This window comes from Prenolepis imparis, unplaced genomic scaffold (assembly GCF_030444845.1).
Source record: "Prenolepis imparis isolate NDT839.2.m4 unplaced genomic scaffold, iyPreImpa1.0 SCAF_16, whole genome shotgun sequence".
NCBI classification, from domain to species: domain Eukaryota; kingdom Metazoa; phylum Arthropoda; class Insecta; order Hymenoptera; family Formicidae; genus Prenolepis; species Prenolepis imparis.
Genome location: NW_028141174.1, coordinates 2,071,883 through 2,143,971, shown reverse-complemented (window position 1 = coordinate 2,143,971; position 72,089 = coordinate 2,071,883). Strand labels below are relative to the sequence as shown.

The 72,089-nt window shown below is 38.2% G+C and overlaps 5 protein-coding genes, 1 long non-coding RNA gene and 1 pseudogene across 6 annotated transcripts; 6 read left to right on the top strand and 1 right to left on the bottom strand.

Annotated features, from left to right (window-relative positions):
* Window positions 1–11,608: 11,608 nt before the first annotated feature.
* Window positions 11,609–12,724, top strand: LOC145946418 (uncharacterized). The gene has a single exon (XM_083056039.1). It carries the CDS (start codon window positions 11,609–11,611, stop codon window positions 12,722–12,724), a length of 1,116 nt encoding a protein of 371 aa, XP_082912165.1.
* A 10,035-nt stretch (window positions 12,725–22,759) lies between these two features.
* On the bottom strand, window positions 22,760–27,153 carry LOC145946417 (uncharacterized). Its single transcript, XM_083056038.1, has 4 exons — window positions 27,083–27,153; window positions 25,803–25,937; window positions 25,333–25,728; window positions 22,760–22,763 (listed from the first exon to the last, which is right to left on the bottom strand). Exons 1-4 carry the CDS (start codon window positions 27,151–27,153, stop codon window positions 22,760–22,762), a joined length of 606 nt encoding a protein of 201 aa, XP_082912164.1.
* A 2,895-nt stretch (window positions 27,154–30,048) lies between these two features.
* LOC145946416 (uncharacterized) lies at window positions 30,049–31,839 on the top strand. The gene has a single exon (XM_083056037.1). The coding sequence runs from the start codon at window positions 30,049–30,051 to the stop codon at window positions 31,837–31,839; it is 1,791 nt and encodes a 596-aa protein (XP_082912163.1).
* Window positions 31,840–31,967: 128 nt separating this feature from the next.
* LOC145946414 (uncharacterized) lies at window positions 31,968–35,160 on the top strand. The gene is made up of 2 exons (XM_083056036.1): window positions 31,968–34,308; window positions 34,364–35,160. Exons 1-2 carry the CDS (start codon window positions 31,968–31,970, stop codon window positions 35,158–35,160), a joined length of 3,138 nt encoding a protein of 1,045 aa, XP_082912162.1.
* A 1,581-nt stretch (window positions 35,161–36,741) lies between these two features.
* On the top strand, window positions 36,742–57,363 carry LOC145946413 (uncharacterized; annotated as a pseudogene).
* On the top strand, window positions 45,555–47,124 carry LOC145946428 (uncharacterized). The gene is made up of 5 exons (XM_083056046.1): window positions 45,555–45,599; window positions 45,746–45,944; window positions 46,129–46,317; window positions 46,573–46,702; window positions 46,862–47,124. The coding sequence occupies exons 1-5, from the start codon at window positions 45,580–45,582 to the stop codon at window positions 47,122–47,124; spliced, it is 801 nt and encodes a 266-aa protein (XP_082912172.1). The 5' UTR covers window positions 45,555–45,579.
* Window positions 47,256–47,815, top strand: LOC145946425 (uncharacterized). The gene is made up of 3 exons (XR_014427054.1): window positions 47,256–47,320; window positions 47,421–47,597; window positions 47,672–47,815. It is a non-coding gene; the product is annotated as an uncharacterized LOC145946425 (long non-coding RNA).
* Window positions 57,364–72,089: the final 14,726 nt, after the last annotated feature.

The window sequence follows — 72,089 nt, the reverse complement described above, 5'->3', positions numbered from 1 at the left end:
TTTGTAAATCGGGGACGACTTTATTATCCGACAAATGCAGTTTTTAAAATTGTAGAAGTTGTAGAGAAAACATTTCGAACAGAATTAACTTTACATGGTATACAACAACCAAATTTTAAACGTAATATTGTGATGAGTACTATACAAACGTTATTACCAAACATTAAAAAAATGTTTACACCTGAACATCCTGTAATTGACAATACAGGAGGCGAAGAGCTTCACGAAATTCAAATTATTAAAATAATAGCAATAAAATATATCAAACTTCGGAGCTTGACTTATTGCAAAAAAATGACAGAGCGATACTTAAAGGATCGTGGAACAAGTCGATCAAAGTTACACAAAACAATTTTATTCTACCACGTATAATTATTTTATTTAACATATGTTTCTAAGAATTATTTTTGTTTAATTTCTTCCCAATTTTAAGTTTTGTGTTTATGTTCTTTTATATTTTAGAAGTTTGTTATTTATGTTTAAATTTCTTATAATTTTAAGAATACTTTATTTACACATTTATTTAAAAAATGTACAAATGTATTGTGATATGTAGATTTTATTTTGTGAATGCAGCGTTTAATTTAATGCACGATCAGTTTCTAAGATATTGCAATACTGCTAAACATATTATTATTAACGTCTTGAAAGTCTTAAAAAAAATTGTACTCTATTATAGCAACTGACTGATACAAATTTGTTTATGCAAATAGAGTTATATATAGAAGTTTTATTTACATAGTGTTCTGCAAATTTTTTTTTATATATACTATATAAATGAGGTATTATTTATAATGTATAACTTAAAATGTTTGTCAAAATAAAAATTTGAGTTATTTACTTTTTTAATTATTATTTATTATGCATTCCTATTTTTATACAGTCTGTTTATAATTCTATTTTATATATATTTATTAATAGCATTTTATAAAATTTATTTTAACATAGCATTAAAATAGTCTTAAGTTTTAAATTAAAAATAGGATTATATACATATTGATCAGATTACTTATTTCAGATTTAATCATCTATTTCAAAGAAGGAAATTTAAGGACACAATTTTCAACGTCTTAAACAACTCTACTCTTGCGACATAATATGGTAATAAAGCAAAATAATGTACAAAAATTATGTTTTTAAAGATCATTCTTTATATTCATATTTATTTTAAAAAAATAATAAGGAAAAGGGTATATAACTAATATATTATATAAAAAAATTAATAATGCGTTTTTGCCTTTTTATATCTGTATTTTATTGTTTCTCAATAAATGTATTTCCAAAAAATTATTTATACATTGCTCTCTGTCTCTGTCTCTGTCTCTGACTCTGTCTCTGTCTCTCTGTCTCTGTCTCTGTCTCTCTGTCTCTGTCTCTGTCTCTGTCTCTCTGTCTCTGTCTCTGTCTCTGTCTCTCTGTCTCTGTCTCTGTCTCTGTCTCTGTCTCTGTCTCTGTCTCTGTCTCTGTCTCTGTCTCTGTCTCTGTCTCTCTCTCTGTCTCTGTCTCTGTCTCTGTCTCTGTCTCTGTCTCTGTCTCTGTCTCTGTCTCTGTCTCTGTCTCTGTCTCTGTCTCTGTCTCTGTCTCTGTCTCTGTCTCTGTCTCTGTCTCTGTCTCTGTCTCTGTCTCTGTCTCTGTCTCTGTCTCTGTCTCTGTCTCTGTCTCTGTCTCTGTCTCTGTCTCTGTCTCTGTCTCTGTCTCTGTCTCTGTCTCTGTCTCTGTCTCTGTCTCTGTCTCTGTCTCTGTCTCTGTCTCTGTCTCTGTCTCTGTCTCTGTCTCTGTCTCTGTCTCTGTCTCTGTCTCTGTCTCTGTCTCTGTCTCTGTCTCTGTCTCTGTCTCTGTCTCTGTCTCTGTCTCTGTCTCTGTCTCTGTCTCTGTCTCTGTCTCTGTCTCTGTCTCTGTCTCTGTCTCTGTCTCTGTCTCTGTCTCTGTCTCTGTCTCTGTCTCTGTCTCTGTCTCTGTCTCTGTCTCTGTCTCTGTCTCTGTCTCTGTCTCTGTCTCTGTCTCTGTCTCTGTCTCTGTCTCTGTCTCTGTCTCTGTCTCTGTCTCTGTCTCTGTCTCTGTCTCTGTCTCTGTCTCTGTCTCTGTCTCTGTCTCTGTCTCTGTCTCTGTCTCTGTCTCTGTCTCTGTCTCTGTCTCTGTCTCTGTCTCTGTCTCTGTCTCTGTCTCTGTCTCTGTCTCTGTCTCTGTCTCTGTCTCTGTCTCTGTCTCTGTCTCTGTCTCTGTCTCTGTCTCTGTCTCTGTCTCTGTCTCTGTCTCTGTCTCTGTCTCTGTCTCTGTCTCTGTCTCTGTCTCTGTCTCTGTCTCTGTCTCTGTCTCTGTCTCTGTCTCTGTCTCTGTCTCTGTCTCTGTCTCTGTCTCTCTCTCTCTCTCTCTCTCTCTCTCTCTCTCTCTCTCTCTCTCTCTCTCTCTCTCTGTCTCTGTCTCTGTCTCTGTCTCTGTCTCTGTCTCTCTGTCTCTGTCTCTCTCTCTCTCTCTGTCTCTGTCTCTCTGTCTCTCTCTTTGTCTCTTTCTCTCTGTCTCTCTGTCTCTCTGTCTCTCTGTCTCTCTGTCTCTCTGTCTCTTTGTCTCTCTGTCTCTGTCTCTGTCTCTGTCTCTCTCTCTTGATATATATATGTACATGATTAAAGAAGATTCTTAATAAATGAAAAAAGGATGCGTGTGCGTGTACTTGCACCTTGGTACTTGGTATATAGAAAATGCATAAATGTTTTTAGAGTGGATAGTATAGCGAGTCACGTGATACGTGCAGTTAGTTAGACAAGAATAGACGGTCGCCATTCAAGTTGTGAATGTTTCCAAGAAACAAATCGCAAAATATTAAAATTATGTGATACACGCTGGCTGTCTCATTATTTATGTGTCGAACGACTTCTTGAATCTTGGGATACAATTAAATATTTTCTTACCGAAATGATTGTAAGGGAAAAAAAAATTCTGGAGAATATCTACTGTCTATGATGAACAACGTTAACTAAAAGCTTATTTTCTTTTTTTAAAATATACTTTAAATTTCTTTAATGCATTTAATGCATTTTTTCAAGCATTAGAAATCAGAATTCATTTATTACAACCAAAATCCAAAAAAATTCTTTTCCAAATCTGCAAAAATTTTTTTAAAAGAAGAGCATTTACAATCATTTTCTGAAAATATTGCATTCTCTCTAAAGGAGAACCAAAAAGATCTTAATGAAGTTACTTTGGGTTCAGAATGTGAGGAATATCTTAACGAATTACTACTGGAAGGTCACGTAGACATTGTTAAAATTATTCGAGAAAATTATTTAACATTTTATGTGACTGCTGCAGAAGAAATTCGTAAAAGATTACCAATAAATGACACATTTTTATCACAATTAATAGTTTTTCAACCATTTGTAAGCTTATTTTATAATAGAGAAACATCATTCTATAACGTTTCTTTCGTCATTAAAACTATTAGCGGTTTTGATGAAGATGCTTTAAAAAAAGAATGGATTGCATTAGAATCAGATTTTACAATGGAATAAAAACAAAGCCTCACTAAATTAAATTTTGATAATGCTTGGAAAGAAATTTTACAACGTCGAGACACCAATAATAATGCTAAATATCCTAATTTAAAAAATGTTATAAATACTATTAGATCGCTTCCAAATTCTAATGCCGATCCGGAGAGAATGTTTTCTCTTTTAAATAATGTAAAAACAAAAAAAACGTAATAAATTTTTGTCGGCTTCTGTTAATGCTATTTGTGTATTTAAATCTGCATTAAAGACGAGGGGAGAAACAGCTATAAACATGCAAGTTAATGAAAAACATTTGTTTCTTATGTCGGCGGACAAATTATATGCTACTGCTGTAAAAAAATAAAAATATTTTAAAGCTACATGCTGCAGACGCTGATGTTGCCGACATACCTGGTCCCTCGTCTTATTAATAATACATTTTATTTAAAAGACGTCATGCTTATAAGCATGTAAGAAAATTGTGTATATAAATATATATACACACACACACATACACATAATATATTTATATGTCGAAGTATATTGTGATGCAATTCACTTTTTATTAATTAATTATATATAATTGACTTTTTATTTCTTTTTTATTTATTTTATTAATTTTTTTATTAATTTTTTTTAATTTTAAATACTTATTTATTTATTTTTATTATTTTATAATTTTAATATTTTTTTAATAATGACATTTCCTAATATACATTTTAAATTTTTTGACGGAAGAAACCACCACCTTCTCGCGGTTTCCGTTGAGCAACAATATGTACGTCGTACATTAGTACAAAATAAATAGGGAATAAAAAGAATAAAATCTTAAACAATATTTATAAATTAAAATATTATTTTATTACAATTATTTCTTTAAAGATAAAAAATCTTTTTTAATAGAAAGGCGTATATATTGGCCAAGAGTGGATTTTTATATATAAAATATACTTATAATTATTAATTATAATTATTATTAATTAATAATTATTTTTAATTAAAATTTTAAATATAAGTTACTTAATTTATATTAATTTTATTAATATTATTTTATAATATTAAATATATTTTTTATATTTTATATTTTCTTTTTGCATATTGGGTCGCATCGCCTACTCGCTATCGCCAGTATTCCGGATTCGCTCGAAATTCGTAGCTCTATTCTATCAAAAGAAAATAAAGGACAAAAGATATATACCTGTCCTCTTCTACATATGTTCGAAGGACAAGGGTTCTCATCTTTTCGGTGCGCTCTGCGCTGCCGACCTACCCCCTCCACTGCAAGATGGCTGTCGCGAAGTGGCTGTCGCGCGTGAAATCTTGCATCACTGCATTCAACTATCTCTCTCTGACCGCTCGAGAACAAAGGAGTTGTACTTCCAGTATGGTTATAGTTCACTGGGTGGTCCTTAGCATCGCGTTCCCCTTCCCCATCTTTCGCTCTCTCATAAAACGCCTCGCGCTATCTCTTCTAAGCGCTCTCGCGATCCTTAAAATTTTATATACTCATATATTCTTTATATCTTTATATTCATTTATATTTTTAAAAATTTTATATCCATTTTATATTATAATTTTATATCCATTTTATATTCACATTTATATATTCACATTTATATACATTTACATACATTTATATACATTTATATTCTTTTAAACACACACACAAATGTATAATACACATTTATTCATAATTAAAAAAATAGTTAATATTAAATTAATATATTCATTTAAAAATTCTCTCTTTCTTCTCTCACGCTCTCCTTCGCTTCATCATCTCTCGCAACATCTCTCTCTCATGCATATACGCCTCTCGCTATCTCTGTCTCTCGCGTTCGCCTCTCTCTCTCTTTCTCTCCTAAGCGCTATCTCTCGCGATCCTTAGCCTCGTAGTCCCTAGCCTCGCGATCCCTAGCCTCTCGGTCCCTAGCCTCTCAGTCCCTAGCCTCTCGGTCTCTAGCGTCACGTTCCTCCTTCCCCGCATGACGTCATCCTCCGCAAGGACCAAGCAACTATTGGGAACTATACGTATAAGAGCTAGGGAACTGTTTACGGGTGGGAGAGAGTGTGGATTGGAAATGCGTGCAAAGAAATTACATCATAATTTAAACTTAACTCTTTTATTCTTTTACATATTTTTTTTCTTACATATTTTTTTCTTACATATTATGAACTAAAAACTAAAGCGACCAGCTCACAATCGACGAGCTGATGCTTGTTGAAGGCGTCGCTAGTGTGTATTACATTTAATACTTCTTTATTATCCTTTACAGTGGACGCGATATTTGAAAATTGCGTAAACTTGATATCGACTGTATTGGTAAATTTAACCAATCGGTCAAAAGTTACATCGATGCATGGATCGAGATCGAACATACGGTGTAACGTCGATTTGATCATCATCATGCATACACTTGAAGATTCAAGACTTATTAACTTGGCGTCGTTAATCGTACGAACACACACTGTTAATGGTCCAACGCTTATAAAACTGTAGGCATCTTTAGAGTCGTTCCGAAGCAGATTCTGAATATTGTGACGTTGCTCGTAGAGTCCCTTCCACGCTTCGAGAGATAGTATCAGTTCCTTTCCTCGATGATCTCCTATGGCGATTCCACGTAACTCGGTGGATCCACTTTGATACCAATTTCGAGGAATTTAAATCCCGTAGCTGTCAATGCATATCATTTGCATAGTATACGAACCGCATGAGGCTTTAATGAAAAGCTGTAAAATGAAATTAGTTTAAAAATAAAACAATTTGTAAAAAATATAAAGACATAAAATAGAAAAAGTTAAACTTACTTGTCGCATTTGTTCTCAAACGATGGAGTTTCATCACAATTCGGTATGTAATTATTCACATGTCTGCCGGAGCCGCTGCTTCTTTCGGTGGAGTACATTTTTTTTTTTCTACGTTATTAAAGTGAAACCACCAGTACGAACGGTTAACGCGACACTGATCGTATAAAGAAATTAATCGAGTGTTGTACATGACGCTTATTTTTAAAAGTAGTGGGGTAAATGTGGTGGGAGATTCTAGAATACTATTGGCGCTATGAAATTTAGGAGAAGGGGAAACGGCGCTCGGATAAAAAGAATTCTTAGAAACGATTCGTGAGGAAAGGATTGGGGAAGGGGAATAAGAGATAAAACACATTATGTTTAAATATTTTATTTTTCCAAATCTTGCAATTCTTTCTGGCGTTGCGACCACCAGTTAAATATTTTGAATACATTTTGTAATGCGCAATTCTTAACATGTTTTCCACATCGCATAGTGTTTTTAACATCTAGATTATTTAGAGACTCGATATCGTCGTAATCAGCATCCAAGGTCTCAATAATGAAACCGTTTCCCGCATCATCCAATATATCGGCTAACCATTCTCGCCTTTCAAGTCCTTTTACATATACGAGAATGGATTCTTCTTCTTCTTCATGTGGTCCACCAACGATAGCTGTTGTAATCAAACGCTGAGCCATGCTGTATGGAACGTTTCCATCTACCCATTGCAATCCATGATGATTTCGAGTCAACCATGAGGCTTGGTGTCTCTCCGATTTTATGAGCACACCCCATGGTACAGGACATGCGAAAAAATAATGTGATAAAATAAATCCTCTTCTCAGGATTGCCGCTTCCTTTACAATGAATTGTTTATTGAGGATAAACCCCTGTAGATCCACAAACGTTGGTACGGACATGACGAAATCTCTCTTCGATGTATCAATTAAAAAAGAAGAATGACAACCATCACTTTGATTTATATTCTGCTATGCTTCCCCCTCTCTAAATTGTTGGTGCATTTAGGTGATTTTGCGCACAACGTTGGTCAACGGGTTGTACTGGATCACGCGATCATGTATGATGAGACAGTACGCAGAGGTATTCATCGGCACGTTTTCCTTACACTCAAATTCCAATCTCACATCCACGGTTACGCTATTGATCGATTCGTTTTGTCGAGAACAATCGATGATTACGAATGGGCCGTTACGTAAAAACATTGAGACGGTGAGACTCGGCTCTAGATACTCGTATCCGTAATAGTTTTTGCAGAAACGCGCATACGTGTCGTACAGAATTGACCATCTGTTTTTATCGAAGTCCAGATTCATGTCGCGTACGGATAACATTCCGAGTTCAGATAGAGTTTCACGTTGGTCAATTTACAATCGTCGAATCGACTCATATCCTCAGACATGACATTCTTCCGGCCTGTCTGCAGAGCAAAGATAACGTATCGTGGTTTCTCCAGCTGAGTCGCGGTTTTAATGGCCCACGAATGCTTGGTTGTACGCTGCAATAAACTCATACAGATCCCACGAGCGAAAACCCATGCTGAGGTAGCGTCCGCTTTCCAGAGCGCGCAGCATAGACAGCTTCTTAATCTCGCTCAACAACACATGTGGCATTCGCCATTGTATCTTGAATATGTTGATCACAGGCTCCAGCGTCGAATCTCCAACCAGACAATTGATGTCGTTGCGCGATCATATTAAGATCAACTCGTGACGAGCGTTAATCACCACTCGTCTGTAATCCTCGCAAAATCCCAATAACATGTAGAGCGGCACGCAAAAATTGAAGTTTCCATTCACAGTAGTCGGATCACTCCAGCTGGCGTTTCTCATAATCACGCTTCTATCGGATGATATCGTTACATAGTTTTTGAGCATACTTGTTATTCCCACGTTTCTGTTGCGATCAATCTCCACGCCATCGAGTTCATATCGAATCTCATCAAACATGAATGCGACGCAATTTTTTCCCAGTATCACATCAGATCCTTCGGCTGGTCTATTTATCCTTAATTCTCCTTCGATGTATAGAAAACTGTCAAACGGCAACGTATACAGATCCTGTTGTTGTATGGGTATTCTTATCTCATCACTGTGTCCGAACGTGGTGTTGGCGAACGGGTTGTACGTGTGAGTCTCAATTTTGACGATGCGATCGTCGAAGATTGGCTCTTCCCCGATGTTGAGGATGTCGGTCATTGTTCAGATATTTCGCACCGCGAATCCCAAAGATTGTAAAAACGCAACGTTTGATGCGTTCAGTTTCTTTTTCTTGGCGCAACCGGATGATTGGATATTAGCGAATGTGGACGTTGTTGTTGTCGCTGGCTTCGTAAAGATTGTGTTATCTCTCGTGTCTTTCGATCCGTTCAACACAAGCATCTCATACGCCGCACACGTACGTTATCGCTGTCGTCGTCGTACGTGCAATCTAATGGTGATCTCTTCTCCTCGAAAATCGAGCAATCGTCTGTCCTGGTCGACAACGCGTAACGTTAAATCCGTAATGCTCCGCGCGATGATCGGCAAGTAAAGGATGTGCGCCGGTGTTTCCGATATCTTATATCCTGGTGGTACCCTCGGTGAAAATTCATGTATCGTATGAACGAGTTTGCCGTTGCTGTACGCGCCCGCGGTCACGTTACACTCTACGCGGATAATGTTCACGTTGATAATGTTAATCGGCATGTCCGACTCGTACCATTTTCGCGGCTGCAGTATACGGTTCGAGAATCCCAGCAGCGATCCAATGTTGTTAGGCTTGTTAAAATTCATTCTGTAGGCGCATTTGATCTCACTCCTCATCGTATTGTAATTAGCGCGGAGCACTATCGGGTATTCTTCATCTTCAAAGTCACCATTGTCAATGTGTTTTTTATCGTCATCACGAACAGCGTGTCGCGGACGTTTTCGTGAAATTGCATGTTTCAAAAACTCATGTATCGCTTGCAGCTCGTATGATCCCTCGGGAATCGTAATTTCCGCGTCATCTTTGCCAAAGTAAAATTTATTATTCGAGGAATTCACGTTCGATATCGTGTGATAAGTCTCAAAATCCGCTAGACTGAGTTCGTATTCATCGTCGCTCAAATCTATGGCGGGAAAGTAGTTTGCCGCGAGGACGCTACTCTTTCCAGTCAGCGTGAATGTCATAGACATATCGGCAAAACTGTTTAACGAATACTGAGTTGAATAATGCAATGTCCGTCTTTAAATTCACGTGTATCGACCGTTCGGAGAAACTGCAAACACAATTGTCCACAGATGCTCTGATCATAAGTTTGAACAGGTGTGTGATTGTACTGTATCTTTGTCACATTCCGCCCGAAATATTGCACCAATTCATTCGGTGGTCGAAGATTGCCAAAACTGTCGAAATATATAGCGCGATTCCCCCTCTTTGCGTACGCCACCCAATAAGTACTCGATCCTTTAGCGTTATTCAAATTTATGATGCTGCTCTCGTTTTGATATATACCACCGATCGGTAGCGAATCACGCATGAAAACACCTCTAAAGTATGGAATGCGCATACGTTTTGCCAGTTGTAGCAATTGTATGTTGGTAGTTACGCCCTGTGGCATTTTTAGCGTCTCTTTGACGTTTTTTTTCCCCTTTTTTCTCGTTGAAACTCCTCGTCCGTGTTTGTATGGAGCGAGATACAATCCGTGACCTTCCATGGCGCGATTGTGACGTAGCATCTCTTGCAACTGACGTTGTGCAGCTTTTCCGTCGTTCACCATCTTTGCTACACCAGCCGCTCCACCAATCATGGATCCAAGCGCGCCCAACATTGGTAGAATTGGCAATATGCCACCGCGTTTCGATACCGGAAGTATCCGTTTCTTCGTCGTCTTTTTCTTTGTCTTCGTCTTCGTCGTCGTCTTCAGGCCCATACCGAGCTTCGTCTTGGTTTTCACCGCTGCCCAGACAGCTGTGGCGGCGGCTCTTTCTCCGAGAGTCGAATCTCTCGCAATGATACGAGTTCGCGCTTTGTCGGCGAGTATCTTATCCGCCACGTGTCTCTCGGTGAGATCGTTGCTCCGAGAGTACGCAATATCGTGTTCACGTCACGCCGTGTCCAATGGGTTGATACCTCGATCGCCTCTGGCTAATCGCTTTTGTAGCCGCGTGCCCGGACCACAAAACTGATAGCCGGGGATATGGAATTCGATTGGAAGTGCGTTTATTGCGTGATTTAATAGTCCTCTACCTATTTTTTTCGTTGACATTCGCTGCAATCCTTTATCATCGGCGATGGACCGTCGATGTGCGTTCGCTGCCACGGTCGATTGTAATGTTCGAAACAGCGGCGACAGGCCTGAATCTCTGGATCCGCCTTTATGTGTTCCGGAAGCTTGTCCCACACGTAGTGGATGTGATTTTCACATTGCAGTAAAACTGCTTTTGGCACAAATTGCAGCTGTTCGGCGCTTAAACCGTGAATATCGGAAGCACTTGTTAGCAGAACAAACATTTTTTCGTTACTGAGCGATTCGTGGTTCCGCGCAGCAATAAATAGGCAAGCGTTCGATTCAATCGGGGAATGGGAAAATGAGATTCGTGCGACAACCTTTGACGATACGCGTGACGAATTGCGACGACAGATTACGCTCGGTGGGGGCCAACGCGGAGATGCGCAGACATGGTACGATGTTGCCGACTACTATACGCGCGATCGTATGCGGCCCCTCGAATTGCGGTAAAACTAACGTCTTGATTAACATTAGTTTGATAGAAAGCCCGCACGGTATTTGCTTCGAAAACGTGTACGTGTACTCAAAGTCACTGCAACAGCCGAAATATCGGTATCTAGAGAATTTGTTGACGTCGATCGAAGAAATCGGCTACTTTACATTCTCCAATAACAGTGACGTCATTCCACCGAGCGAGGCATGTCCAAACTCGATTTTCATCTTTGATGACGTGGCGTGTGACAAGCAAGATACGATAAGAGAGTACTTTTCAATGGGACGCTACTCGAACGTTGATTGCTTCTATCTCTGTCAGACGTACGCGAGAATACCAAAACATCTTATACGCGACAACGCGAACTTACTGATCTTGTTTAAACAGGACGGTACCAACTTGAAACACGTGTACAACGATCATGTGAATACCGACATGTCGTACGAAGATTTCAGTAAATTATGTCGTATTTGTTGGCAACAAAAGTATGGATTCCTAGTGATAGACAAGGACAGCTTGCTTACAAACGGGCGATACAGAAAAGGATTTAACGAGTTTGCGATACCGCAAAACGATTAGTCGCTGCCGATATTCTGTCGAGAAGAGTGAAACGCGAGCACTCTGCAGACATGGCTGATAACCATAACATTCGCGAGCGTGAAAAGATTGCGAAGGAAATTGTGAAAACGAGCGAATCGATCCGTAAGAAACATCGTGCTTTAAAGACTGGTAAGATCGATGACGATATCGCAGTCAAGACTCACTTTAAACCTATTATCGAACCACTACAAAAGATTGTCGACAACGCGAGCTTGATCGCAGTGAAATACGAACCTGAGAGTAAAGCTGACGTGAAAATTAAAACGTTACCCGCTGTTAAGCGGTATGAGGAGGAGGAGGAAGATGTGACACCGAAAAAGAGAAAACGACCAAACACAAATCGCTCATCGACACCACGTACATCGGACGGATTTTTACTGGATGAACCACCGATAAGCTCTACACCGTCCACCTCTACACAGTCCGCGACAACGAGAATCCTACCATTTACAATACCCGAATCACTCGCAAACGAAAATGTTTTCGAAACCACAAGCAATTCACTTGAAACATCCGTTCGAAACACGTTACAAACGTCGGAAGGTCAAGAAATGTTGCGGGAGCACTTCGGACCACTGGGACAAAAATACATGGGCGCTCTCCTCGGTGGCGATAAAAAAAACGAGATCGATCACGTATATGGTGTCTATTTCGAAAAAGATGGAATGTTGCTCGGTAACAAACGATTTGACATGGATAAATATGATTCTATAATTATAGACAAAGTAAAATACATTGGTACACCTGGATTATACGAGCTAGTCTTCAAGAGGATTCCCGATGATGTTATTTACACGGAAGACGATTTGCAAAAATACAAGAGCATATTATTGGCGACGAACGCGCATAAACGCAAATATGAAGCGCAAGGTCAATTACGGAGCAACAGAGGATACAAATACAAACAAATAATCGCACCGTTGATGTCAATTGAAAAGAAAAAATCCGGAAAGGGTGTATTCATGCCTCAAGCGATGACGCTAACCGACAATAAAATCGATTACGTGCACTGGGACGACCCCAACGAGCTAGTGGATCGGGTACGATTGCTCGATGCTTTGCGCCGAGCTGGCCACAACGCTCACGACAACGAGATCCTGTCGATCATCGAAGAACTTCGCGAAGCAGGCATTATTATAAATTAAACGGGGTCTCGGCAAAACTAATCAGTCGATCGGCGTCATTCGCATCGAAAAATGTCTATCAACAAATTTGGATTATTCGAACGGAGAAATGATGCAACTGGCACAAGCGATCATTGGGATAGATTAGTGAGAAGTTACGTGCGCGGAAACGCTCTGTGTCGTGTCGCTATAGACTATGATGCAAGATCGCGCAAGATTCGTCGTGTAGCGCAACCTGAAGCTGACACTGATGCTGTCAACAAACTTTATGTGGAATCCTGCGTTAAAAGATTGATGAATCAACAGAAAGAATCAGATGAGAAGCTGACTTCGTTCGAGAAGGACGTGCGAGCAGTACAGACTGCGATAAACGAACTTCAACGTACAGCTAATGCTAACTCAAAAACGACTATCAACCTGAATGAACAGCAGTGAACGGGTTAGGAGCGGCTATCGAACGGTTATCGAACGGCTACGAACAATTATCGAACGGCTACGAACAATTATCGAACGGCTACGAAGGATTATCGAACTGCTATCTAACTACAATGAGTGGTAGTGGTAGTGAACGGCCTAGCAACAGCTGCGAACGAGGGTACGAACAACTCAAGCAGGGTTGCGAACGAGGCTACGAACAAGTCATTAAAGGCTACATACAAGGCTACTATCAACTCAGGAACGGCTGCGAACGGGTTAGGAACGGTTGCGAACGGGTCAGGAACGGCTACGAACGGGTTAGAAACGACTGTGAATAAGGCTGCGAACGAATCAAGAACGATTTTCGAATGGGTCAAGAACGGAAGTAAACAACGCATGAACGGTTATGAACGGCTCAAGAACGGGTCAAGAACGGCTACGAACGGCTCAAGAACGGGTCAAGAACGGCTACGAACGGCTCAAGAACGGGTCAAGAACGGGTCAAGAACGGCTACGAACGGCTCAAGAACGGGTCAAGAACGACTATTAACGGCTCAAGAACGGCTACGAACGGCTCAGTAACGGAAATGAGCGATAAAACAAGCAGCAGTAAACGAAGATCGGGAAAAAAAACCGACGAAGCGATGAAACAACATAGTTTGGAGAGACGGCAGTTGGTGAAAGAACTGCACACGCCGGCGAGAAAAAATTTTTCCCGAAGACATGTCATAGTGCGAGGATACGATGATCTGTGGCAAGCCGACATCGTCGAGATGCGTCCGTATTCTCGTTTCAACAAAGGTTATCACTACATACTCACCATCATCGATGTGTTGAGCAAGTACGCGTGGGCCGTACCACTCAAGAGTAAAGGTGGAAGCGAGACGGCTGACGCTATCGCCGAAATAATTCGAGATAGCAAGAGATGCCCAAAAAACATGCAAACTGATATGGGGAAGGAATTTTACAACGCTGACGTGCAACGGCTTATACGGAAACATAACATCAATCATTATTCTACATATTCGGTAATGAAGGCATCGGTCGTCGAGCGATTCAATCGTACGCTGAAGAACGACATGTGGAAGATGTTTACGCTGAATAGAACTTACAAGTGGATCGACGCCTTGCCGTGACTCGTATCGGATTATAACGCGCGCAAGCACCGAACAATCGCATGCGACCCGTCGACATCACCCCCGCGATCGCTGATAAACTTTTAAAAACGGTATATAGTAACATAAAGATTGCCGCTCCGGCGAAATTTAAAGTAGGTGACTCGGTACGCGTTAGCAAGTACAAGAAACTTTTCGAGAAGGGTTACACGCCAAATTGGACGACGGAGGTTTTTAAGATTGTTAAAGTGCAGCGTACTAATCCCGTAAGCTATCTACTCGAGGACTATCGCAAAACATCTGTCGCTGGAGCGTTTTACGAGTATGAGTTGCATCGCGCGAATTATCCGGACGTGTATCTTGTGGAGAAAGTACTGCGCAGGAGGGGTGACGAGGTTTACGTGAAATGACTGGGATTTGACAATTCACACAATTCTTGGATACATAAGGACAATGTGATTTAATTCATATAGACTATTTATTTTAAGAAAAATATAATGTGTACAACGTATAAAATATATAAAAATATACATGAAATATATGAAATACAAAATCTTTATTAATACATCCTTTCCTTTAATCGTTACAATATATTACACATATGTTACATAACAATATCTCATACACACATACACACACACATTATACTACATTATATTTTATAAGGGTATCTGGTAATGTCCCCATGGTAATGTGTCGGTCGAATCAGATATAATATACCGCTTATCGTCGTACGAACTTAGAGCAATTTTTGTCTCGCGGATGGTATACACTTCGTGCAATTTCGATCTAATACATGACTGCTGACGTGTCATTTCAATCTCGTCATTCAGGCACCGCGTATAATCGTCGTTATACTACGCGCTACGACATTACTTTTGACACCTTTTGTTTTTTTAGTGTCTTTTTTGCCGTCCACCCTCACCGTGTACATTTTTGCTCTAAGCCCGACGAATTCGGTCATTATCGCGCCATTATTCTCGTCTTTCATCAAGCCTGGCACCTTTTTGTTTGCATGCGCTATACCGTACGCGTTGTCAATTGGATAATCGCTCGTATCGAATCTAGCGATATCGCGTTTCATATTCTCGTACACATCGTCGCACTCGATGTGATATATTAAACTGTCGGTGTCGGTGTACATTATCCGACATCTTTCACGATAGAGCGGTGACATTTACTCATAGTGAAATTCGTATAGACACACTTTCGATATATCGAGGATACACATACCAACATAGATTGGTTTGTTAAATTTTACTTCTAGTTTACGTAATTCAACGGCGATTAAATTTTCCGAAAAGACGCTCCTGCTATGGAAATTTGGTTTCGCGATCATCGCTTCCGCACCGTATCGTCCGTCCCACTTTGTCAATAATTTTACATCTACATGATTTCGAACGTTTTCCATAGTTTTGCCGAATACCGCGTTGTTCATCAATTTGTACAAATTTTTGTCAAAATCATTTTTCGCTTGTGTTCTAAATTTCGTATTGAGTTCGATGTAATCGCGGAGCCATGCAGATTGAGTAAATTGTAATACGCGATGTATCTTTACGATACGAAGACCGTGACGTGTACACTGCTGCAGGTTGCGATAATGTATGACGTAACGCTTCTTGTCATATAGCGTCGCGAGGAGCTTATCTTCCCGCTTGCCGGGCGGCTTGTCGCGCGTCGGACAGAACGGTAGGTCAATGTGTGTGTTGTGTTTATTTTGTGGGTACTCTAGATCAACCTCGAGAATATAACCTGTGAGCGAATCCGGAGCGATCGCGTTAACGTCAAAGTTTGAAATGTCTTCGACCCATCGAAAATCGGCATAAGGCAATGGTTGACACATTGCCCATCCATACAAATTATTTACATCGAAGTACATAAGGTACGACGATGGTTTCGATGAATCATATGACTGCATGTACTTGTTATTAGCATGCGCGTATCTGTTGGAGCATTGTGTTATAGCCCTAAAAGCTATAACTATAATTATTAAAATCACTTAATATAATTATTATTATTTTGTATATATTACACAAAAATAAGTAAGACGCATGCTTGCAAAAGCGCTGAGGCAATAAGAATTTCGACAAGCATACGAAATCCGAAAAACGAGACTAACGCTGAGTAAGCACTGCGCTAATTAAGAAATTACCAAAATCGCAAGCAAAGCGTTCCATTAACCTCCTTCGCTTGCGACTAGTAACCCAATTATTAGATATAAAAAGGACCCTAAGACAACTCTCGAGGTCCCAGTCAAGCTGCAGTAAAGCGCAAGTACGTTAATAACAAACCACGACACGATTGTGAACAAGTGATCTACGCAACAACTGTGTAAGCATACTTTAATTTGCGTCATCCCAAGACGCTCATATACTTTGTACAACTGACTATTTATTTTAAATATATTGTGAAACCACAAACGGAAGTGAAATTCCCCCTGACGTTCCCGAGCTTCCTAGTTCTAATTCGGTAACGATCCCTTAACTATCCTGTGCCTCACAAGGGCATAACATAATTTGGTGGCAGCGGTGGGATCTACCGAAGGATCGTCTTGTGACAAGGAGTGACAAATACTTCCGAAAATCAGTTGACAAAATCAATCACGAGAACTGACACCGTTAGTGATAAAACAGTGAACGTACGAAACGCCGAGAGCCATCGCCGTAAAAACGACGACCAACACCGTGGGACCACCATTGACGAGACAGCACCGCCAAGCTGCAGACCGCCACAGCATCCACGGAACCTGGGACCACCACACTAGCCGCTGATACGAAATACATCGAAAATGCGAACTGTACTACTGCTGTAAGTGCGAAACTAACTATTATAAAAATACTCTTGTAAGGGAGAAACCCCTCTAGCGTCGAGAAATAAGCCCGAAGTTACTCAATGTCGGAACGACCCAAAAAACGCGTCTCATTTAAGCCACGATTCTGGAGCGGACCAGCTCAACTTAATCGTAGATTCGGTTCCGTAACACCCGTACAAGTAGCCGAGGAAGCGGTACGCGACATTCGCGATAACGTACGCACAAATTTAGATAGACGTTACTCGGACGCTAGCTCACCAGAACCAGGTGCCGAACCTATCGAGGAAAACGTACGTCCTTCTAATTTAGACGAAAGAAGACGTCCCTCGGATCGCGCGTCTTCCGAGCGAATTTCGGTTAGGAGAAACTATTCCCCCGTATCAGTCGACGATAGCGTTTTAGGCACGCAAAGCGAGGACGACATGAGACGAAACCCTCCGACGCGGAATGCCGCCCCTGAAGATGTCGACAGGGAAATCGAACGCTTACGATCAATAATCGACGGTAATGCCGCCGCGTGTTATGCAGACGCCGGACGTCCAGTTTTCAGTCCAAAAAACGACCTACTTGTTGAACTCATACAAGGGCAACGCGAAATGCGGAACGAAATAGACCGATTACGCACCCAGATACGGGACCAGCCCACGAATAACCGAGAGACACAACAAACGTCGAACCGACACCAATTAGAAAATGCGCGAAATACAGACCGTGACCTCGACACGACCTATACGTACGGAAGATCAGGAAACGACGTGAGGAACCGACGAAGTCTCCCTTCAAGGTATCTGGCCCTAAAGGAAGCACGCGCCATGATCCCCGAATTCAATGGGACGCCTCATAAACTCAAAAAATTTTTAAATGCATGTACTTACGCCATGAAAAAAATTCACCCCGAGGACGAAGAATCCTTAATTCAAGAGGTCTTATTCACAAAACTAGACGGAAAAGCCATACAAGACTTTGAAACGCACGATATTCAAACATTCGAAGAATTAAAGGAACAATTAGAGTCATGCTATAAATCCAAACGCAGCACGACGAGCCTACAATTAGAGTTCAATTCACTAAAACAACAACCGAACGAAAGCACACAAGAATTCGGTCAACGCGTCGACCTATTAGCAATGAAACTATACTACTCAATAACTGAGGGAAAGGACTACACCCCGGAAAATAAATGTGGAATACAGCAAACCATAAAGGAACAAGCACTAATAAATTTCCAAATAGGGTTACGCCATGACCTTAAAATCCTCGCACGGGCGCAACGCTTTAAAACTCTACAAGAGGCAATAACCGGCGCCGGCGAAGACGAAAAACTCCTCGAGACCCCTAGGGCCGCGGATAAGCAAACACACGAATCAAAGTATTCGCAGCATCCGCATGCAACGCGGATTCAATGTCACAAATGCGGAAAAAACGGACACTACGGACGCGACTGCCGCAGTAGCTTCAAGTTCGCGCTCCCAAAACCGGAGAAACGATCGCAAGTAAACGCGATCATTAAGTACTGTAATTATTGCAAGAAATCCGGGCACAACCGCAACGAATGTTGGAAATTAAACGAACGACCAAAAAATAGCGGATATAAAAAACAAGACGAAGACCTAAAATCACACTCCAAATATACACGCGAGCAGCGCGAATCGCATCGTCAACGAAAACAGAGCACCGACTCTAATAGCGGCAGCGAAGACGAAAGCAAAGACAAGAAAAACCCGCCAAAAAGGGCGCTAGAATACCGCGTCGCACACATAAAAGGCGAACCAGGATTACCTACAGTAACACTACCCATACGCGAAGCAAAACAAGGGAGGGTAAAAATGATGTGCGACTCAGGAGCAACCACGTCATTAATAAAATTAAAGGAATTAAAAGATGATACTTTAATCCATGAAGACGATATTTCACTCACCGGAATAACGGGACACAAGGTACACACCATAGGAAAGATAAACGCTACAATCAAGATAGGTGACCATAAAATAAAACACGCGTTCTACGTGGTAAAAGACGATATGCCCATCGAAAACGACGGAATCTTAGGATTCGACTTCCTACAAAAACATTCCACCGTCTGCGATTTCGAGAAAGCACAGTTAAGGCTAGAGAAAGGTATCTTAAACCTACACTCCACTAGCAAGATTACTTTAAAACCTCGCTGCGAAACCATAATTAGAGCCGCGACAAATATAAATAAAATAGGCATAGTTCAAGCAGCAGAAACCGCCCCCGGTATATACATCGGAAATGCGCTAGTAGAACCGATCGACTTCACTTGCCCGATCAGTATGATAAACACGACAGACGAGGAGGTCGAAATAGAAACACCAACAGTGACCATCGAAGAAATCGAACGAGACACTACAACCGGGATAAACGCAATAATTAGCGACAAATTAACCAAGCTAGAAGAACCACGGAAGAACCGCGTTTGCAAATTATTACGAACCGACCATCTAAACAATGAAGAACACAGGGCACTTTTAAATATCTGTGAAGAATACCAAGACATATTTCATGTAGAAGGGGAACCCTTAACGTGCACCACCACAATAGAGCACGAAATAAATACGCGTTGTAATACTTCACCCGTAAATATAAGACCATATCGCTTACCCGAAAAACATAAAACCGAAGTAAGCCAACAAATAACCGAGATGCTAAAAGCAAAAATAATAAGGCCGAGTATGAGTCAATGGAATGCACCCTTACTAGTTGTGCCTAAGAAGATGGACGCATCCGGACAACCTAAACTTCGAGTAGTAATAGACTTCCGAAGACTGAACGATCTAACCATAGGCGATTCATATCCTCTTCCGAATATTACTGACATATTAGATCAGTTAGGCAACGCCAAATATTTTACCACGCTGGATTTGGCCTCAGGATATCACCAAATTCCAATGGCCGAAAAAGACAAAAATAAAACCGCATTTTCAACACCCCACGGACACTACGAATTTAATCGAATGCCGTTCGGACTAAGAAATGCGCCAGCAACTTTCCAGCGGTTGATGAACTCCATACTCAGCGGAATGCAAGGGCTCAAATGCTTAGTTTATTTAGATGACATCGTCATATACGGAGCCAGCCTAGAAGAACATAATAAACGACTCAAGGAAGTACTGCAACGACTCCGAAAGAATAACTTAAAACTCCAACCCAATAAATGTGAGTTCCTACGAAAGGAAGTTATATATCTAGGCCACATAATAACAGAAAATGGAATATCGCCAGATCCCTCGAAATTAACGGCAATAAAAGAATTCCCAAGGCCCGAAAAAGTAAAGGACATACAATCATTCATAGGCCTTGCCGGATATTACCGAAAATTTATAGAGGACTTCTCAAAAATCGCCAAGCCATTAACAAAGCTGACAAGAAAGTCAGAAAAATTCGAGTGGACCACAGACCAACAAAACGCCTTTGAAACATTAAAAGAAAAACTGATGACTGCGCCAGTGTTGCAATATCCCGACTTCGCACAAGAATTTATAGTGACTACCGATGCTTCCAATTACGCTATCGGAGCAGTGCTATCGCAAGGTAAAATAGGTAATGATCGCCCCATTGCTTACGCAAGCAGAATTTTGTCACGAGCAGAAAAAAATTATAACACAACTGAAAAAGAGCTACTCGCAATAATATGGGCCGCCAAACATTTTAGACCATACATATACGGCACGAAATTTAAAATCGTGACCGATCATAAACCATTAATATGGCTATTCAATGTCAACGACCCCGGATCGAGACTGATTCGATGGAGGCTCAAGTTAGAAGAATACGATTACGAAATAATACACAAGGCGGGTCGAGCGAACGCAAACGCTGACGCATTAAGCCGTAATGTAATCCGAGATACAAGCGAATCGGAAAAGGAGCAAAAAATACATGCAATAGAAGTAAACAACACAAGCACTGAAAATACTGAAAATTATACGGAAGAAGAAAGGAAACAAATATTACATGAATATCACGACGCCCCCATAGGAGGACATCAAGGTGTCGAGCGAACTTTAAAAAGAATTCGCCTAAAACACGATTGGCTCGGAATAACAAAAGACGTCGAGAAATATATAGCTAAATGCGAATCGTGTCAAAAAAACAAATTGTCACGAAAAACTAAAATGCCTTTAATAATAACAGATACACCCACTGCACCATTCGAGAAATGTGCATTAGATATAGTCGGACCACTAACAGTAACCACGAAGGGAAACAAATATTTGCTAACATTCCAAGATAGTTTAACAAAATATAGCGAAGCAGTACCAATCCCAAACCAAGAAGCGAACACGGTCAGCAAGGAATTTATTACAAAAATCGTTCTCAAACACGGGACGCCAGAAAAAATCCTTACGGATCAAGGAACAAATTTCCTCAGTGAAATATTCAAAAATACATGCAAGCTGTTAAAAATAAACAAAATACAGACAACTGCATATCACCCTGAAAGCAACGGCGCACTAGAACGATCACATCGCACGCTGGCAGAATATTTACGACATTACATTAACGAAGACCAAACCGATTGGGATGAATGGATACCGTTCGCAATTTTTTCTTATAACACCACACCACACACAGCAACAGGATACACGCCCTTCGAACTAATATATGGACGACAAGCAGAATTACCGACTGCACTAACGAAACCCCCAAGGCTAACATATAATTACGACGATTACGCACAAGAGATGCGAGAAAGAATACGAGCTACCAATCAACAGGCAAGGGAACATCTAAAGGATAAGAAAATTAAAGCCAAACAACAATACGATAAAGAAACAAAAATAACAAAATTTAGAGTAGGCGACAAGGTACTGGTCTACGACGAGACGTTACGACGAGGACGATCAAAGAAACCCGAATCATTATGGACCGGACCATACGTCATACTCGAAAGGAACTCAGACGTAAATTATACAATAAAAAAAGGAAGAAAGACTATACGTATACACGCAAATAAACTCAAACAATTTATAGAAGCATAAACGAACTGTATTATTACAGGATGCTTACTTGCTGGAACAGCAAGGTACTCGCAAGGCCCCACGACGACAAGGATCGCCCATATAAAATACACGAATTTATTCACAACCCAGGCCTACATTTTGAAAAAATCGGAAAATTACATTATACCGAAGGAACATGGAAACTTGTAATTAAATTAAACTTAGAAGAACTAATGCAAAGGTACGAACAAATAGAAGAATACGTACAACAGCACCAACTGAAATGCGACACACTGAAGTTCCACGTTCAGTATCAAAAGGACGCATGTACTAGCTTCGAGACCATCACAAATAAAGAAGCTAAATATCTGAAGAACCTCATGACACAAATCCAAACGGTTTACAGACCGCCGACTAACAAACGTCGAGGATTAATAAACGGAATAGGAACAATAGCGAAAACATTATTTGGAACGATGGACGCAGAAGATGAGGAACATATCAACCAACAACTCGAGCTACTAAACGACAACCAACAAACGATGCAGCATGCAATAAAAACCCAATTAAAGGTAGTAAACGCAACAATAGCACACATAGAAACGTTAGAAAATATAGTTCAACGAAACGAAAATCTATTACGCAAACAAGTACAGGCATTTTTCGAACGCGAAGACATTTCTGAACATTTTGCGATAACCACTGCGGTCATTACAGAACTAATACGCGACGCAGAAAATGTACTAGATTACCTGACACACATACAAAAAGAAATAATACAACTAAAATTAATGCCGGTAGATATAATAACCGCGCATTTAAAGGAAGCGGTACACCAAATACCGCAAGGTTCATATTTCCCGTTCTCAATACATGCCGAGAATTGGTTACAAATAGAAAAATACATGACAGTAAGCGCATATTGCGATAAAACAAAAATTTTCACCATCCTTCATTTTCCGCTAATAACAAAACCTACGTACGATATCATAAGAGTAGTAGCGCTCCCTATTCCGGACCATAACGCGATAATGTCAAGCACAGAAATAACAAACGAACTACTCGCGTTAAATAAGGAAACGCTAACATACGTACTAATAACAGAAAACGTGTTAGAAAAGTGTAAAAGGAACAACTACGATTATATATGTCTAAAGACACATCCAATATACCGTATAAACGCGAACGCCCCGTGCGAAATACAAATGTACGAACAGCGACAACAGTATCATAATAATTGTAAAATAAAGCGAACTATTGAAAGAAAAGCAGTCTGGATCGCATTACACCAGCCAGGCACTTGGTTATATTCAACCACCACTGACCTGCAAGTAATTATACAATGCAACGGACAACATGAGTACAGAGAAACAATAAGAAATACGGGACAAATAACACTACAAGGAAAATGCAAATTGACAACCACAGAAATGACGATACAAACAAGAAACACAGTTTTCGAAACAGAAACGGAAACGTACCTACCAGAATTAAACATAACACTATTACGCGATCTCAAAACTAACAACAATATAACGTTAACAGACGTCACAGAACACGAAACTGAATTAACAGAATTAAGAGCCAAATTACACACGATAAATAATAACTTGGAAAACAATGAGCAAAGGTTTTTCACCAAAAAATACTTTCTATACCCAATGGCAACCAACGGAATAATCCTTACCGTAGTAATAGCAATAATAATTTATATAACAAAAAAAACCAGGAAAACCGTATACAAACCTACAACAATACCAAGACCAAAACCAATATTAAAACGTAGTCTAAGCACGCGATATTAGAAGTAAGAACAAAAATTGTAAAGCATTGTAAATATCGCTATAGAACTAAGAAAACTACGTGCCTCGTTTTCTTTTCTAACGGGGGAGGGATGTTATAGCCCTAAAAGCTATAACTATAATTATTAAAATCACTTAATATAATTATTATTATTTTGTATATATTACACAAAAATAAGTAAGACGCATGCTTGCAAAAGCGCTGAGGCAATAAGAATTTCGACAAGCATACGAAATCCGAAAAACGAGACTAACGCTGAGTAAGCACTGCGCTAATTAAGAAATTACCAAAATCGCAAGCAAAGCGTTCCATTAACCTCCTTCGCTTGCGACTAGTAACCCAATTATTAGATATAAAAAGGACCCTAAGACAACTCTCGAGGTCCCAGTCAAGCTGCAGTAAAGCGCAAGTACGTTAATAACAAACCACGACACGATTGTGAACAAGTGATCTACGCAACAACTGTGTAAGCATACTTTAATTTGCGTCATCCCAAGACGCTCATATACTTTGTACAACTGACTATTTATTTTAAATATATTGTGAAACCACAAACGGAAGTGAAATTCCCCCTGACGTTCCCGAGCTTCCTAGTTCTAATTCGGTAACGATCCCTTAACTATCCTGTGCTTCACAAGGGCATAACAATTGACTTAGACCACCGCGTATACCCCGTTCAATAAACATAACCATGTCGATATCGGTAAGCAATTCAAACGTAATATTTGTATGTTTTAGCATCGCGTCCCATGTATATACCCGGGAAGAGTATAATAATACGCAGGATCGAGTCCGTAACTCGCGATGCAAGTGTCGCGAAAGTTTTCAAAAATATCTGCTAATAACAAGACATCAGTTTTTAAGTATAAATCGCTATATTCGCCTAGAGTTCGAAGGGAGAATCGATTCCAGACGTTCTCAGCGTGCGCGTAATCGCTCTCGGATACAGTGTCACCGGTCAAAGAACTGTAAAACGATTCGCGCGGCGGTAAACGCGTGTCCTGCAGCTTGTCCACGCAGTCAATTTACTCGTACGGACAGACACCTTTTCGCGTCAATAATTCGAAATTGTGAGCGGATAATGCGGAAAAATTGAAACGTAAAATTTTTAACTTATTCTTATCGAGAAAAGATGCTAATTTGTCAAGACTAGCACTGAGAAATTTGTATGAATCGATGAATCGTAATTTTATGCAAGCTTTCCGATCTTTGTCGTCGTCGTCGGTACTATTGACAGTCTTTGTAAATGAAATGTATTTTTCTTTTGTTATTGGAAGCACATCTACACGTCCTTCGTATGCGGTAGCTATTTCTTTTATGATAAAATGTGCGTCGTAACCGGATAGATTGTGGAAAACTACAGGAATGACATAAGAATCTTTGTAATTTAGATTACAGTTTGAGTTGGGACTCCTGTATCGCCCAGTTAGATGACAATGATCGCGTACTCGATTATCGTCCGGCGCAAACGGTTTTTCACAAATGTGACATTGCGTGGCGCTATGAAATTTTTCCCACTCGTCTGATGTTAAATTTATCATGGGGACATTATCAGACAAAATACCCTTTATGCGATACGCTAATTCCTCGAGTTTGTTGACGAACCACGCGACACAATCGGCACCGCGATAAGATCGGTATGCGGATAATGTTTCATCATACGAGCATTGCACATAGTACCCAACGCTAAATACCTCGTGATGTTGATCGTATGACACGTGTTCCGATGTCTTCCTCAGCACACACTCCAAGTCGGCATACACCATGAATGGAAGCCGCTCTTTTCTGTTGTAGTTGTCGAAGCCGAGCCACTTATCTTTATCGCTTGGTAACCGGATAGCGCAGTCGTTCATTTCTTCACAGTCTACCGTATGTGCCTGCAACTTGTCCTCTGATCCGAAATAATGCAAGCATCTGTGAAAAAAAAATTACAATTTTATTTACAATTTTATTTACAATTATATATAATTTACAATAAATATACGTACCGATCACAGATATATTTTTTACCATTGTGTTTGCTCAGTTGCGAGCTTACGAGGCGAGACAGATTTTTGATATACGCGAAATGTCCAACGTTGTCGTCCTCCTCCTCCACGTACAGCAAATTCACATGTTTTTCTCTTTTCCGATCGGCGAGTCGTATCGAAAGAATTGATAATACCTTCTTCCTCTCGATGCCGTAGACGTTGATTGAGATATCGTTTACATGTTCAAACTTTTTTATTTGATTCAACGTTATCGGAAACTCAATGTTTTGTAAATTTAGACCGTTGTATAGTGCGGATATGAAGATGTTCTCTCAGTATATTTTTCAGCGGGGTACAGAGCGGCCACCACTGATCACGCGAAACACGCATTATCCGTTGATCGCACATTAATTACCGCTCTCTTCGTCATAATTTCTCGCGGTAATTTAATATGACATCCTGCGCGCATAAGATTGCACTTGCTGACGTTGACCGTAAGATCGTGGATTCGTGACAATGCCCATCCGCTATCACGTTCCTGAAACTCTTCGAGAGACGTCAATATGGTTTCGATGACGTGCCGCTCATACCACTCGCGTAAATCGGACGTGCTAAAGAATTCATAATTTCTCGTGTTAATACTTTTGTTGGCCCGCTCATCACCTGTCACAAACTCACCGTTGAACACTATATTTACTTTTACACAGTTGTGTATTTTTATAACGTCTTGCACTTGCTCGAGTACTATAGCATCTTCCAAAAATTGTCGCGGTTCGATATAGTCTGCGTTAATCACCGCACCGGTCAGTATACGATTTTCAAACGCGGTATCGATCTCTCGCCAAACGAGTCTTCCCGCGTTATTGTCGCCACTGTAATTACCACCACTGGATATAAATTGTCTCTGCAATCGAGTTTTTGCACCCTCGAGTCGCGCGATTCTAGCAACCAAAGATTGTCTATATTCAATCGAGAGTCGCGGACGCTTGACACGGCTGTTTTCTTCGAGCAGTTTGATAAATTCCTCGCAGCGCAGCGCCCATTCAAAATACTCGCCCAAGGTGGCGATTTGATGGGACCGCTCCAACAGGTCGCGTTCAGTCTGCTCGATGTTTTCCATTTTTCCACACTTTTTAAAATCACGTTCTCTAGAGCACTTGCACCCGCTATACTTTTTTTTTCGATCGACGTATCTGTGCGCTTGCAAATTACGTACTATGGTTTGAAGTGGCAGCAGTCCTTATTATATTTCTTCTAATCATTTCTTCCCCTTCATGATTAACGGATTATTTAATTACATATCAGAAAGGTGATCTCCCTTCATCACGTTGTCGCTTTTGACACAGAGCGGCCGGACATCGGCGCTCATTTTTGTTTATAAAAATTCAAGCGGCCGGACATCGGCGCTCCCTAAACAATGAGAAAGAATTCCACTTAGGGGGAGGGGAAAGGTACCGCAAAGGCTGCCGAATATCGGCGCGTAATGCAACACGGTCTTTTACCGCGAAAAAAACACGTGTCCCGACGTGTTCATTGCGATAAGCGCGACCCCCCAAGATCCCCTCAGATTGAGGAGGGGAGGTACCGCGTGGGTGGCCGAATGTCGGCAAAATTATCGCAAAATAATTCTTCCTAAACAATGAGGAAGAAACGTCACATATGGGAAGGGGAGGGGGAGGGCGAAAGTACCGCCAAAGCGCGTCGCCTTATGGGGGAGGGGAGGGGAAGTACCGCGAGGGCGGCCGAATATCGGCGCTCACTTAGCGGTGTTTTGTTTATAATAAAACATGTTAGATAATTCAAAGTAATACAATACGCTGTTTTGTTTATGAAAAACAATACGCGATAAGCGTCTCCCGCACAGCGATAAGCGCCCCCGCCCCGCGTGACGTCATCCCCCCTCGCCAATAAGATCTCCCCCGCCCCGCGTGACGTCATACCCCTCGCCATGGAGAACCCCCCCGCCCCGCGCCCCCCTCGGAGCCCCGTGGGTTAGAACTCTCCTTGTATTCCTACTTATTTTATTTTATATAAATTATTTAAAAATAACGAGTTGAGACATATTAAAATTTATGTAAGTCGTATGCTAATTAATTACGCTGCATAAATTATAATAATGATATAATCTCTTTCGCTTTTTTCCTTCTCATCCTCTTTCTTAGGTTATGAGCATGCATGCATGCGACGCAAAAATTTACGTAAGTCGTAGATGTAAGTAACGCACAATTTTTGGCGTGTCATAAAAACGTGCTACAATCGTTACTTTCGATTGTAGCACGTTTCTACGACATACGCCAAATCTTGTGCGTTACTTACATCTACGATTTACGTAAATTGTTGCGTCGCATGTGCTCATAACCTAAGAAAGAGAATGTTCTCATACCCTTATTCTGTTAAAAATGTAAGAAAAACATTTTAATTAAGAAGATGCATTTTTGTAGCACGAAGCGAGGGCAGTAAACTGATGGCGACGACGACGACGACGACGACGACGATGCCGACGGCGATGACGACGGCGACTAATTCTAATAAGACGACAACAATTACGACGAGGACGGCAGCGACGACGATGGCGACGTCGCCGTCGGCATGTCGTCATCGTCGTCGTCGCAGCCGTTGGTCCAGGACAACAGGACAAGCACGACAGGAGGACGACAAAATGTAAAAAAAGTAAGTTTTACGTAACTACATTCGCACATATAGACATATACTAACGTCTAGTTTATTATATTATTATTATTTGCAATTCACATATTAATTTAATGTGTGATTTACAAATGATATAATATATTGAACTACGCATCAATTACTACACACATACATACATATATATATATCTACGTTACAAGTGTCTCATGTATGCATATGTATAAAAAGTGCATAAACATATTTAGATACACAGATTTAGATTTTGCAGAGATTTTACGTAACTACATAAACACATATACACATATATTAACGTCTAGTTTATTATATTATTATTATTTGCAATTCACATGTTAATTTAATGTGTGATATGCAAATGATATAATATATTGAACTACGCATCAATTACTACACACATCATACATATATATATCTACATATGTATATGTGTATGTATGTATATGTGTATGTATGTACATGTGTAGTAATTGATGCGTAGTTCAATATATTATATCATTTGCATATCACACATTAAATTAACATGTGAATTGCAAATAATAATAATATAATAAACTAGACGTTAATATATGTGTGTGTTTATGTAGTTACGTAAAATCTCTGCAAAATCTAAATCTGTGTATCTAAATATGTTTATGCACTTTTTATACATATGCAAACATGAGACACTTTTAACGTAGATATATATATGTATGTATGTGTAGTAATTGATGCGTAGTTCAATATATTATATCATTTGCATATCACACATTGTTCAAGATTGCAATAATCTATTCGCTTTAATTTTTCGTTATTATATTTAATTGATTGCAATAATCTATTCGCTTTAATATTTCGTTATTATATTTAATTTTATAGCTGTTATTATTTCGCGGTCAAATAAATAGAAGAAAAAAGTTCACCTAGCTAGGAATACGTAGGTAATAAATTATTGAGGCAATTAAAATGTCAACAACAAATAACAAATACGCAACGGATACCGCACTGAGTCACAACTACCGACGTCGCGAAAGACATGCGCAAACTATTCACGTGACTCCCAAGGGCCAATCGATAGAACAATCGATTGCCTCGCGCATGTCAGGCCCGTGCCTAATCCGCGCGGATCGCGAGGCAGCCAATGGCGCTAGGCGCCCTTGCGTCACCTCAACAACTCAAATTTTGCTGTAAATTAATTGGCGCATGGTGACGTGAAGGGCTCCAGCACCGAGAGGATAAAAGAAGCGCCGACAAAAGTTTTGGCGCCTTATCTCAGTATATCGCAGTCAAACCGCATATCGCATCTCCGCTTATTATTAAAACCGCAAATTCGTTGACGACCGCCGCTTACCATTGTACTTTGATTTTGACCACTCACTCTGAAACTTGATTAATTTTGTGTATTAGTATTGTGCATGTATAATTTTTGTTAACCAGTCAATTTAATTTGATTAAACGTTGATACATAAAAACCTGACTTATTTTCTACGCGAGGCGCGTTCTCGAACATATTTTTGGTCCTTCGAGCCGGATCGCGTCGTCGCGCCGGCACCCGCAAGTTCGTGAGCGTGACTTTTCGAGTGAAGTGAGTGTCCGCCAAAGTCGAGTGCGAGCATCAATGATGGATGTGGCCACGCTGATTGACTCTCAACGCGAGATCCAAGTCCGCATCTCACGCTCGGTGGAGTACCTCAGGAAACTGGGCAACGCCAACATCACCGCCAGTGCCGTCACCACACGCACCAGAATCGTCGATCAGTTGTGGACGAAATTTGAGGCTCAACATGACCTCATTCGCGCGGCCCTGAAAGACAAATTTATTGAAAGCGATTATGTCAAATCAGAGCTGCATGAAGATACAGAGAACCTCTCCGTGGCGCAGCGGAGCCTGCTGGATGGCTACGCCGAACTATTCCGGGAGCCGCTCGTGCGTCCAACTCACGATGTCGCATCGAAGTCCTCGCTGCCGCGCATCAAGGTGCCGCCATTCTCGGGCACCTATGCTGATTGGCCATCCTTCCGAGATCTCTTCCTCTCCGTCGTCGGGGACAATGCGTCGATTTCAAACATCGAGCGTTTTCACCACCTCCGCTCAAGTGTGACAGGGCAGGCTGAAAAATTAATTCGATCATTGCCTGTCACCGGTGATAATTATGATCGTGCTTGGGCAATGCTATGCAAACACTACGACAACAAGAGGGAAATTATCCGTTCCAACTTTGCCACGTTCATGGCCGTGCCAAAGATGAAGGGAGATACCGCCGATGAGCTGAGCCGCATTCACAACGCCGTCACCACCGCCGTCAACGCACAGGAGAGCATCGGTCGTCCAATCAACACTCACGGGATGGACCTCTTTAATCACCTGGTCGCTGAATTATTTGACTCGACCACTCGCCTGGAGTGGGAGTCGTCCACTTCAGGGTCCGCCGAACCGCCACAACACGAGACACTTCTCGACTTCATTAGCCGACGGATTCTGACCCTCAACGCCGCACGACCAAAGGGTGTCCCCAAGAACTCAGGAGACGGTTCGCGGGCCGCCAAATCACACGTCGCGAAGCAAGGATCAACTTCACCACAATGCGCACTGTGCCACGAGAAACACGCACTGATGACGTGCCGCGACTTCAAGGCCAAGACCGCTGTCGAACGGAGAACGTTTGTTGAAACAAACAAACTATGCTTCAATTGCCTGGGAAATCACTTTCTCTCACGATGCCAGTCGAAGAAGAACTGTCTGTCTTGCAACGCACGTCACCACACCATGCTGCACGGCGCACAACCAGCACCTTCACCGGCTGCGGCAACCACATCTGCCAACGCACTAACCACTACACTGGCCACTAGGCATCAGAGTGACGATCGAAAAGCCATCCTCCTGGCAACTGCACGCGTGAATATCGCCGACCGACATGGATCGCCTCACGCCGTGCGAGCACTGATCGACCAAGGCTCCGAATTGTCCATCATATCGGAGACCCTGGCTCAACGACTGCGTCTGCCTCGATCCTATTCGGAGCTGTCTATCTTTGGCATCGGAGGAGCTCGTCCAGGGTCTACTCGCGGCAAGGTCACACTGAACATCAGCTCGAATGTGACCACCGCCGAGTTCTCTGTGGTGGCGTACGTGCTGCCGCGCCTCTCCATCGAACAAGGTCCCGCCTCAAGGGATAGACACTGCTGGCCTCACATTCAAGGTCTCCAGCTGGCTGACCCGCGCTTTCTGGACGACGACCCAGCGGAGCTACTCCTGGGAGCAGAAGTCTGCTCCCTCATCATCGAGGAAGGAGTGCGCAAGGGCGGACCGGAGATGCCAATCGCCCAGCGAACCATCTGTCCGGGGGCTCCAATGCAGCAGCAACCGACGGTCCCCGTCGCACGTTCCAGTGCACCGCCGACCACGACCTAGCCGACCTGGTTCGACGATTCTGGGAGCAGGAGAGAGAGCCGACATCAATCGCCCCGCTTACCCCTGACGAGGACAGGTGCGAGGAGCTCTTCGTGCGTACTTGCAAACGCACGGCCGCAGGAAGATACATGGTAAGACTGCCATTTTCATCACCGCCAACGACGCTCAAGGAAACTCGTCTGCCATCGGAACGCCTCCTGAGAGCAATGGAACGGAAGGGCCGCCAAGATCGTTGCTTTGGTGACCTCTACCGAGGATTCATGCGGGAGTATGAGGATCTGCAACACATGGAGATAGTCAGCACGCCGACAACCACTTCCAGTCTCAAGTGCTACTTACCACACCACGGGGTCCTCAAGGAATCGAGCACCACCACGAAGCTCAGGGTCGTGTTCAACGGGTCTCAACGCACACGGTCCGGCGAATCCCTGAATTCCCATCTTCTCACTGGTGCAAACCTCCTACCAGCACTCGCCGACGTGCTACTTCGATGGCAGTGGCACCGGTACGCCTTCGTCACGGACATCGAGAAAATGTACCGCCAAATTCTTGTTCATCCCGAGGACTGTCGCTTCCAGACTATATTGTGGCGCCACAACGACGCTGACGACATCCACGAATACGAGCTGAAGACGGTGACGTACGGACTGGCGTGTGCACCGTTCCTCGCCATCAGAACGTTGCGACAACTCGCAACAGACGAAGAGGCACGTTTTCCTCACGGTGTGAGAGCACTACGTCGTGATTGTTACGTCGACGACGTGGTCACTGGTGCGGACAACCTAGCGGACGCAGTCAACCTTCAGACGGAGTTGCGCAACCTCTGCATGGCGGGCGGATTTCCGTTGAGAAAGTGGGCCTCGAACAACGAAGAAGTCCTCAAGGGAATCCCGCAAGACCATCGACTCCCACGCTCATCGCATTCATGGGAAGTTGAGGGCCACTCCACTCTGGGTCTTCGGTGGCATCCTCAAGACGACTGGTTCTCAGTCGTTATACATCCGCGCACAATTAGCGACTTCACAAAAAGACGGGTCCTCGCCGAGACTGCACGGCTCTTCGATCCGATGGGCTGGCTCGCGCCTGTCGTGATCCGAGCAAAAATCCTGATCCAGACGACGTGGCTTCAGCAACTGGCTTGGGACACTCCACTACCTGACAAGGATGCGCAACGCTGGCAACAATTATTGAGCCAGCTTCCTCTTCTCGACCACATACGTGTGGCCCGTTGGCTCGGCACTGGAATCGACCGCTCAAATCTGCAGCTTCACGGCTTCGCCGACGCATCAGAGCGAGGATACGCCGCTGTTGTCTACCTCCGCAGCACTGAAAAGAACGAAGCGTCAGTCAAGTTGTTGATGGCGAAGTGCAAGGTCGCACCGGTCAAGCAAGTTTCGTTGCCTCGCCTTGAACTCTGCGCCGCCACTTTACTTACCAGCCTCACACTACATGTTCGCAACACTCTCGATCTTGCAGCTACACCAGTACATCTATGGTCCGATTCGAAGGTCACGCTCCATTGGATCCACGGACACGCCACACGCTGGAAGACCTTCGTCGCCAACAGGGTGGCTCACATCCAGACGCAACTCCCAGACGCTCAGTGGAGACACGTGGCCGGGAAGGACAACCCTGCGGACTGTGCATCACGAGGCATTACTCCTAGCGAACTGCTCAACCACTCGTTGTGGTGGACGGGACCTACCTGGCTAGTCAAGGGAGAGGTTGCTTGGCCCAGCTCAGAAATGGAGGCTCCAGAGGATGATCTTCCTGAACAAAGAGCCACCAGCTTAGCGACCAAGGGACACATCGCCGTCGAACCAGAACTTCTCCTGCGGTTCCCAACGCTGCATCGTCTGCTGCGAGTCACAGCCTGGTGTTGTCGCTGGATCAACATTGTGAAGCATCGTGTCACCCCCGGCCTGCCGCTGCACCCGGACGAGTTGGATGCCGCACTGTTTCGTTGGCTTCGAGTGGTGCAACCTCTTCATTTCCCAGACGAGATAGCTGCTGTCAAGGCTGGACGCACCAGTCCACCACGTAGTTCACTGGCAAGGTTGAGTCCACTCCTTGACGATCAAGGTGTACTGCGGGTAGGAGGACGTCTCAAACACGCACTGCTGCCGCATGATGAGAAGCACCCGATGATAATCCCGCCGACCTCCTGGTTAACTCGACTCTTAATTGAATCCTGCCACCGTCGGACTCTGCACGGAGGTGTACAGCTGACGCTCGGCCTGCTCCGGCTTCGTTTCTGGATGCCACGTGGGAGGACCGTCGTCAAGCAGCAGCTGCACCGCTGTGTGACCTGCTCGATGGAGAGCAACCGCACCACAACCTCCAATGGGCAACCTCCCTCGCGACAGGGTGACACCAACTCGGCCATTCCTCAGCACCGGTCTGGATTACGCGGGCCCGATCCTCATCCGGACCAGCAAGGGCCGTGGACACCGCGCTCACAAGGGATACGTAGCTGTCTTCATCTGTTTTTGGTCGAAGGCCATTCATCTTGAAGTTGTTTCAGATTACTCTTCTGAGGCCTTCATCGCCGCCCTCCGTCGTTTCGTCTCCCGCCGAGGACTGTGCACCGACCTGTATAGTGACTGCGGCACAACGTTCATCGGGGCAGACCGCACGTTGCGCGAGCTCTTCAACGCATCGTCAGCCGAAGGTCGCGGTATCGCCCTCGCTGCCACTGCTCAAGGAATCCGTTGGCATTTCAACCCGCCAGCGGCACCGCACTTCGGTGGTCTGTGGGAGGCCGCCGTGAAGTCGACCAAGTTTCACCTCCGTCGGGTGATCGGGGAGACCACCCTCACATTCGAGGAGTTGAGCACGCTCCTCACCCAAATCGAGGCCTGTCTTAACTCGCGTCCGTTGCAGGCACTCTCAGACGACCCTGACGACGTCTCGGCACTGACACCCGGTCACTTCCTCATCGGGGCGCCACTTCTCGCTGTGCCCGAGCCAGCGATGACCGGTCAACGTGAAAGCACATTATCACGATGGCGTCATTTGCAACTGATGAGAGAACACTTTTGGAATCGATGGTCCAGTGAATACATCCACGGACTAACCACACGACCCAAGTGGCTCAAGGACGAGGTCGCACCCCGTGTCGGCGATCTCTGCATCATACGCTCCGAGCTCACTCCTCCGAGTCGATGGCCTCTTGCCCGAATAACGAAGCTGCATCCCGGAGACGACGGCATTCTGCGCGTGGTCACCGTCCGGACCTCTACCTCCGAGCTCGTGCGCCCACTCATAAAAATCGTGTTGCTTCCCTGCGTTGAAGCAGAAATCGCGACCACCGACACATGACACCGCACATCACACACTCGACACACCTCACTCACTATCTCACTCACACTTTACATCCACATCACTAGAGAACATATCGGAACGCGTTGCATTCGGCACTAATTGTTGTACACGGCCACTGTAACCCGTATTCATTACCGACACGTGGGCTACACACCGCGAATCAGCTGATTCAACGTGATACGCGATCACCACGTGTGTCGTAACACGCAGCCGCGCCGCTATCATCAACGACCAATAAGGTGCGACCCGCGACCGGAAATTAGTAGCGTCTTATTTTGTCACGACGTAACAAGGCGGGCGGGATGTTCAAGATTGCAATAATCTATTCGCTTTAATTTTTCGTTATTATATTTAATTGATTGCAATAATCTATTCGCTTTAATATTTCGTTATTATATTTAATTTTATAGCTGTTATTATTTCGCGGTCAAATAAATAGAAGAAAAAAGTTCACCTAGCTAGGAATACGTAGGTAATAAATTATTGAGGCAATTAAAATGTCAACAACAAATAACAAATACGCAACGGATACCGCACTGAGTCACAACTACCGACGTCGCGAAAGACATGCGCAAACTATTCACGTGACTCCCAAGGGCCAATCGATAGAACAATCGATTGCCTCGCGCATGTCAGGCCCGTGCCTAATCCGCGCGGATCGCGAGGCAGCCAATGGCGCTAGGCGCCCTTGCGTCACCTCAACAACTCAAATTTTGCTGTAAATTAATTGGCGCATGGTAACGTAAAGGGCTCCAGCACCGAGAGGATAAAAGAAGCGCCGACAAAAGTTTTGGCGCCTTATCTCAGTATATCGCAGTCAAACCGCATATCGCATCTCCGCTTATTATTAAAACCGCAAATTCGTTGACGACCGCCGCTTACCATTGTACTTTGATTTTGACCACTCACTCTGAAACTTGATTAATTTTGTGTATTAGTATTGTGCATGTATAATTTTTGTTAACCAGTCAATTTAATTTGATTAAACGTTGATACATAAAAACCTGACTTATTTTCTACGCGAGGCACGTTCTCGAACACACATTAAATTAACATGTGAATTGCAAATAATAATAATATAATAAACTAGACGTTAATATATGTGTATATGTGTTTATGTAGTTACGTAAAATCTCTGCAAAATCTAAATCTGTCTATCTAAATATGTTTATATATACTTTTTATATATATGCATACATGAGACACTTGTAACGTAGATATATATATATATATATGTATGTGTGTGTGTAGTAAATTGATGCGTAGTTCAATATATTATATCATTTGTAAATCACATTAAATTAATATGTGAATTGCAAATAATAATAATAATAATGTAATAAACTAGACGCCAGTATATGTGTAAATGTGTGTGTATGTGTGTGTATGTGTGTGTATGTGTGTGTAGTATGTATGTTTGTATGTGTGCAAAAATACTCATATATTAATATTTATATTTATACTGGTATTTTTACTAATATTTAGTTTCAGCGTATAAATGAAGCAGTTAGGCGGGCGGTAAACAGAGAACGACGCAAAAATAAGAGACATTTTTACGTCCCATTCCCATCTGTCTACATGTCCACACCACCCGCAAGTGGATACGTTCACGCACCGCCCGCAAGTGGATACGTTCACGCACCGCCTGCAAGTGGATTTTTACCACCCGCATCTGGATATGTACCTGCGCCGACAGTACCATCCGGATACGTACCTGCGCCGACGGTACCATCTGGATACGTACCTGCGCCGATGGTACCATCCGGATACATACCTGCGCCGACGGTACCATCCGGATACGTACCTGCGCCGACGGTACCATCCGGATACGTTCCTGCGCCCGGATATATAGCGCCGTCCGCACCCGTGTACATGCCTTACCTTCCTCGCTATTAAAAAAAAAGGTAAAATATATTTTCGAATTTTACTTGTACATGTACATATAAACGCGCGCGCGCACACAAACACACACACAAAAAAGGCATGTAAAGTTGATTGCTCGAATATCTCGAAGTTTATTGTTGTCGCTTTTCCGCGATGCTCATTGACTGCCTCGATTCGCGTTGTGCGTTATATTTGTAGCTTCGAGCTGTCATCGCGAGGGTTAACATTTTGACAGTTGTTTAAAATAAAATTATATAAAATCGTTACATGAAATCGGACAATAGCGCGCGCGCAGCGCGCACTTGTGTTGTCTAGTATGTATAAATATTGTGTGTCTTGTTATTTTTACATGATTCGTAACAAATATTTATTTGCATTTCTATCGAAAATTTCATTAATATATTTTGCTTTGACAAATTTTTATCTAAATATAAAATAGTTAACATACACGAGAAGAGAATCATTATATTAAAAAATCATATTAAAATAATTAATATTATTAAACGTTTAACTATACAATATATAATTTTAAGAAATGATTACAAATACATATGTCTCCGCGCATTTATTACAGTGAAAGTTGATATAATATTTCTTATTTCAGATCCAATTTGCTATCCAGTTTGCTCATGCGTTCCAAATGTTTCTACCATCCTGCGAGCCAACGCGGAAACCATTAGCATACATTTACATGTCTCAAGTTGTTATCATGGCCTATATGTTCTTAGACTTTTATAAGAAGTCGTACTTGAGAAAAAAATGAAAAAATAAAATAAAATAATACTTGGGAAAATTTCAATTTTTGTTACTGTTTTTGAGAACAGTTTTATTTATTCCCACACATGGTTGAGTATATACATATATGTTGTGTTCTATGCAGATACTCGTGTGTCCGGGAAAATTGTATTACTTTACTCGACTGTTTTCCCGGCCGACTGACATTAGCATAGTGGATTAGTGCGTCCATGGCTGTCGACACGCATGGCCTCACGCCGATAAGACTTTATTAACGTCGCCTATATTTATCCCATGCTTCAAGCGGCGACGCCTTTCTGTATAGCACGTCCTTCTCTTTATAGGCTCTTGCCATATACGTGATAGGCTAATCCTTTTCATGTACGTAATAGTTCTATGTATCCTTAATATATATTATGTATATTACCACATATTATTTTGCTCTTTTTATTTCATATAGATAATTGTTTCATATTTGATGCAACGGTTTTATATTTTCTTTTTCTTACGGATAATGTTTTATTCGCTATTATGGCAAATTATAGATTATTATTACATCCGAGCATAGTTATAAGAGTTAATTATCCTTTTCTATTACTTAACGAGCGTTTATAAATTGCTCTTTAACGTAATAATCACTGCTTATCACTTATTTATTTAGCGTGAGTAATCGTTGCTGAACATATTGAAGCGGCACGATGATTTATTTACTTCGGGTAGTCAGGATATAAGGGACCGAGGATCGCGTAAGGATGTACTTTGGTTTGGCATACGAAAGAAAGGGAGAGAAAGTTACAAGAAGGGTGGATTATTGAAGTTAAAATTTCATCACCGTTTTAATGCAATTCTGTTGAACGTTTATTTAGTCGAAAAAGCTTGATCGTTCAATTTTCATTATGATGATATCACCTTATCTATATTATTCTACACGCACATGAAACAGACAAGGATATACTGTTGTATCTGTCCTTGTCAGCTCAACATATTGCAACTCTATCTATCGCAACATCACGCGACTAATCTACTGCTCTGTTTTATTCCTGAACCACGATTTCGCACACACACATATGCGTGAAAACGTAACTGATATATAACTTTTTTATTATACTTGTAATCGCATATTTAATTGTTCACTAATATTCCTTCATGTTATCGCGACTGCGTCAGCTATATCTTATGCACAGACAAACTGTAGAACTTTTTTTATTAAATTGTGTTACGAGCTGACACAAGAAGCCGATAACAAAACTATAATTATTTAATTTTTTTTGTTTTTTGCATGAATTATATATGGAATTATAGCCTGCGCAGTCCGTTCTTATAAGTACTTTAATCGTGGAAAAGGATTTATTGATCTGTATAATCAATAAAAAGATATTGCAATGCAGTTAACATTTGCATTCAGTCGGTATGACAGACCATCTCCGGCATCCCCTTAAGGAGGAAAGGAGTTGGCGCTATATTTTCCTAAAAAGTAATTTTCAAGATCATTTGAAAGTCATTTGTTCTTTTCAATGAAACTACCTTAATTTTTTATATAAATTGATATCTCGCAATATTCACTATAAAAAATAATAAGGATAAGATGGCTAAAAAGTGAATAGTTTAAGAGATATTTTTTGCTTTCGTTTAATATAATTTCACAAGAACTATGAAATATCTTATAAAATATTCATTTTTCGTCAATCTTACCTGAAAACTTTTATGCATAAAGAAGGAGCAAAATTAATTGGTGTGAAGAAAATACATAGTTTGTAAGAAAAGGTATGTAACTGCTATAGTTAGATATTACATACTTTTTTTTACAAAAAATTGTTTTTTTACAGCGATTGATTCCTTTCATTATTTTGTATTATTTATGTAAAATTATGTTAAACTAAAGTATAAAATATCTCGTAAACTATTCACTTTATGGCTATCTTATTCTTATACTTTTTCATAGTGAATATTGCGAGAAAACAATTTATATAAAAAAATTAAGGCAGTTTTATTTAAAAGAACAAATGACTTTCATATGATCTTGAAAATCGCTTTTTAAGAAAAAGTTATCAGTGCTAACTTTTTTTCTCTTCGAAATCCTACAATTTTTATATGGAACATTATTTTGCAAAAGGCTTAAGAAAAAGAGATATTTGAGGTGGATATTAAAATGACCAATTTCGTATTTATAAATAGACGGCGTTCTTGAAGACAATCTTGCAGTCTGGGCTGTAGAGCATAAAATTACATACAGCTTTAAAAGCATTACTATTAACATTGAAAAAACATTCTTGTTTTTCCACACTCTCTGTGGATGCACGAACGATTTTAAAAACACCAAGACAACAAGACATCCGTACAGTTGTACCAGGATCATATTATCATTTTGGTTTAGTGGAATCTATAAGAAAAATATTATCTTCTGTAAAAGAAAATATTGATTGCTTAAAAATAGCTGTAAATGTTGACGGATTGCCATTAACAAAATCATCGCAACAACAGTTTTGGCCTATACTTGGATCAGTTATTCCGTATGGTAACGTTTTTATGATTGGACTTTATCATGGCTATGAAAAACCGAAGGACACTAATGATTTCTTAAAAGATTTTGTCAATGAGGCTACGGAAATATGCGAAAGTGGAATTAACATTAACGGTCGACAGATAGCATGTCGGATTGCAGCTTTCATTTGTGATACACCGGCTAAATCATTCGTTTTATGTGTCAAAGGACATTCTGGGTATTCTAGTTGTACGAAGTGTACTACGGAAGGAGAATATATAAAAAATAGAATATGTTTCCCACAAATTGACGCACCACTTAGTTCGGATGATGATTTTATACAAAAGATAGACGATAATTTTCACAAACCAGATACAACGTGCAGTTTGTTAAATATTCCTTATTTTAAACCTATAACAAATGTTCCGTTGGACTATATGCACTTAATATGTTTGGGAATTATGCGCAAATTATTGAATTTATGGCTTCATGGAGGAGTACAATATCGACTACAATACAGAGCTGTGGATGAAATTTCTACACGTTTAATTAATCATTTAAAGCCATCAATACCAATAGAATTTGCAAGAACACCAAGAAGATTGGATTGTTTAAAATTATGGAAAGCTACAGAATACAGAGTAATATTACTATATACAGGTCCATTGGCATTTAAATCTGTATTAAATAAAAATGTATATATACATTTTATTACAAATTCAGAGGGAGGCTATATGGAGCCACGCGTAGGGTGTAGGTACGCAAATACTAAAAACAAACTTGTTGGAATAACAAATTTATTAAATCTAAACATTTCGGTCCTTTCTTTGGACCTTCTTCAGTAAATTTAATACAATAAATTATAATGGGGATTCTACATACTGACGCACGCAGCGCAAAAGCCGTGAGCCCCCCGATCGATACCCCACTAAATAGACAAAGTGAAATAATATGTCATGAGGTACTCAAAAGTGGACTCTAATGAAGAGTATAGTGAGGAATTTCCGACAGGGGGCTCACTCTTACTCACACACTCATCCATCGCACGTTCACACGACCGTACGCGGACGCGCCCGACGCACGAGTGAAGAAGATATTCGGTTTGATGCTATTTATAAGGCGCCATACAATGGCTCATAGCCTGTTATCGAAGTCAATGTCAAACACAATGTGTGGAATTTATTTCTCTCCCCCTCTCTCTCTCCCTATCCCTATCCCTCTCCCTCTCCACTCTCTCTCTCTCTCTCTCTCTCTCTCCCCCCCCTCTCTCCCTCCCCCCCGTCTCGTTCCCTCTATCCCTGTCCCCCTTTTTTCCTCTCGCTTCCCCCCCCTTCTCTATTTCCCTCTCTCAAACATACAATGTATGGAAATTAATGTTACAAATGATTTATGGCTCTATAAAGGAATTCGATAACAACTAAACGAAGACCGTCTTTCAGGAAATTTGAGGCATATTTGTCACAACAGATATATATGCTTGACTTAGACACTCTGTGTCTTCTTGTCGGTTTAGGCCATTTATCTGGCGCCTGATAAACAGCATCTCTGATACAAGTCTCTTTCTTAGAAACGGTTCCTCATCCAAGATCTCAACGTTATCCCAATCAAATTCGTGGTTATTCAGCCTGTGGTCTGTGATCACGGATTTTTGCGCGGTGTTTCTTTTTATGTGATTTCTGTGCTCCCTAATGCGTGTTCTCAACTGTCTGCTGGTCTGACCGACATAAGAGGCATTACAATTTTGACATGAAATTTTGTATACAACGTTATTATGCCAGTCTTTCTGCAGTGTGTCTTTATGCACGCGGATAAACGAGCGTAACTTATTCAAACCTGTGTAGGACATTTTTACATCTAGATCACGGATCACATGGCTAAACCACTCGGACAATTTGGGTATGTATGGGACATTAAAATATGCAACGCAAGCCGAATTAGTATCGGGTGTTCTGTTAGCGTCACCCGAATTATTATTTTTATTTTTATTTCTCGCAAACAAAGTCCTAAGCCTTTCGTGAAATGTTTCAAAAATCAGTTGCAATGGATACCCATTATCACGTAACACCCCAATGACCAATTCAAGGTTCTTTTGGTGATATCTTGGGTGTGATATCCAGAAAGCCCTATCTATTAGGTCAAATATTGTGCCTCTCTTGTGGCAGAGAGGGTGACAGGAGTAATAATTCAGATATCTTCCCGAAAATGTTGGTTTATGGTACCAGTCGAATTCAACATATCCCCGGTTTAGAATGAATGTAACATCCAAAAAATCAAGTCTATTGCCCCCCCCTTCCAAAGTAAACTGTAATCTATTATGACACGCGTTAAACTGTCTTAGTATCTCCTGGCTCGTCCCGGGAGGGACGGCCAACGCGATATCATCAACATAGCGTACGTAGATCAGGAGTTCAAAAGGAAGGTCTCCTATCACCCTGCTCTCCAAATCGCGCATGGTTAAATCGGCTACTATGGGCGCTCCGAAGGTTTGTTGATAGATCAAAGGTGAAAAATGTTGAGTGAAGAACAAGCCGGATTGCCCCCAAAAATTCCACGCGCGGTATCGTACAGTTATTCTCTATGAAATTCCACCTCGCGGCTATGCCGTCGACTGCCAAATCCAATGGGATGTTTGTGAATAGAGATCACATCCAGTGAAATAAGTTCACAATTGTCACCAATGTAAGTTCCATCGAGTTTGTTGACCAGTCGAAAGCTATTCTCCACATGACTGTCCGCCGCCGGGACCGACTTCTATATGATTTTGTGGAGGAACATCGCAAGACGGTGCAGCGGCGTGTTCAGTGAGGAGACGATGATTCGCAGGGGGCAGCCCGACTTGTGAATCTTAGGGAGCCCATAGGCTCTCAGCAGTACCCCCTCCGAACAATTCAACGACCTGTATGTCGTATCGGATATGTAATCTAAGTTTTTCCACCTTGTAAGCAATTCATGCAAACTGTTGATAATTCTTCTAGTGGGATCCTTCTTTACTCTAATGTAAGTATTTGTATCACCAAGGAGGACCTTCATTTTGTCCAAGTAAGATGTCTTTTCTAAAGCGACCGTTATATTGCCCTTATCGGCTCGCGTAAAAATGATATTAGGATTATCGCGTATAAACGTTCTCGCTGCTAGGGACGCGCCCGAGAGCTCCTTATCAAACAAAGATTCTTCAGGGTTGCAACTGGCCAACTGTTAACAATTGCCGACGACCTCTGGCGAACCAAAGGCCGAACGCCAACTTCCACTCTGTCGATACTATATTCTATACTTTTGATAAATTCCATAAGAACTCGATCTTTATTTTTACTTGGTAAACAAAAATTGTCGCCCAGTTGCAAAATTCCCTGTATTTCTAATGGAATATCTGTTGAGGAGAGGTTTTTAAACCACTTCTCCCTGATGTGCAAAGGGGAGACTGTGTGGTTGTCAAAGGATAAGGGGTTCAAGTTAATAGTAAAGGAGGAGGAAGTAGAAGGAGCATTTAGAGGTGTGAAGGAAAATTCGGAACCCCCGGACGGTCGCGCACGACGCCCGTTAAACGGGATCAATGCCGCGCCAAGATTAACGCCTCCCTGTTGATCACGTGCCACAGAAAAATATTGGGCTGGACGAATATTAGCTCTAATCAATCGTTCTTTTTTGGCAATGAGCCAATTTAATTTCTTATCCAGTCTGCTACTTTCACTCACAAAATGGAAACGAAGAGACCTGTTTTGTCTAGCAAAAAACTCATTGCAGATGGTGATTGGTAGTGCGCGCGCGACGCTACTTGCCAGTCTGCAACCATGCGTACGCATCGCCTGAATACGCCTATGAGCATCACAGATCTCTACGTGTGTCATACTTTTGGTAAACCGATCAATAATCTGATTCAACTTATTTATTGATCTAAAATGGTACAGATTGTTTTTGTAACATGCACCTCGGTCTAAGTGCGGCGGTGTAATGTTGTAGTTGAGGCAACTTTTTAGAAATTTAATCCCCAATCTAAATTTTGAAATAGACTTCTGTAAGACAATCCACTACTTCATATTCTTAACCACGTCGTTACCAAAATTAAATTTAATGAATTGGAAAAATGTTACGGGACGCATAGTTTCAGCCAGCGTATAAATAATAAGTCAAAAATGTTGAATTCGACTGGTACCATAAACCAACATTTTCGGGAAGATATCTGAATTATTACTCCTGTCACCCTCTCTGCCACAAGAGAGGCACAATATTTGGCCTAATAGATAGGGCTTTCTGGATATCACACCCAAGATATCACCAAAAGAACCTCGAATTGGTCATTGGGGTGTTACGTGATAATGGGTATCCATTGCAACTGATTTTTGAAATATTTCACGAAAGGCTTAGGACTTTGTTTGCGAGAAATAAAAATAAAAATAATAATTCGGGTGACACTAACAGAACACCCGATACTAATTCGGCTCGCGTTGCATATTTTAATGTCCCATACATACCCAAATTGTCCGAGCGGTTTAGCCATGTGGTCCGTGATCTAGATGTAAAAATGTCCTACACAGGTTTGAATAAGTTACGCTCGTTTATCCGCGTGCATAAAGACACACTGCAGAAAGACTGGCATAATAACGTTGTATACAAAATTTCATGTCAAAATTGTAATGCCTCTTATGTCGGTCAGACCAGCAGACAGTTGAGAATACGCATTAGGGAGCACAGAAATCACATAAAAAGAAACACCGCGCAAAAATCCGTGATCACGGAGCACAGGCTGAATAACCACGAATTTGATTGGGATAACGTTGAGATCTTGGAACCGTTTCTAAGAAAGAGACTTGTATCAGAGATGCTGTTTATCAGGCACCAGATAAATGGCCTAAACCGACAAGAAGACACAGAGTGTCTAAATCAAGCATATATATCTGTAGCGGGATTCTCTAACGTCTTAACGATGATTGTCGTTATCGTTAATTATCGATTTTTGTCGCTTGCGCGATCGACGATATCGATGTGACGTGATTCAGTAACTAAGCCTTAACGATTTTTATCGATGCAAGATTCGTTATTATTGTATCGACAAAATTCGGTAATGATTCGATAAATTTGACAACGTTGCAGTTTCTCAGCAGTAAAATACTAGTAACTTTTAGTGAAATTTACGAACGCAGACAAAAATAGAGCTGCGATGTCAGAACTATTCAAGTAAAGTTTATGGCTGTAGATAATTCTTGTTATGTCCTGTATTCTTGGTATGTTCTGTAAGATAACCTTACAAAAGAAATAGAGATCAAAGGAGAGAATTGATGTCGCATTGATTGATTTATTTTATTGTTAGAAGAAAGAACATGGCCCAAACTGGAACAATGTAAGTATTTATATTCGAAATATGTTTTAAATGTATTATTTATAAATTTACTACAATTATCAAGCAGAATTCTCGTCTTTACGTTTATATATTAACTCAATATTGCTGTAACTTATTTTAATAACTTAATATTTGTGCTTTTATAGCAAAAAAGCACGAAGTTCCCGGACAACATCTTTGCAATATACAAAGATGTTGGATTTTTTTTACCTGAATAAAGGCCTTGTCGAAGGTAAATTCAATGCCTTACATGGGAAAGAAATGGCGCAAAAAAAATGGATAGAGGTAACTGCAGAATTGAATGACATTGAAGGAGCAACAAAAACTGTTGAGCAGTGGCAAGTGGTACGGTAAATACTTGAATATTATATGTATATATATTATGTAGTATTATATGTGTATACATGTCTCTTGCTTAATTTTTAAGTGATTTAATTTTATGACAATTGAAATTATGCATTTTAATTTGGATTTGGATATATTCTTTTATGAACAGGAATAAAATAAAAATAATTCTATATGTGCTTAGGTATGGAAAGATTTAAAAAGTCGTACCTCTGTGAAGGCACGTGAATTGAGAAAGGCAAAGGCGATGACAGGAAATAAATCAATTAAGGAAACAGAATTATCTGAATTGGAAGTGCGAGTTATTGGGTTAGTAGGTGCAGAATATATTGAAGGGAGCAAGGGTTGTGCAGAAAGCATTCCGGAAGAGGAGGTGTGTGTGTGTGTGTATATTGTGTCTGTATACACATATAAAGGGGAGCTTTCCAGCAAGTGACACAAGTCGACACAAGCATCATTCTGTCTTTGTTGTTCACTAAAGTTAAAAAGACAGAATGATGCTTGTGTCATTTTGTGTCGCTTGCTGGAAAGCTTCCATAGATATTATAATTACTCATTTTATTATACACATAACATTCATATCGAAACAATTAGTCTAATAATATATTTCTTTTTTTCATGTTTATAGTCTTTACAAAATGAATTAATTCGTGGAAACTCATCGGTATTAAAAGATATTCCACAAGTATTAAATGTTTGCGATACTTTTTCGCAAGAAAACTTGCAAGAAGATCCACAAACTTGGAGCAAAGATAGAGGTAAACATTTTTATCAATTATATCCGAGTCAAATAAATTTTTGAACTCATTTACAAGTTAAGTGTTTCAATAAACCATGTATATTTTATTGCAAAAGTAGATTATAATACATAATTATTACATTACTTACATTATTTGTAATATATTCTTTAATTACAGTTGATTTATTAGATACCGACATCGGTATCGATATCACTCCCATCGATCATGTACCTGATGGAAATGAATCTGAAAGTGAGAACATTCCCATACAACAAAATGTGAAAAATGTTAATGAAAGACAGACGAAAAGAAAGACTCCACGTGTACTGTCTGTTTCCAAGCCATTGACTCTACATACTGATCGCAACATCAATTTATCAGTTTCGAAAAGATGTAATAAAGATTTTAATAGTGTTATAGTGTTAAATAATGTTATATAGTATTATATTGTACAAAAATTTAAGATTTTTTTTATTTTTGTATAATAACGTTACAAAATGTTTTTTTAACATTATATAATTTCATTATTAATGTTTATTTTTAATTGCAGCAAATCGTACAAGATCTGTTGACCAACTTCATTCTACAAAGGAGCAGTTTGAAAATATTGCTCAGAAGCAAGCTGATGCTATGATAGTAAGAGAAAAATCTCGAAAACTGGACTGAAATTGGTATTATTTTTCTACAATGTATAATGTATAACATGACTATATTGTAATTTTTCTAAAATATGCAGATACTTGCCGAAGCCTCGAAAACTCATGCAGAAGCCATGACAGAAATGGCCAAAGCTGCTAAAAAATTGTCAAATATTGCAGAAATACAAGCTGCGAACGATGCTGAGAGGATACAAGTGATGGAAAAACTCGTGCAAGTATTGGAAAATATATTGCCAAACTACGTAAGTTAGAAGGTAAGAAATGTCATATTTTGTTCATTATAAATGTGAAAGTAATACAATTATTAATATGTATAACTTAATTTCAGATTGGTTATAGGAAATACAATTACAAAAAAAACACGGACAATGAAACATCGAGTTGACAGCAATTAATTGAAAAAGACTGATTAAAAAGACTGCGCATTTCTGCAGGTTGTGTAAAGTATATGCACCAAAGTTTAAATACGTTTTATTTTATAAAAAAATTATGTTTTTATTTTATTATTAACATTTTAACATACCTATGTTAATTTTATGAAAGAATAATATGTTGCGTTACATAAAATATTTATTTTCGCTTTATTTAATTAATAAATAATATTACTACATTATTAAAAGATATTTTATTATAATTATTTATTTAAAACCATTTATTTTGTTCAAAATACATATTGCAAAAATACATATTCTTACCTAATTATTTACAATAATAAACTATTAACAAAACACAGTGTACAATTATATATGTAAATACATTACTATTTTAATTTATATACATATACTTAATTACAGATTAATTCAAATTAAAGAATTTAGGAAATTAGAAGCAATTTATAGATCTAAATATTATAAATCTATTAATATTAATATTATAACTATATATATCATTTTATAAATGTAAATATTAGAATTAAAATAGAACAATCTGCATAGCAATACAAATTTGTCAAATTTATATTTACCTTGCTATTATGAATTGAACTTAATTTAGTTTTGCTTTATAATTATCTTCCAAATCTTTCCGCAATGAGGCGATCTTGAATTCGACGCGCGAGTGCAAGTGGTCGCAGATTATTATCAATGTCATCATCATCGTCAATGTAAATATTGGGTACATTTACGTTTGCGTTATCTTCTAACGGATCATTTATACCAGCAGCAATTCGCATATTGTGAAGAACCGTACACGCATTTACAACTCTTCCTGCAAAACCAGGTTCATATTGTAAGATCCTGTGCTTAGAAAGACATCGCCACATGCTTTTAAGTACTCCAAATAATCGTTCCACACAATTTCTTGCACTGCATAATGCCTCGTTGTACAAGAATCGTGGTGTTCCAACAGGCTCATTAGGCAAAGGAGTTAGTAACCAGGGCTCTAATGGATATCCTGAGTCACCTAAAAAAACAAATGTTTAAAATTTGTAGCGGAATGACGAAAGCTATGTACATCGCGGTAATATACAAAGGTCTAAGGACGCTGCGAGTTATTTAGGCGACCGCTCAACGCCACGGTCTTCCCTTATGATGCGTAAGCGAAGAAAGCCGTCACTATCGGTTTATCTTTGACGTAGCGCTGTAAACAGGCGGCCGATCCTTATTCGATTTCAAGAGCACTAGCGTTAGACGACGGGTCTTTTGACTTGCGATAAACAACCACCTAGATAGCGAGCCCGAGAACGTCTCGAGCACACTCCTCAGTTAAGATTGGTCGACGACGGATCGGCGCTCTGTGTAACCGAAATATACCTTCCGAATAAATGTGGTTTTGATTAATTTGCTACATTCTGCAATAATTGGACCTTTGCTCACCTTACAAATTTGCAACAAATATCAGACAAAAATATATAATATAAACAAAAACATACCAATGAGATATGTTCTTCTTTCGCCGCGATTATATGCACGCTCCATAACAGCACGCGCAGCAGAAACACTCCAAATATAAGCATCATGCCTGGCTCCAGGAAATCTAGCATTCACGTTCAAGATCTTGAGATTCGGGTCACATATCTAAAAAAAATTAATAAGCATATTATTAATAATTATAACATGATTGATAAATAATTGCGATTTTCAGTACCATTTGCACATTTATTGAATGGTATCCATGATGATTTATATAAGCTTCTTCATGTTCCCTAGGAGCAATAATTGCCACGTGAGTGCAATCTATTGCTCCAATTGCTCCTTCAAATGGTTGAGGAGCATTCCGAAATTGCTCTCTTGCAAGTTGTTTGGCTTCCGGAGTCATAGGAAACTGCACCCATTGGCGAAAAAGATTATCATTTATTGCGTCTATAACTCGATGAACGCATCTGCTAATTGATGGTTGACTCATCGAAATACCCTATTGTTCACCTACTGGGCGTTGATAACATCCAGTCGCAAATAATCTTATTGCACACAGTACCTACATGTGATGCATATATTATTATAAATAAACAATACAACTATAAATATGACTTTTATTAAGTGTTAATATTAAGTGGAAGAATATTACTTGTTTCTCGACAGACAGTCCAGTAATCCTTGTGTGTATCAAATGAGGTGCAAGTTCATCTATGAGATTTGATGTCAATTCCGGAGTCAAACGATATAATTCTTTAAATTCAGCATCAGTCAAATGAAATGGATCTTCTATTTCTCGTAATATATGTCGATCTTCTCTTCGCCTGAGGCGTTCAATGCGATTTTCAAGATCCACTATATGTACGGCAAGATAAGCATCAGCCATTCTACAAATAATTTATTTATTAATGTTACCTGTTATCTCTAACAAGGGGAGGTCGCGGTTGACTCTTCACCGATTTTGATCTCCTTTGGTATGGTGAATCTACATCGAAAAAAAGTTGCTCCGTGTTCGAGCTTTTCGTCCAATGCGCCTTGTAAAAAAAAATTTTTTTTTCCCGAAGTTTAGAGAAATTGTCAGGTTCGTTACGAGGCCTAAAGAAAGACACACTTTCGATCGGTGCCGCTAGTGCAGCGGCAGAGCACAAGAATAGGGATCAGACGACCCTTTCCTCTCCCTCCAACGTTCCTTACACTTTCACAACCAGCGGTTTCATCCAGCGGTTCACAGCAGATAGAAAATCCGAATTTCGTAAAGCTATGAAAAGTGTGTATATATTAGATTAAAGAAAATTTGAAAAAATGTATAAATCTTTAAAAAGTAAAAATATTTCTAAAAATATTTCTCTATAAAAATATTTTATTTATATTACGATCATTTTATTAATTTTAAATGTATAAAGAGATATATGCATAACTAACGATAAAAATATGCCGAATATTTATTTATCATAATAAATAATACATGTTATTAAAAAAAAAAAAAAAAAAAATTATGACAGCCCAAAGTTCTGAACCTGGGATCCCAGATTACTATTCTTGTGCTCTGCCGCTGCACTAGCGGCACCGATCGAAAGTGTGTCTTTCTTTAGGCCTCGTAACGAACCTGACAATTACTCTAAACTTCGGGAAAAAAAAAATTTTTTTTACAAGGCGCATTGGACGAAAAGCTCGAACACGGAGCAACTTTTTTTCGATGTAGATTCACCATACCAAAGGAGATCAAAATCGGTGAAGAGTCAACCGCGACCTCCCCTTGTAAGTTAACAGCACGAATTTAAAATGAAAGAAAACACTTTGATATCACTCGAGCTTACTTATGTATTGCTAAGCTTACTGCTTTAACTTATATTAAAATGATCTCCCTAACCTATTAGTCTATAGTAGTGTAAACTGGATAGTAATACTTTAATAACTTTTTTAACTTTATATTTCCAATAATTATTTTTATATAAACAAGTAGTATTGTAAACCACTGCAAAATATAATTGGTTTTAAAAAAATATATTTAACCTATATATGTATATACAATATATACATGCATATATATTGTATATATAATATTATTAGATAATTTTTCTATAAAATTATTAAATAAATATAACATGTGCCAGGTATTTGAGAATTTATAAATAAATATACATACCTGAAAAATATTATAATTACTTGTACGATGAATTCTGCATCCGCTGAAGGTTTTACACAACTATTTTAAAATAAATCTTCACGACAATAAGTTATCGAGTATCGTTAAGAGGATAGCGAGACCCCCGAAACCCATCGTTAACGTAGCGACAATTTTCGAAACGTTACGATTTGACTTAACGAGAGATGTCGCTAACTGCTTGGTACAGAATAGAGCTTAACGAAAATTGTCGTTCAGTATATTTAACGATAGCGATAATTGTCGCTAAGACGTTAGAGAATCCCGCTACTGTTGTGACAAATATGCCTCAAATTTCCTGAAAGACGGTCTTCGTTTAGTTGTTATCGAATTCCTTTATAGAGCCATAAATCATTTGTAACATTAATTTCCATACATTGTATGTTTGAGAGAGGGAAATAGAGAAGGGGGGGAAGCGAGAGGAAAAAAGGGGGACAGGGATAGAGGGAACGAGATGGGGGGAAGGGAGAGAGGGGGAGAGAGAGAGAGAGAGAGAGAGAGAGAGAGAGTGGAGAGGGAGAGCGATAGGGATAGGGAGAGAGAGAGGGAGAGAAATAAATTCCACACATTGTGTTTGACATTGACTTCGATAACAGGCTATGAGCCATTGTATGGCGCCTTATAAATAGCATCAAACCGAAATCTTCTTCACTCGTGCGTCGGGCGCGTCCGCGTACGGTCGTGTGAACGTGCGATGGATGAGTGTGTGAGTAAGAGTGAGCCCCCTGTCGGAAATTCCTCACTATACTCTTCATTAGAGTCCACTTTTGAGTACCTCATGACATATTATTTCACTTTGTCTATTTAGTGGGGTATCGATCGGGGGGCTCACGGCTTTTGCGCTACGTGCGTCAGTATGTAGAATCCCCATTATAATTTATTGTATTAAATTTACTGAAGAAGGTCCAAAGAAAGGACCGAAACATTTAGATTTAATAAATTTGTTATTCCAACAAGTTTGTTTTTAGTATTTGCGTACCTACACCCTACGCGTGGCTCCATATAGCCTCCCTCTGAATTTGTAATTTATCAATGCAGGGAGCCTACATTGTTGACTTATTATACATTTTATGACATTACACGTCATTATAAGGATCTTGTCTTCAGAGAATTTACATAAACACCTTAACTATGCGCAAGATCTCATTTGTTTCTTTATTAAAACATTTATAAAACTGTACGGAGTTGAAAACGTATCACATAATGTTCATAGTCTAATTCATCTTGTGGATGATGTCAAAAGATTTGGACCTCTTGATAACTTCAGTGCGTTTTCTTTTCCAATACGGCCGGACTGCGCTCAGTCGGGATCACAAGGTTCGGGGAAAACGGTTCAGGCGAAAACACAAGACGATGATTTAATATTTAACTCAATAAACTGTTTATTCAAAAGACACAAAAGAAATTAATGTATCGTCCGGTTGGTGTCCATATAAGAGACCAATTCGCGATATAATAATAATACCATTAAAAGAAATAATGTGGTAAACGTTTCGGCTAAATACAGCACAAAAATCCGCGAGATAACAATAATACAATTAACAGAAATAATGCGGTAACCGCTTCGGCTAAGGACTCTACTAAGTCCGCGATATAACAATAGTACAATTAAAAGAAATAATGCGGTAAACGCTTCGGCTAACTAATGTACAAAAATCCGCGAGATAACAATAATACAATTAACAGAATTAATGCGGTAAACGCTTCGGCTAAATAATGTACAAAAATCCACGATATAATATCAATACAGAGATGCGCGATCATATGTTTTCAATCGCGAGGTTATTGCCCCTAGGCTCGGGTAGCTATACTTTAAAGGGCCACTAGCTCACGCGTGTTTATGTTATTGTGGCGAACGGTGACGGCGCAGGAAGCGGGGCGCGGCGGGGCCGAGCGCGTGGCTCCGGAATTCGCGTTTTTCTACGCGGACTCTCTCGCGCCCGAGAGAGCGTTCGATATATCTCGAAGCCGCGCGGGATTATACGCGGGCTCTTTAGCGGATCGCGATTCGCGTCCGCGTGTAAGGATATATAGTTGCACGGCGGATAGTGACCGGCGACGGGAACTCCCGTCCAAGGCGGGGAACTCCCTACCTTGTGACTGATTGCCGGAACCGGAAGGACGTCAGCGTTTGTCCGCTAACCGAGAACTCTCGGTAGAGACCGGGCACACCCGACCCCTTTGGTCATACGCTTACAGAGAGAGAAAACGGAAGACACTAGGGCGCTTTCTAGATGGGAACACCCATCGGAGGCAGAGTACACCCGACCCCCGGCTTATTTGCGGCTTACTCGTGTTTTTATTCTGGAATCGTTTCGGGATGTGTGCTCGAGAGCGGATCGGGACCGGAATGATCTTTCTCGCCTCGAATCGCTCTTTTTAAGCGTCCCGGCTTCGCGTTCGGGAATTTCCGCGCGTCTTCGGTAGCGCTCGGGTATTTTCGTGACGTCGTGGTTTTCGGTACGCCGTACGGATTTTGAATAACTGGCCCGATTTGTGTGTATTTAATAAATGATGGCGCATTGCGCCCGCTGCATCGCCCGGCCGGTGTTTGCCGGGCGCAGCCTTCCGCACGGTGTTCGGTCGGGTAACGGGGAGTATCGTTACATCTGTTTATTATTATTATATTATTAAATTTCAATGTAAATAAAATATTAATTAAGATAGACGAATACATTTTTGTTCCAATTTTTTTTTATAAATAAAACGAATTCTTTATTTGTTATTCTCCTTTTTCGGAAAATTGCCTAATTAATTGATTTTTCTTTTTCTTAATTCGAGCAGTAAGAATTCGAGCTGAATTCGAGCAGTAAGAAATATTTTTTGTTATATATTAAGATATTCTCAACGTAATACCAAAATTTTAACTTTTTAATTTTCGAACTTTTTCTTGTAATTAATAATAACAATGCAACAAGAAAATAATGCATATAAAATAATAATAAAGAATAATGTAAAAATAATGAATAATGCGATGTAACGAATATGGCTAAAAAGATGAATGACAAATGTTCAAGAGTCTGAGGGATTCAAAACTCGCGCGTAATACCAAGGCGGCGAGTCATGCGCGTGGCACCGGTCACTAGGCACAGCGAGAGTTCCCCTTCCAAACACGAAACAGTAGAGGCGCTAACGTCCGTCGTTCGTCTGTCGTCGTCATGGTGTGTTTGGGCGATCGGCACTTCTTCAAGCTTCTTCTTCTTGTCCAGTCCTTCGATCCGGACGCTGTTCTAAAGGAATATTCCATTCCTAGAATATCCAACGACTCCTCCCATTGAAAGGACCAGAGAGAGAGAGAGAGAGAGAGAGCTCAGGTTATACTAGTGGTATTCGAACATCAACAGATCAAAAGGTAGAATTCTACAAAGGCGGTCCTTGACCGTTCTCAATACGTTTTCGTTTGTTCAATATATAACACGGTTTTGTACCGTTATCAAAACGTTTATTCTGTTGCAACAGATCATTAAGGCGGTCTCGTGCCGTTCTCGGGACCCTCCCTAACCAAGGTGGTCTTGTGCCGTTCTCAGGGTCCCCCCAAACCAAGGCGGCTTGTGCCGTGCTCAGGGCCCTCCCAAACCAAGGCGGCTTGTGCCGTGCTCAGGGCCCTCCAGTACCAAGGCGGTCTCGTGCCGTTCTCGGGACCCTCCCTAACCAAGGCGGTCTTGTGCCGTTCTCAGGGTCCCCCCAAACCAAGGCGGCTTGTGCCGTTCTCAGGGCCCTCCTATACAAAGGCGGTCTTGTGCCGTTCTCAGGGCCCTCCCATACAAAGGAAGCTTGTGCCGTTCTCAGAGCCCTTCATTATACAAGGCGGTTTGCCATTCTCAAGGATGTAATGCTGCATCATTCCCAGGACAGATGTTCAAAACCATGCTAATGCGACAATCATATTGGATGATCCATTGAACAAGGAATCATTGTGCGATTACTTCATTAATAATACAGGCTTGAATCAGTCAAGTTTCTAAATACTGTTAATTCCAGGTAACTCTTGGTGCTCCGTGATTCAAAATCACGAGTACTTATTATTTATTTTAATATTTAATTATTTTATGTCTCCGCACTTATTATTTTCATATCAGAAATAATTAATTGTAGCTCCGCAGCCCATACTTTAAATTCTAATCTAAATATTCATTGTTCAAGAGCTCCGCATTTAATATTTTCAATTTCTTTATTATTTAATGGAGCGTAATCTAAATATTCATTGTTCAAGAGCTCCGCATTTAATATTTTCAGTTTCTTTATTATTTAATGGGGCGTAATTGTTCCTTATTTTCATATGTAAATTTACTTGACTTTGATACTTGATTTATTTATCTTAATTGTTCTTCATCTTAATATATTCCTTTATCATTTGATTTATTGGTTGCGCTACATTTCTTTATTGTAACATTTATTCAAGTTTGAACGTTCTTTATTATTTGGTTTATTAATTGTATATTGTATATTTTATTTTATGATGTTTAATGGTCACACATTCACTTATTGTATTTCAAATATTCAGCGTTATTTTATGTATGTTATGTTCTTATGATCGATTTATTACTTATTTAAAAGGTGCATTAAGCCCTCTCAAAATACTGAAAGTGCATTTTCAAGAATAAATCGTATTCGCGCTTTAAGTTTTTTTATTGTATAATTATATTATTTGATTTGCGTTTAATGTCTCTAATTTATAATTGTATTGTTCGACTTACACTTGAGTTTATCTATTTTGTTTAAAAAGGATGTGTGCCATATTATAATATGTTTTTATATAATGTGAAACCATATACTATTGTTTGTGATTCTGAATTGTGCGCTGATGTATAGATCTATTGTACATGTATATATCTCAATGTGATATTTCATTCTATGAATTTTATATGTAAAAAAAATTGTTGTAAATGCATATTTATATGTATATCTCATTTCGTCAAGATTTATGATTATATTATAATTTCAAATTATACTTGTCAATCAAATACAGTCCTATTAAATGTTTATATTCAACCAACCGGTACAACAAATAATATTAATACTGAATAATGCAAATAAATAAAATTTTATTTAAGTAATAAGCTAAATTAAAGTTATTGGAATCAATTTTTTAAGATTTTGTTTCTCACAAATTACACAAATATTGCATATTTAGATAAATGTGTTTACATTATTTGATAATATTTACATATTTTACTATTTGTAGAGTCACATTCTTTGCAAATAATTTTTATTTTTGTTACGAGCATCTATTATATTAATGATAACATCTTTTACTTGATTTAGATTCACAATGCACTACAAACGCATTACAGTGCAGTAGTGTGAATGCCGAATGGCAGGATAATGGGAATAAAGTCCCATATACAAGTTCGGATTTAAATGATAAACGAGGTTAGTATGCAAATAAATTCTATATAATTTCCATTTTATCTTTGTAAATAATTTCTAATGTCGTTACGAGAATCTATTATATTAATGATAACATGTTTTATTTGTTTTAGATTCACAGCGCACTACAAACGCACTACAATGCAGTAGTGCGAATTCCGAATGGCAGGATAATGAAAATATACTTCCATATACAAGTTCGGATTTAAATTATAAACAAGGTTAGTATGCAAATAAATTTTATTTTATTTTTGTAAATAATTTCTATTTTCATTACGAGTATCTATAATATTAATGATAACATGTTTTACTTGTTTTAGATTCACAACACACTACAAACGCATTACAACGCAGTAGTGCGAATGCCGAATGGCAAGATAATGGGAATAGAGTCCCATATACAAGTTTGGATTTAAATTATAAACGAGGTTAGTATGCAAATAAATTCTATATAATTTCCATTTTATCTTTGTAAATAATTTCTATTTTTGTTACGAGTATTTATTATATTAATGATAACGTGTTTTACTTATTTTAGATTCACAACGCACTACTGTGAATGATGAATGGCAGGATAATGAAAATGTTACTCCAAATAGATTGGCCAGTTTTATGAATTATGGAGGAGGTTAGTATGCAAGTTAATAATCTACGATTATCTGTTAAGTCTGAGTTACACTCCTCCTTAAAACTCCTTTCAAAATTTTATTAGATAATTTTTGACATAAAAATGAATAAAAGGCACAAGGATATGTATATATCTACCAATTTTTAAAAAATTTAAAGCTTAAGTTTAGACAATATACAGAAAATTCTAGTTTTTTCAAAAAACTGAGGGAGTGTAGTTCAGACAGAGTGCATTTTTGGACATACGTTATAAGACAATTTTACCTTCTTTTCACTTGTACATTGTTTTTTTTTACTATCAATTCTAGGACACCTTGTATGCATATGTGTATATATATGTATATATGTACATACATTGAAAGAATTTTCTCTTAGGCCCTGAGCACAATAGAGAAAATATTAGAAATAAATATTAAATATTAGGAATAAGAATTATTTTAAAGTAATAAAATCGAAAAGACCCTAATATAAAAAATACAAAATTCGGATATAAAGTACTAATATAATAAGGGCTACTAATAAGCTGAAGAGCCCTTTATACTTGAATTTGTATTTGTATATCAGAGTTTTTTCGATTTTATTATTTCAAAATAATTCTTATTCCTAATATTCAATATTTATTCCTAATATTTTCTCTATTGTGCGCAGGATCTTACAATTTACCCCGAAAATCATGGTAATCGAGGACAATATGATGGAAGGAATTTTATGAGAATTTCTTTGATTAATATTCATCACAGTAAAAAAAATAAAATTTATCACAAAGCATATTTTATATTTTATTGTAATAGATATTATTATTTTTATTGTGATGCATATTAATCAAAGAAATTCTCATAAAATTCCTTCCATCATATTATCCCCGATTATCATGATTTTCGGGGTAAATTCTAAGAGAAAATTCTCCTTGTGTATTACGCGTATGTATACGCGTGAAAGACTGCATTTTTCTAATATGAATTTCCATAAATCCCATCATTATTTTTACTTATCTTATCTCCATTATTAATAATATTAATATATAAATTTGTTTAAGAAAGCCAGACAAACATGTTCTGATAAATAGTAATAAAGTTATGAAGAAAAAGGAATAAATAAATTTTTATCTGTTATGGATTAAAATCTAGTAAAGCATATTTTATGTGTACCTTCAAATCATTTAGATTTATTCAATAGACGTGTGTCTTTCTAAGTTTTATAGGTAGTTTAATTTTATACGATGAATGTTTCGTAACGCAGTTGTTGCTGATTTTATACATCTCTGTAAACTATTTTCAAAATGTTTTAAATTACAATTATGTTTGTTTTAATTTTAATTAATATGTGGGGAGTTTCTGTTGTTCAAGATTCCGCAATATTATCGAAAAATTATAATGTGTCTAAATAAATGTACAGTTACAGAGTATGCGATAAGTATGAATATATTTTGGAAATAGTGTTTCTTATAGAACAGCTGGTTTATTTTTGCTTACGCGAAATCATTTCTTACTTATCGCCATTTATTGTGGAAAAGAAAATATATAATCTAGAAAGACACGTATATATTTATTGTATATGTATTAGGTATGTATGTATAGGTATATGTGTGTCATTGAATTATTATATCTACTTTTCCGCGATAGATGGCGATAAACAAGAAATGATTTCGCGTAAGCAAAAATAAAGAAAGCTGTTTTATAAGAAAGCTCAAAAATGTGTTTATTTTATATCTGCTCGTGTCGGGGTTTACCGTGATCAACAACGGCGGTTGCCCTCGGTCTGTTAGTCTCATTATGTGACTGGCTTTCTGTAATTATTGTAATTATATAATAGTTAGACACACAATTTTTGGTAGCGTGGGGTAAGAGTTTTGCACTCTCCCACAAATAAATTATAACAAACATAAATTGTAACGTATAGGGGTTGGAACGTTCGGGACTCGAACTCAGGTTCCTCTTCTCCATTGCATTTTCGGGACAGCTGCTCTTGACCACGGCGCTATGCAGGACCTACAACCTAACACTATTTTGTTCGTGTATTTAAGCGGTTATTGTTCGGTCTGTCAATAACGCATTTTCGTTTCTAAACATTTCGTTTACCTGAACTGCAGTTTTTAGATTTTACTTAGCCGCTGGAAATATCTTACAGAGACGCGTAATATGAGAAAGAAATGTCAAGCGTAATATCAGAGAGAACAATGAAAATATTGACAATAAAACATCTGCATAACGTTATAGAGTATATAAAATTTTAAATAATAAACACAATGTTTAAGTGGATAAAGCATTCCCGATGTTTTTTTTTTTTTTTTAGCAATATTTTAGTATAAGAATCAACAATAGAGAGAGAAAAAAAACGTGTCTAATATAGTGCTACTTTATTTGCGCTGTGTATGCATGTGTATGTATTTTGTGAGTATGTGCTCACAATACATTTGCAACTAAGGCTATACTTAAATTTTTTTATCTCAATATTCAGTCTATATTATACTATATTTTAAGTATCGATTAAAAATATGTTCTTAGAAGCTGCTGCTATTGAAAAGAAATACCGTGACAAATGATTCGTCGCAGCATTCCTTTAAGAAATTCTTTCTCTGCGGATGGTTTCTTTCAAGGTTGCTTATCCTCTTTTTAACGTCCTTTTAAGCTCAGTTTTCTAAAAATCTAAATATGATTGAAGGTACATAATATGTGGCTTAACTGGAAATTTAATTCATAGCGAGCAAAAGTTTTATTCTTCATAACTTTATTATTATTTATCAAAACTTGTTTATCTGACTTTGTTGAACAAATTTTGTTATTAATGTGCGTTTTTTCTGCATAACTTATTTGCGCAGGCTATACTTTGTAGTAAGTTAAAATTTTTAAACTTGTGGCTTCATTAAATTATTAACAATAATTTTATTATTAGGAATTATATAGAATGCATTTTTCAAATCAAAAATAAAAATCTTGTGGCAGTATCGGTCGTATTTTTTGCTTGCGAATAAAGCTTATTGTTACAGTAGCAAGTATTGCACAGAAATTCGTAGTTGAAATGCCTGATACATTCTTGATGGAATTTTTCGAATTGTCATGAGATTCCAGAATTTATCCTTAAATAGAAGACGCAATTAAGGCAAAAAACGTTACACAAGTTCAACATTAGAAATAGACGATGATATCCGTAATTTAAATGCACATGTCAAAAAAACATCGATTTTTATAGAGTGACATCGAAAGTAAGAATGAGGATATTTAAAATTTTACAAATTCGATTATCAATGAAATTATTAATATGATTTTTTCTCTTAGGAGAGATTACAATTTCTGTTCTGTTCTTTTATAATCTGGTAGTAATTAATTTCTCTGGAAATATTTCTGAATTATATTTCTCCGTATAATACAAAGCTGATATTTTAATCGAATAAGTATAACTAAAATTCTAAACTACGATTAGAAATTATATTGAGTAGTATTAATTGTATTACAAGGTAGACATTGTAATTCGTTCAAAAATATATGTATAAAAAGTGTTGGTGATATTGATGCCCCGCTAGCATTTGGATAGAATTTATTCAATTCGAAAGCAGATGCTTTTCGTGCATATAATTGATATTGCATTATAAAACTTACCGCTAGGCACAGATACTGTACATTGAAAGAATTTTCTCTTAGGCCCTGCGCACAATAGAGAAAATATTAGAAATAAATATTAAATATTAGGAATAAGAATTATTTTAAAGTAATAAAATCGAAAAGACCCTAATATAAAAAATACAAAATTCGGATATAAAGTACTAATATAATAAGGGCTAATAATAAGCTGAAGAGCCCTTTATACTTGAATTTGTATTTGTATATCAGAGTTTTTTCGATTTTATTATTTCAAAATAATTCTTATTCCTAATATTTAATATTTATTCCTAATATTTTCTCTATTGTGCGCAGGATCTTACAATTTACCCCGAAAATCATGGTAATCGAGGACAATATGATGGAAGGAATTTTATGATAATTTTAATTTCTTTGATTAATATTCATCACAGTAAAAAAAATAAAATTTATCACAAAACATATTTTATATTTTATTGTAATAGATATTATTATTTTTATTGTGATGCATATTAATCAAAGAAATTCTCATAAAATTCCTTCCATCATATTATCCCCGATTATCATGATTTTCGGGGTAAATTCTAAGAGAAAATTCTCCTTGTGTATTACGCGTATGTATACGCGTGAAAGACTGCATTTTTCTAATATGAATTTCCATAAATCCCATCATTATTTTTACTTATCTTATCTCCATTATTAATAATATTAATATATAAATTTGTTTAAGAAAGCCAGACAAACATGTTCTGATAAATAGTAATAAAGTTATGAAGAAAAAGGAATAAATAAATTTTTATCTGTTATGGATTAAAATCTAGTAAAGCATATTTTATGTGTACCTTCAAATCATTTAGATTTATTCAATAGACGTGTGTCTTTCTAAGTTTTATAGGTAGTTTAATTTTATACGATGAATGTTTCGTAACGCAGTTGTTGCTGATTTTATACATCTCTGTAAACTATTTTCAAAATGTTTTAAATTACAATTATGTTTGTTTTAATTTTAATTAATATGTGGGGAGTTTCTGTTGTTCAAGATTCCGCAATATTATCGAAAAATTATAATGTGTCTAAATAAATGTACAGTTACAGAGTATGCGATAAGTATGAATATATTTTGGAAATAGTGTTTCTTATAGAACAGCTGGTTTATTTTTGCTTACGCGAAATCATTTCTTACTTATCGCCATTTATTGTGGAAAAGAAAATATATAATCTAGAAAGACACGTATATATTTATTGTATATGTATTAGGTATGTATGTATAGGTATATGTGTGTCATTGAATTATTATATCTACTTTTCCGCGATAGATGGCGATAAACAAGAAATGATTTCGCGTAAGCAAAAATAAAGAAAGCTGTTTTATAAGAAAGCTCAAAAATGTGTTTATTTTATATCTGCTCGTGTCGGGGTTTACCGTGATCAACAACGGCGGTTGCCCTCGGTCTGTTAGTCTCATTATGTGACTGGCTTTCTGTAATTATTGTAATTATATAATAGTTAGACACACAATTTTTGGTAGCGTGGGGTAAGAGTTTTGCACTCTCCCACAAATAAATTATAACAAACATAAATTGTAACGTATAGGGGTTGGAACGTTCGGGACTCGAACTCAGGTTCCTCTTCTCCATTGCATTTTCGGGACAGCTGCTCTTGACCACGGCGCTATGCAGGACCTACAACCTAACACTATTTTGTTCGTGTATTTAAGCGGTTATTGTTCGGTCTGTCAATAACGCATTTTCGTTTCTAAACATTTCGTTTACCTGAACTGCAGTTTTTAGATTTTACTTAGCCGCTGGAAATATCTTACAGAGACGCGTAATATGAGAAAGAAATGTCAAGCGTAATATCAGAGAGAACAATGAAAATATTGACAATAAAACATCTGCATAACGTTATAGAGTATATAAAATTTTAAATAATAAACACAATGTTTAAGTGGATAAAGCATTCCCGATGTTTTTTTTTTTTTTTTAGCAATATTTTAGTATAAGAATCAACAATAGAGAGAGAAAAAAAACGTGTCTAATATAGTGCTACTTTATTTGCGCTGTGTATGCATGTGTATGTATTTTGTGAGTATGTGCTCACAATACATTTGCAACTAAGGCTATACTTAAATTTTTTTATCTCAATATTCAGTCTATATTATACTATATTTTAAGTATCGATTAAAAATATGTTCTTAGAAGCTGCTGCTATTGAAAAGAAATACCGTGACAAATGATTCGTCGCAGCATTCCTTTAAGAAATTCTTTCTCTGCGGATGGTTTCTTTCAAGGTTGCTTATCCTCTTTTTAACGTCCTTTTAAGCTCAGTTTTCTAAAAATCTAAATATGATTGAAGGTACATAATATGTGGCTTAACTGGAAATTTAATTCATAGCGAGCAAAAGTTTTATTCTTCATAACTTTATTATTATTTATCAAAACTTGTTTATCTGACTTTGTTGAACAAATTTTGTTATTAATGTGCGTTTTTTCTGCATAACTTATTTGCGCAGGCTATACTTTGTAGTAAGTTAAAATTTTTAAACTTGTGGCTTCATTAAATTATTAACAATAATTTTATTATTAGGAATTATATAGAATGCATTTTTCAAATCAAAAATAAAAATCTTGTGGCAGTATCGGTCGTATTTTTTGCTTGCGAATAAAGCTTATTGTTACAGTAGCAAGTATTGCACAGAAATTCGTAGTTGAAATGCCTGATACATTCTTGATGGAATTTTTCGAATTGTCATGAGATTCCAGAATTTATCCTTAAATAGAAGACGCAATTAAGGCAAAAAACGTTACACAAGTTCAACATTAGAAATAGACGATGATATCCGTAATTTAAATGCACATGTCAAAAAAACATCGATTTTTATAGAGTGACATCGAAAGTAAGAATGAGGATATTTAAAATTTTACAAATTCGATTATCAATGAAATTATTAATATGATTTTTTCTCTTAGGAGAGATTACAATTTCTGTTCTGTTCTTTTATAATCTGGTAGTAATTAATTTCTCTGGAAATATTTCTGAATTATATTTCTCCGTATAATACAAAGCTGATATTTTAATCGAATAAGTATAACTAAAATTCTAAACTACGATTAGAAATTATATTGAGTAGTATTAATTGTATTACAAGGTAGACATTGTAATTCGTTCAAAAATATATGTATAAAAAGTGTTGGTGATATTGATGCCCCGCTAGCATTTGGATAGAATTTATTCAATTCGAAAGCAGATGCTTTTCGTGCATATAATTGATATTGCATTATAAAACTTACCGCTAGGCACAGATACTGTACATTGAAAGAATTTTCTCTTAGGCCCTGCGCACAATAGAGAAAATATTAGAAATAAATATTAAATATTAGGAATAAGAATTATTTTAAAGTAATAAAATCGAAAAGACCCTAATATAAAAAATACAAAATTCGGATATAAAGTACTAATATAATAAGGGCTAATAATAAGCTGAAGAGCCCTTTATACTTGAATTTGTATTTGTATATCAGAGTTTTTTCGATTTTATTATTTCAAAATAATTCTTATTCCTAATATTTAATATTTATTCCTAATATTTTCTCTATTGTGCGCAGGATCTTACAATTTACCCCGAAAATCATGGTAATCGAGGACAATATGATGGAAGGAATTTTATGATAATTTTAATTTCTTTGATTAATATTCATCACAGTAAAAAAAATAAAATTTATCACAAAACATATTTTATATTTTATTGTAATAGATATTATTATTTTTATTGTGATGCATATTAATCAAAGAAATTCTCATAAAATTCCTTCCATCATATTATCCCCGATTATCATGATTTTCGGGGTAAATTCTAAGAGAAAATTCTCCTTGTGTATTACGCGTATGTATACGCGTGAAAGAATGCATTTTTCTAATATGAATTTCCATAAATCCCATCATTATTTTTACTTATCTTATCTCCATTATTAATAATATTAATATATAAATTTGTTTAAGAAAGCCAGACAAACATGTTCTGATAAATAGTAATAAAGTTATGAAGAAAAAGGAATAAATAAATTTTTATCTGTTATGGATTAAAATCTAGTAAAGCATATTTTATGTGTACCTTCAAATCATTTAGATTTATTCAATAGACGTGTGTCTTTCTAAGTTTTATAGGTAGTTTAATTTTACACGATGAATGTTTCGTAACGCAGTTGTTGCTGATTTTATACATCTCTGTAAACTATTTTCAAAATGTTTTAAATTACAATTATGTTTGTTTTAATTTTAATTAATATGTGGGGAGTTTCTGTTGTTCAAGATTCCGCAATATTATCGAAAAATTATAATGTGTCTAAATAAATGTACAGTTACAGAGTATGCGATAAGTATGAATATATTTTGGAAATAGTGTTTCTTATAGAACAGCTGGTTTATTTTTGCTTACGCGAAATCATTTCTTACTTATCGCCATTTATTGTGGAAAAGAAAATATATAATCTAGAAAGACACGTATATATTTATTGTATATGTATTAGGTATGTATGTATAGGTATATGTGTGTCATTGAATTATTATATCTACTTTTCCGCGATAGATGGCGATAAACAAGAAATGATTTCGCGTAAGCAAAAATAAAGAAAGCTGTTTTATAAGAAAGCTCAAAAATGTGTTTATTTTATATCTGCTCGTGTCGGGGTTTACCGTGATCAACAACGGCGGTTGCCCTCGGTCTGTTAGTCTCATTATGTGACTGGCTTTCTGTAATTATTGTAATTATATAATAGTTAGACACACAATTTTTGGTAGCGTGGGGTAAGAGTTTTGCACTCTCCCACAAATAAATTATAACAAACATAAATTGTAACGTATAGGGGTTGGAACGTTCGGGACTCGAACTCAGGTTCCTCTTCTCCATTGCATTTTCGGGACAGCTGCTCTTGACCACGGCGCTATGCAGGACCTACAACCTAACACTATTTTGTTCGTGTATTTAAGCGGTTATTGTTCGGTCTGTCAATAACGCATTTTCGTTTCTAAACATTTCGTTTACCTGAACTGCAGTTTTTAGATTTTACTTAGCCGCTGGAAATATCTTACAGAGACGCGTAATATGAGAAAGAAATGTCAAGCGTAATATCAGAGAGAACAATGAAAATATTGACAATAAAACATCTGCATAACGTTATAGAGTATATAAAATTTTAAATAATAAACACAATGTTTAAGTGGATAAAGCATTCCCGATGTTTTTTTTTTTTTTTTAGCAATATTTTAGTATAAGAATCAACAATAGAGAGAGAAAAAAAACGTGTCTAATATAGTGCTACTTTATTTGCGCTGTGTATGCATGTGTATGTATTTTGTGAGTATGTGCTCACAATACATTTGCAACTAAGGCTATACTTAAATTTTTTTATCTCAATATTCAGTCTATATTATACTATATTTTAAGTATCGATTAAAAATATGTTCTTAGAAGCTGCTGCTATTGAAAAGAAATACCGTGACAAATGATTCGTCGCAGCATTCCTTTAAGAAATTCTTTCTCTGCGGATGGTTTCTTTCAAGGTTGCTTATCCTCTTTTTAACGTCCTTTTAAGCTCAGTTTTCTAAAAATCTAAATATGATTGAAGGTACATAATATGTGGCTTAACTGGAAATTTAATTCATAGCGAGCAAAAGTTTTATTCTTCATAACTTTATTATTATTTATCAAAACTTGTTTATCTGACTTTGTTGAACAAATTTTGTTATTAATGTGCGTTTTTTCTGCATAACTTATTTGCGCAGGCTATACTTTGTAGTAAGTTAAAATTTTTAAACTTGTGGCTTCATTAAATTATTAACAATAATTTTATTATTAGGAATTATATAGAATGCATTTTTCAAATCAAAAATAAAAATCTTGTGGCAGTATCGGTCGTATTTTTTGCTTGCGAATAAAGCTTATTGTTACAGTAGCAAGTATTGCACAGAAATTCGTAGTTGAAATGCCTGATACATTCTTGATGGAATTTTTCGAATTGTCATGAGATTCCAGAATTTATCCTTAAATAGAAGACGCAATTAAGGCAAAAAACGTTACACAAGTTCAACATTAGAAATAGACGATGATATCCGTAATTTAAATGCACATGTCAAAAAAACATCGATTTTTATAGAGTGACATCGAAAGTAAGAATGAGGATATTTAAAATTTTACAAATTCGATTATCAATGAAATTATTAATATGATTTTTTCTCTTAGGAGAGATTACAATTTCTGTTCTGTTCTTTTATAATCTGGTAGTAATTAATTTCTCTGGAAATATTTCTGAATTATATTTCTCCGTATAATACAAAGCTGATATTTTAATCGAATAAGTATAACTAAAATTCTAAACTACGATTAGAAATTATATTGAGTAGTATTAATTGTATTACAAGGTAGACATTGTAATTCGTTCAAAAATATATGTATAAAAAGTGTTGGTGATATTGATGCCCCGCTAGCATTTGGATAGAATTTATTCAATTCGAAAGCAGATGCTTTTCGTGCATATAATTGATATTGCATTATAAAACTTACCGCTAGGCACAGATACTGTACATTGAAAGAATTTTCTCTTAGGCCCTGCGCACAATAGAGAAAATATTAGAAATAAATATTAAATATTAGGAATAAGAATTATTTTAAAGTAATAAAATCGAAAAGACCCTAATATAAAAAATACAAAATTCGGATATAAAGTACTAATATAATAAGGGCTAATAATAAGCTGAAGAGCCCTTTATACTTGAATTTGTATTTGTATATCAGAGTTTTTTCGATTTTATTATTTCAAAATAATTCTTATTCCTAATATTTAATATTTATTCCTAATATTTTCTCTATTGTGCGCAGGATCTTACAATTTACCCCGAAAATCATGGTAATCGAGGACAATATGATGGAAGGAATTTTATGATAATTTTAATTTCTTTGATTAATATTCATCACAGTAAAAAAAATAAAATTTATCACAAAACATATTTTATATTTTATTGTAATAGATATTATTATTTTTATTGTGATGCATATTAATCAAAGAAATTCTCATAAAATTCCTTCCATCATATTATCCCCGATTATCATGATTTTCGGGGTAAATTCTAAGAGAAAATTCTCCTTGTGTATTACGCGTATGTATACGCGTGAAAGAATGCATTTTTCTAATATGAATTTCCATAAATCCCATCATTATTTTTACTTATCTTATCTCCATTATTAATAATATTAATATATAAATTTGTTTAAGAAAGCCAGACAAACATGTTCTGATAAATAGTAATAAAGTTATGAAGAAAAAGGAATAAATAAATTTTTATCTGTTATGGATTAAAATCTAGTAAAGCATATTTTATGTGTACCTTCAAATCATTTAGATTTATTCAATAGACGTGTGTCTTTCTAAGTTTTATAGGTAGTTTAATTTTACACGATGAATGTTTCGTAACGCAGTTGTTGCTGATTTTATACATCTCTGTAAACTATTTTCAAAATGTTTTAAATTACAATTATGTTTGTTTTAATTTTAATTAATATGTGGGGAGTTTCTGTTGTTCAAGATTCCGCAATATTATCGAAAAATTATAATGTGTCTAAATAAATGTACAGTTACAGAGTATGCGATAAGTATGAATATATTTTGGAAATAGTGTTTCTTATAGAACAGCTGGTTTATTTTTGCTTACGCGAAATCATTTCTTACTTATCGCCATTTATTGTGGAAAAGAAAATATATAATCTAGAAAGACACGTATATATTTATTGTATATGTATTAGGTATGTATGTATAGGTATATGTGTGTCATTGAATTATTATATCTACTTTTCCGCGATAGATGGCGATAAACAAGAAATGATTTCGCGTAAGCAAAAATAAAGAAAGCTGTGTTGTGTGCCTCGAACAAGGCACTGGGGTTGCGCCGAATTAAGGATGAGGATCCTCGGGTCGTGCAGGACTTCGTAGGAAGTTAGGAGTGTTGTACTCTTTTCTTTCTCTTAAAATACACTTTTATTTCGGATTGAATATGGTTTCGCTTTATTTCTCGTCCTTTCTTTAAATATATATTCGCGTAACATTCGATGAGCGTATATTCGTATTCCTCTCAATAATTCAGGTCGTTGTTAGTGAGTCTCGTTCTGATGTTCTGGTTTCTTATTAGCGACCACGTCTTGATGTTTAGGAATTGTATTCGAGACTGCCTTCGCGGGCGGGCTCTCCGTCCTATATCCTCTTTGTTTCTTGGATTTCTTTCGGGAGAGGCCCTTGGAAACAGGTCTCTGATTGGTTAACAATACTCACGCGTTTTTGGTCTAATTGCAAGCGAAGCAGGTCGAAGTCCCTGGTCTTCGCTTGCATCTCGCGGTTTCCGGTGCTTCGCGCGTGTCTCGCTGCGTTAGCGTTTTCACGCGACGAGCGTTTGTCGAGAGCGCTCTTTTATAAGCAAAAATGTTTTACAGTATTCTATAAAGATATTCAGTAAATTCTAATTTCTAATAACTACTGGTTATAGTTCGGGCTATAACATTCCTCCCCCGTAAAAAAAAGAAAAACGGAGGTACGAAGTTTTTCGCTTTCTTATCTTATTTTTGTTAAGATTATTTCTAATGCTACGTACAGTTATAATTCCCGTTTACAATGTAGTTTTATAATCGTTTCTTATTATTTTATTTTCGAGCTGACCGTCACATTGTATGGTTATCGTTTGTTCGGCGTCCGTCGAGTATAACCAGGTGTGCTCTTGGTGTAATGCTATCCATAACATGTGGGTTGAGACATAGTGTCTTACATTACATTTGCTCTGATAATGTTGTCGCTGCGTATACATTTGCATTTCGCATGGTGCGTCTAAATCTACGCGGAGTATAGGTGAATTGCGTTTACATACATATTGTGTATTAATTTTATTACAGTTTCGCAATTCGCTTTCCGTCATTGTCGCATATGTTAATTTTTCTTTATCTATAACAATTATTTGATTATCTATTTTGATATAATTGTATACATTATTATAGGATGGTGTGGGGAATTTTATTACTTTTACAATATCATAGGTCGGTTGCGCAATTAAAGGGAAACGCAAAATAGTATATATTGTTGTCGGATCACAGTAAGTATATAACAGTAAGTATTAGTTTTCTATAAATAGCTTTAGTCTATTCGTTGTGCATGCGCACTGCTTTTCTTCCTTTTTTAATTGTGTAGTTTACGTCGGAATTCTTTTCGGTTATTACGTAAGGTCCTGCCCATAGTGCATCTAATTTTTTCGATCGTCCCCGTCGGAGCGTCTCGTCGTATACTAGTACTTTGTCGCCTATCTTAAATTTTGTTTCTTTCGCGGATTTATCGTAGTACCCTTTGGCTTTTATTTTGTCTTCTTTAATATTCTCTTTCGCGAGTTGATTTGACGCCCGTATTCTTTCTTTTAATTCTTGCGAGTAGTCGTCGTAACTATACGTTAGTTTGGGCGGTCTCGCTAGAGCTGTCGGTAGGTCCGCTTGATGCCCGTATACTAATTCGAAAGGTGTATGCCCCGTAACCGTGTGTGGGGTCGTGTTATACGTAAACATTGCGTAGGGAATCCACTCGTCCCAGTCTGTTTGGTCGGCATTTATATAGTGTCTTAAATATTCGGCTAACGTACGGTGTGAACGCTCTAATGCTCCGTTGCTTTCGGGGTGATAAGCTGTTGTCTGAATTTTATCGATTTTAAGTAATTTGCACGTATTCTTAAATATTTCACTTACAAAATTTGTTCCTTGGTCGGTTAGAATTTTTTCGGGAATTCCGTATTCGAAAATTATTTTCGTGGCGAATTCTTTCGCGACCGTGTTAGCTTCTTGGTTTGCGATCGGTATCGCTTTGCTAAATTTTGTTAAATTATCTTGGAAAGTTAGTAAATATTTATTTCCGTTATTAGTAATTGTTAACGGTCCGACTATATCTAACGCGCATTTTTCGAATGGTTTACTCGGCGTGTCCGTAATAATGAGGGGTGCTTTTACTCGTCGCGATAATTTATTTTTCTGGCAGGATTCGCATTTCGAGATATATTTTTCGACGTCTCTTGTTAATCCTGGCCAGTTATGTTTTAATCGAATTCTTTTTATTGTGCGTTCGATTCCCTGATGTCCTCCTGTGGGTGCATCATGATATTCGTAGAGTATTTGTTGTTTCTCCTCTTCGGTATATACTCTTGCGTTATCGGCGAGTTTTTCTTCTCTCTCTTCTTCCTCTTCTTCTACTTTGAAGATTTCTCTCTTTCTTCTCTCGCTTGTATCTCGAGTTACGTGTCGACTTAGCGCGTCGGCGTTCGCGTTTGCTCGTCCGGCCTTGTGAATTATCTCGTAATCGTATTCTTCTAATTTTAATCTCCAGCGGATGAGTCTTGATCCGGGGTCCGTGACGTTAAATAGCCAAATTAGAGGTTTATGGTCGGTTATTATTTTAAATTTTGTTCCATAGACATATGGTCGAAAATGTTTAACTGCCTATACGATTGCTAACAATTCTTTTTCGGTCGTATTATAATTTTGCTCTGCCCGAGATAACACTCGGCTGGCGTAAGCGATAGGTCGGTCATTGCCTACCGGTCCCTGTGACAGCACGGCTCCGATTGCGTAGTCGGAGGCATCGGTGGTCACGTTGAATTCTTCGATGAAGTCCGGATATTTTAACACTGGCGCGGTCATTAATTTTTCTTTTAGGGTGTCGAACGCGATTTGTTGTTCGTTTCCCCATACAAAAACTTCCGTCTTTTTTGTTAGTTTTGTTAACGGTTTCGCGATTCGCGAGAAATCTTCAATGAATTTGCGATAGTAGCCCGCTAGTCCGATAAACGATTGTATGTCTTTTATTTTTTGTGGCGTCGGAAAATTTTTTACCGCGTCTAGTTTCGACGGATCGGGTAATATGCCGTTCTTGGAAATAATATGCCCTAAGTATATTACTTCTTTACGTAAAAATTCGCACTTTTCCGGTTGCAATTTTAAATTATGTTTTCGTAATCTCTGTAGTACTTCCACGAGTCTTTTGTTATGATCCTCCAAACTGGATCCGTATATTACGATGTCGTCGAGATAAACGAGACATCTGAGCCCTTGTATCCCTGTTAGTACCGAATTCATTAATCGTTGGAAGG

Excerpts from the sequence above, each read along its gene's own strand:
- LOC145946428 (XM_083056046.1), top strand. The coding sequence starts at position 45,580 with ATGGCCCAAACTGGAACAAT. Across the intron at positions 45,600-45,745 it reads ATGGCCCAAACTGGAACAAT|CAAAAAAGCACGAAGTTCCC; the intron begins GTAAGTATTTAT and ends GTGCTTTTATAG. Across the intron at positions 45,945-46,128 it reads CTGTTGAGCAGTGGCAAGTG|GTATGGAAAGATTTAAAAAG; the intron begins GTACGGTAAATA and ends ATATGTGCTTAG.
- LOC145946418 (XM_083056039.1), top strand. The coding sequence starts at position 11,609 with ATGGCTGATAACCATAACATTCGCGAGCGTGAAAAGATTGCGAAGGAA.
- LOC145946417 (XM_083056038.1), bottom strand. The coding sequence starts at position 27,153 with ATGAGCGCCGATGTCCGGCCGCTCTGTGTCAAAAGCGACAACGTGATG. Across the intron at positions 25,938-27,082 it reads GGAGATCACCTTTCTGATAT|AGAAAAACATGTGAATTTGC; the intron begins GTAATTAAATAA and ends CGATCGGAAAAG. Across the intron at positions 25,729-25,802 it reads AAAAAATATATCTGTGATCG|ATGCTTGCATTATTTCGGAT; the intron begins GTACGTATATTT and ends TTTTTTTCACAG.
- LOC145946416 (XM_083056037.1), top strand. The coding sequence starts at position 30,049 with ATGGATGTGGCCACGCTGATTGACTCTCAACGCGAGATCCAAGTCCGC.
- LOC145946414 (XM_083056036.1), top strand. The coding sequence starts at position 31,968 with ATGGTAAGACTGCCATTTTCATCACCGCCAACGACGCTCAAGGAAACT. Across the intron at positions 34,309-34,363 it reads ACCGCGCTCACAAGGGATAC|ATTACTCTTCTGAGGCCTTC; the intron begins GTAGCTGTCTTC and ends AAGTTGTTTCAG.